The following is a 72,089-nucleotide window of genomic DNA, read 5'->3' as shown; positions in this document are numbered from 1 at the left end:
CTAGTTTAAAGAAAAAACTAGATTTTCTACCTTAAAAATCGATCTAAAACAAACCCCACTATAGATCTGTTTCTGCCGAAAAAATTCTGGATGAAGATCAATCCAAGTTGGAAACTTTTCTACAATTTCTCTTCGGCCAAGACACAAACATGCAGAATACCGACTCATTACCCAAACTTCAGATTTTTCATGACCCAAATAAGAACCCTCAAACGTATTGAAGCTGAAACGGAACCAGTAAACAGCAAAAAAAATGCAAGCAAACGACCAAAGATAGCAGCTTTTAACTGTGGAAGGTGAATACAATACCTTAACCAAGGAATGGAACGTGCGGATGACCCAGGAAAGAAGACTCAAACGATCCTTTTAGCCGTTCGAAGGAATGTCAGACAGTGATGAATGAAAGCCCAGCCGCCCCCTTCCTGCAACCTCCAACCGTAGCTATCCTTTTCCTCTTTGAAGCTTTTCTTTTTACCGTTTGTTTTCTCTCCTTTTCCCCCAAGCTCTCCACTCAATTTTTTAGCCGTCCCCTCTCGGAACTCCTCTTTAACCCCCCAGATTATCTCAGCTTTCCAGCCGTCAAAACCTTTTCTCTCGTTTCCTTTTCTTTTCCGCGCAGAACCCTCGCCGCTAATCCCTTTTTCAGACTTCTCTCTTAGCCCTAGCCTCCACCCCAATCCTCTTTCCAATCTCAGCTTTTTCACCCCGCCCCTCAACTCTAAAACTTCTCCTTTTTCTTGTTTCTTTCTACCGCCGTCGACTCTAATCTCCTTGCTTTCTCTCGCTCTCGCTCGCTTCTCAGTTTTTTCCTTAGCCGTCCACTCTTTTCCGTCTCCTCTCGCTGTTTTTGTTTGCCTTGTATTTTCTTTCTAGACAGCCGCCATCTTCACTCTCCTTCCTATGCTTCTCCCTTCTCTTTCCTTTTATATGGGAGCCAAAACAAAACCTAAACCCAGCCGTTCCTGCTATATTTGCAACCAAGGAGCCGCCTAGTCCTTCTTTGCAAAGCTGCAAAAAAATGCAGCATGCATGCGACACCTTTTTTTTTTTTTTTTTTTATCTTTTCAACTAATTAATTAATTAAACAAAATTGATAATAATAATAATAATAATAATAACAAAAACAACTTAATTAACATTGGATAAAAATAAATAAACTAGAAACAACAAAATGCAACTTTCCATTTTTCTTTTTTCTTTTTTCTCATTTTTCACTTTTTCTCTTTTTTTTTTCTAAATGAACCAAACAAAAATAAAAGATAAATTACGTAGAAATGACCAAAATAGATAAATAAAGCCAAATAAAACAAAATTTCTATATATTTTTTTCTTTTTCCCTTTTTTTTCATGATTTTTCTTTTTCCCTCTTTTTCATGATTTTTCCTTTTTGAATCAATAAATGAAATAAATGTTCGTAAACTAATTAAAATAAGAGACACGAAACAAAAATCAACTAAACTAAACCTAAAATTGAAACAAATAAAACTCAAATTAAACTAATTAAAAAAAAGTAAAATTCGAAACCAAAAATTTGGTGTCTACAGTTTGCCCCTCTTTGTTTGAGTTTTGGAAAAACTTGAGACAATGAAGTAGACACCAAACACTCACCTGTTATTCAGCTGCGAACAACTCGAATGATTGACACTTTCTGAAATGGGAACTGACCCCTTTATTAAACTGTGAATTGGGACTGACCCAGACAAGAAAATTAAAATCGGGACTGACCCGAGCAGGAATTTAAAAACACGGGACTGACCCGAGCAGAAATTTAAAAACACGGGACTGACCCGAACAAAAAATTAAAACGGGACTGGCCCGAGCAGGAAACTTAAAACGGGATAGACCCGAGCAGGAAACTTAAAACGGGATAGACCCGAACAAGAAATTTAAAATCATGGGACTGGCCCGAATAAAATAAAATCATGGAGTGCTCACTAGTGGGACTGATCCACGGCTAGTGGCTGTGCAAAATAAAACGCGCACTAGTGGGACTGACCCACGGCTAGTGGCGGAATAAAAGGAAATGCTCACTGGCGGGACTAATCACGGCTAGTGGCGGAATAAAAGGAAATGCTCACTGGCGGGACTAACCCACGCTCCAGTAGCGATGTAAATGAAATATCTTGACAATCGGACAGTGGGATCAAACCCAAGCCTGCCTTGATGAACTTGATTTGATTTTTTGATTTTTTTGATTTTTGATTTTTTTTATTTTGATTTTTTTTATTTTAATTTTTTTTTTTTTACTGAGAGAGACTTGTCGAAATAATTTGCCCCAGTATGATGAATTGGTCAGTGGGATTAAACCCGAGCCTGCCTTGAGAATCGGAAATAGAAAGGCACGTTAGTGGGATGAACCCAATGCTAACGGAGATAGACTAAAAAACAACACACACGTTAGTGAGATAGACTCGATGCTAACGGTGGTAGGGTGAAAACGCACGCGTTAGTGAGATAGACTCGATGCTAACGGTGGTAGAAAACGCACACGTTAGTGAGATAGACTCGATGCTAACGGTGGTAGAATGAAAAATGCACGCGTTAGTGAGATAGACTCAATGCTAACGGTGGTAGAATGAAAACGCACGCGTTAGTGAGATAGACTCGATGCTAACGGCGGTTGAGAAAACGCACACGTTAGTGAGATAGACTCGATGCTAACGGTGGTAGAATGAAAAATGCACGCGTTAGTGAGATAGACTCGATGCTAACGGCGGTTGAGAAAACGCACACGTTAGTGAGATAGACTCGATGCTAACGGTGGTAGAATGAAAACGCACGCGTTAGTGAGATAGACTCGATGCTAACGGCGGTTAAAGTCAGTGAATTCAATGTGGTTGTCAAGAATGGGGATTGGAAGGGTGCGCGGCGGGCGCTGAGATCAAATTGAAATTTGTCAAGGAACAAGAAAATAAATTCAAGTTTGATTTTGTTTTTCTTTTTTTTTTTTTCGAGAACTTTTCCAAAGATAATTTGCCTCAGTTCCCACCAATTATTGTGCAATCGATCAATTGATTCGTATCATGGCATGGTTGTTCCTCCTTGAGGCCTTGATTCGTATAATTCTGACTTATACTTCTTCATCGATTTCGGTCATGGATACCTGCACAGGGGCTTGTCAAAGTACAACATGCACTTTATTTTAAAATATTTCAACTACTACTCATAGAAAGAGCAGTGTGATTGATTTGAAAGTATATTACTTGGCTTTTTGACGAAATCCTCAAATGGACTGTAAAAAATTTGCCCCAGTGTGGGCTTATTTTGCGAAATCTTGCAAATAAAAATTTTGCCCCAGTGTGGGCTCCCTTGATTGCAAAAATTTGTTCAGATGATTTCCCATTTATTTGAACAAAAAAAAACCGCACTTTCTAAAATTTAGAAAAGAATGCACATATACAACAATGTGAAGAAACTTTAAACGTCAAATTTGAACTCATGCAGAAATTTCATGATGAATTCCTCGAAGTAACACCAAATTCAAGAAGATTTCTTCCTCACTTTTAGCATTGGTGCTTAGGGTAACGGGTCACCACTTCTGGTTGGCTCATCTTTCAGGACCAATCAAATGACTTTATTTTTGAAATGGCTAAGGAAATGGGAGGTCAGAATTTGTCTTATTTTTTGTGCCCAAAATTGTATGTAATCCCTTCAATACCACATCTTAGTGAAAACAAATAGTTTGTCACCCTTATTTCTTAAGAAAACTTAGTCAACGTATAAGCTTTATAGGCTTGCAACAAAATGGGTAGAAACGATAGCTAAACATGTGAAGACTGGTTATACCCCTATGATCACAAATAATTGATGGATTTCTTACGAGCATAATCCTTACTTTGGATTGTCATGAAGGAATAAGTCAACGATGGACTTTATTAGCTTGTAATGTGGCTTGAAACGATAGTTGAAGGATAAGTCTTTCAAGGACATTGCACCGAAGATCGCATTTTTTCCAAAATTGCCCCTATTCTGAACTCAAAAATCTCAGAATTTGTTTGTATTCTTCTCATCATTCACCAGGGACTTCAGCGTCGAATTTTTCTGCATTTTTTTGCATTTACTTTTCTTGCTTTGTTTTTTTTGCCTCTTTTTCCTTTCCCTCAACTTGGTGGATTTTCACATGGTGAGTAGTGTCAACCCCATACCCAGGCAATTCAGAAATACAGCTAAAATTTTCCGGCATCAGAAATTTTCTTGACAGGGCCATTGCAAAGAACAAAAGTCAGGACTTTCGGCTTTTGTAAGGGGGTCAGGTGGTGTGCTTAGAAAAGTTAAGGCTTGAAAGCGAATTTCAAAAGTGGTTTAAAGAATCTGAGATCGCATTGTTGTGCCAACCCTATTTTAGGGCTAAATCGGAATTTGCCTCAGTTTATGCTCAATTGAGGCTTTTTCACTTTCATTTTCTTTCTTCTTTTGACTTTTCGGCCTTCTTTTGAACTTTCACAAAATTTGCCCCAGTTTATTTTTGAACTGAGGTTCTCTTTTCTTCTTTTGTCTTTTGATTTTGTGACTTTTCACTTTTTCACTTCTTGAAATTTTCTTTTTCAACTCAAACTTGCCCCAGTGTAGGGTTTGCGATTCTCAGGGGTTGCCAAATGAAGTATTTTATTCTGAAGGCTCAAAAGGGATAACTAGGGATAGAATGTTTGATCGGAAAAGAAGAGGGTCTGACTTTTATTCTGTTCCTTATAATAACTCTGAAAGGAAACTTTCATTAATGGGAAATTTATGGCACGTATCTGAATTAACTGACTGAGGAACCCCCTTGTTCATCCATATTTGTGAAACATAGGCGATCCACGCGGACAAAACTCTTCCTTTTCTTTCTTTTTTTTTCAAAATTGGACCCCAAGTGGAATCAAATTTCCCCAATTTGCGGTTCCCTCCTTATTCTAGCATTTTTACTTTTCCCTTTTTCTTTTTCAAAATTCCCCAATCTCCTTCCCCAATGTGGGGTGCGATCCTATGTGCACTCGAAAAGAACTACCAATTTTTTGGCTCAAATGAGGATGCAAGGGATAAATGGTGTTTAGGTCGTAGAAACGATGGCCAAAGTATCATTCTTACGCCTCATGACAACCAAGTAAACGAATTGCTCATTGAGAATCCATTCCCTTTTGAAAATCTTCTCAATGTAGGGTAGTGATCATTAAGGCTCTTATTTGAAACGAAATTATTCTTTCAAAGGCTCAAATGGGAGAGCAAATGATAAAATTTGTATAGGTAGAAAAAAGAATGCTCGAAGTATCATTCCAAATTTTCAAAACAAACAAGAATAATGCACATTTTTGCTTTCACTTAGATGTTATTGAACCGGATTAGACACCTTGAACATTTTCAAGCAAAAGTTGCCCCAATTTATTAATCAATGTGACTGATTTTATTTTTGGGGTTAAATGAAGGAGAAAAGGTATCTCATTGGGTCTTTTGAGTGACCATTCACTTCTTTTTCTGAGCATTCTTATTGTATGGCTCGGATCACCAACCTAGTGTACATGAGGATTTTAGAGAGTATACATTTGTGAAATTCAGGCTATAGGTTGAAAAAAATCTCAATTTGGTCTTATTTCTCAAAATTCATCATGAAATCTCCAATGAATAATGTACATAAATATACACAAAACAATGATTGTTCAAAAATTTTATTGTTGAAAAAGTTTGAAACAAAATTTCTCATTCAATTATGATACAAATGAAAAAAGAGAAACTCGTAAAGAGCTCAACATATACACTTTTTGTCTCCTTTTCTTTTGGGAACAAAATGTATTAACAAATATACAAAATTTTCCTTTGGAAAACAATTACAACATCTCTCAGAGGCTTTAGCGTAGAACTTCTAAATAAATCATTTATGTTTTCATTGTAGGATCTGCCCAAGAATCAAATAATACTTGCAATTTTGACACCTTATTAGATCAGAAGTGTCATCAGATATAGAAAAATATTTTTCCTTTTTATTGAAGTGTTTTTTATGAATGCAGGGGAGGGGGAAAACAAAAGAAAAATACCCTGAGTTAGTAAGAAAGATTATAAAATCGGTATGCATGTCCTATGGGGGAACCCTTTTATGCCAAGGGTAGGCCTAGCATGAAAATGCAATCCTCTAGGGTAGGCACTATACCATACCTGACGGATCCGATCAACTCATTGAGTGAGAAATAATTTTGAAAAATTTGGTCAATTGGAATGAGAAGAGACGTTTGTCAAAATGAGGACGCCGTCCGAAGGGATTGATCACTTTTGATCGATACAAGAATTTGCAAAAACGCACGTGTTTGACCTTGACGAACTTCCTATCGAAGAGATTGGAATTCGTTTGACAAAATTTCCTCAGTAAAGCGCGGGTCAAAACCCCAACTGATCAAATGACTGGATGCAAAAGGATGGTTTTCTCAAAATCGACCAGGTTTCCCAATTTGAATTTCAACATTGAAACCCTAATTGGTCAAATGGGTTGAAATTGACAATTTATTTAAAATCGACCGCATTACCTTAAAAAGGGAAACGAGTCAAATGAATTGAGTGAAATTTAAAAACTTACCCAAAATTGACCGAATCATCCTAAAAAGGGAACTTGATCGAATGACATTGAGAATTTTATTCAAAATGAAATTGGTCAAATGAATTGAATGAAATCGAGAATTTATTCAAAATTGACCAGATCGCCCTAAAAATGAGTGAATTGGCCAAATGAAATGAAGATTTATTCAAAAATCGACCGGATGACCCTAAAAAGGATAAATTAGTCAAATGAATTGATGATTTATTCAAAAATTGACCGAATGACCCTAAAAAGGGTAAATTGATAAAATAGACTGAATGAAATTGATGAATGAAATGGTCCAATGGATTGCATGGAAAAACATCAAGCTATCCACTGGTAGTTTCAAAAACTTATTGCAATGCATTAGTCTATGAACCTTCTAAAATCAAGTTTTGACCTCAATTTATTTATCGTCTCAATAGGAGGAATTAGTTGTGAATTTATTCAAATTAATGTCCTTTACGCAAGGGATTTTTACCAAGTTTGATAAAATGGCCAAAAAGTGATCATTAGACGCTCATATTCCTAAGATCGCTCTATGAAAATGATCGGATCCTACCTTACCTTGTGCACTATCCCTTTGGATGGTACAAAATGTAAACGTGCAAGTCTCGTTGGATTAAGTATCCGAGACACAATGTGGCTTATCCCTAACACGGGATCCCCTAAATGGCATTCCCTTTCTAGGGTGGATGCATGATGCCAGTTTATTAAAGCTATGTAAATATGTGACAAATATGGCCTAAAGGGCATAAATAATGCATCGGGGGGCAAAAGGTCTAAAATGAAATGTATTTATTGAAAAATAAGTGTAATGACTGAAATTTAAACATGTGAGTTATCTAATGGGTAAGTCACTAAAAGAGGATCGTGCCAGACCTCTTATTTTCTAACGTTTGTAAATGCAAAAGACAAGAGACAAAGAAAGTTAGTTCAACACATAACCACATAACACGTTGGACAATTTAGATAATAAAAAGCAACAAAGATATATAAGGAAAGGGGGTGGGATCCCTCCCCTCATGAATGGTGTCCCTAATAGGGTAAGGTCGACTCTACCCTAGGCAAGCTATCATGGATGCATGAGGTTAGGGTTCACTAATGCATCTAGACTCGATAAACTCAGGTCCCCGAGCCTTCAGACTTGGAAACCAAAGGTCATCACTCCCAAGGTTCCTTGTCGGTGGCTCGAGCGATTCCCCAGACATTGCTACGCACACGTCGTGTCACGGCTACATGTCCAGGTGAATCTAAAGAAATCCTCAACCTTCGACTAAAAACTAAAGGCTATTAACCCAAAGTTTAAAGCGGAAGATTGAGTGACCCCTCGGATCATGCTACGCACACGTCGTGTCACGATCACATGTCCAAGTGGGTCTCCTAAAATCCTAATAGGGTGGAGTGGCGTGACAAGCCACTAAAAGAAAAATAAATGAGGGGTGAAAAATTAAAGCGTATGCACGTATGCTAGTGCTCGTTTGGAAGGGAGGGATCAAAAACCAACGCGAGACTCTAGGGTGAAACACCCCCCCTAAATGCAATGCAAGCGCGAGATAAACAAGTAAACATACATCCAAACAATCAATCATACATACACGAGCGAGGGGGTAGTTTGAGACGCGAGTGAGGCAAAGAGTCCTAAAAAGGAAAAATGCAACCCTAATATCCAAGATGCAATGCATAAAAGGGGTAGAAAAAGGAAAAGAATGGCTAAGTCAAATGCTTGGACCCACTTAGGAAGTCCCCAGTGGAGTCGCCAAGTTGTCGAGCCCCACTTTTTGAAATAGTGATGTGAGAGTAGTGTGTGTGGTGTGTGTGAACGTGTGTAGAAGTGAAAGAAAAGACCGTGGGGTTGTGAAATGCGACGGTTTTGATCAAGTAAAATTCAAAAAGGGTTTTTTGTATGAAAAAATGGAGTCGCCACTTGGTATAGAGTTAGGGTGTACCAAGTCACCCAAAAATGATTTTTGTTTTTTTGAATGAAAAAGTAAATAAACCCTTTTAAAACTTTTAGGTTTTCGTAACCAAAAAATGGGATCGGGGGTCACATTTGATAAGGGAGAAGGCAAAGGCGGAGCCTAAGGTACTCCCTTACCCTAACCAAAGCTAGTTGCGTGACTTAGCCCCACTTTTCCTAATTTTTCTACCCAAGGTATGTATCGCATGTTGGATAGGACTATATGAAATGCAAAAACCTAGACCTAGGGGGAGATGGGAAAATTTCTCTTCAAAGGTTGAGTGGTGCCAATCACATTAATTGTGAAATCCAATAATGATCTTTTGGAGAGGTCACACATAATCCTAAATGACGTAAAAATGAGTGAAATAAATGCATGCCATGTGAAAATGTGAGTTTGTGTGAAGTGAAAAAGTGATAAAAATAAGAGTGTGTAAGTGGAAGTGTGCAAATGGATGTACAAGATAAGGTGAGTAAAGCAATAATGTGAAAAATGTATGTGAGATAACATAAAGTGCATGTGTGCGAGTGATATTATAAAGTGTAAGTAGTTGAGTGAAAATGTGCAAAATTAAAGTAGTGTGAAGTGAGAATGTGGAAAAAGGGTTAGAATATAAAGTAGAAGTGTATGTGATAGTGAATGAGTAAAATGCATGAATCCTATAGGAATGCATCAAGACGGGAACGGGAGTCCTAACTTTGTGACTTCAATTTTCCCTTTGATTAGAAAGGAGAACTAGCGTGCTAAGGCTATTTTGAAGCCACACTAGCTCGTTTCCCTTATCGAAAGGGAACTCTTCAAACAAATATACCCTATAACTAGCATGAAGATGCAAAAGACTAGAATGATGGGGAATGGATTGGAGGAGCATGCCATATGATAAATACTAAGAAAAATGCATGAAATGTAGTGAACATGCAAGTATGCACTAACGAAAGGAGATGGCCTATTGGGTCTAGTTTTGGACTAGCCCTTTCTATGAATGAGCCACAACTAGCGTTGGACTAGTGTGGTGACGTACATTCATCCATCACATTCATCCATGGCTATAGAAAGCAAGTAGACATGCCAAACACTCATAAACACATAGCGCATAATACTTAGCATACTCGACTAGATGCAAGGATCTAATAAAGCAAATTAACACATAGCAACAAAAGCAAGCAATCAAGCTAATAAACCTATTACATTTGCTAGCTAGGCACACGTCTTCAATAGGTCTTCATCAAGTGCTCTCCAAGCCCTATCTATTACAAGCCAAGAGGTGTACACATACCCCATAAATAAAAGAATGACTTAATAAAAGCAAAAGTAAATGAAATGAATTAAGGAAAAACAAGGAAAGCAAGTAAAGTAGGCATGCAATTCTCACTTAGCACGTTAGATCACATAGGAGAGAAACAAAAAAGATAAAAGAAATTATACCGCCCCCTTTTGTGGTGCTAATAAGGTGAACAAGACCTAACTTGAGCTATAGCCACCAAAGAAAGGGATAACTTGGGCTAAATCCATCAAAACAAAAGATTAATGCACCAATTTAGTGGTAAAACATATATAAACCAATTTTGATTCCACCAAACATCGAATCCTTGTTCAAAAAAAAAAAAAGACCAAATAATGCATAATGACCAAGGAAAAGTGGAACAACTCATCAAATTCCCAAATATAGCAACTAATAGGAGTTCAAAACGACCCTTAATCGATTATTCAAGTCCAAATGAAACATTTTAGGAACTTTAGAGGTCCAAGAGCAAGAAAAGGTCAAGTAACCAATTTACTTAGGGAAATTAAAGAAGATAGGCAAGCACAAGCTCATTTAGACACAAAGTTCACAAATTCATGCATTAAGTACCACCTAAACAAAACATGGTAATTAATGAAAGTAAACAAATAATCGAGTTGAAAAATTGAGGCTACCAAGGACTCAATTGCGAACATTAACCAAACACTCAAGCTCAATTAAACATTTTTAGGAACTTCAAGGGTCCAAGGGTAAAGAAAAGGTCAAGTAATGGCTCAAAATTCAATTATTCTAAGACCTATTTGCAAGAAACTAGAACTCAATTGAGTCTTTGTAGCATTGCTGCAAAATTTCAGGACCAAATTGATTAGTTTTTTCAAATTTTCTGGGTCATAACAGCATTAGTTAGAAACCAAGGGATCAAAGCGCAATTTTTTGGAAGACTTTCATGCAGCTTCACGCAAAAATGGCGTGAAACAACATCCTGCAACAAGCATTTCTGCTGAAAGCTTTTGGCAAACCAGAAGACATTCGCGACTTTCATTTTCTCAACCTTAACACCATTTTGATCAAAAAATCTCCTAACCAAAACATTAAAGCATGAATCTAACACCAAACAAGCAGGTAAATCCAATTCAAAGTGAGCTTCTGCAATATTTTGCTCTTATGCTTTCAGCCAACAAAACAAATCCACACGCACAGCTTGTCCATCAAAAATCTGATTTCAAACACAAACAACACAGCTTTAAACTACGCAAACTCCATACCAATCACCATCCAAACAGGTAAACCTTAGAAAGATCTCTTACTCATGCAAAATTCTGGAGAACATGCAAACTCATTGAAGAATAAAAGCTGCCGCAACTTTCTGCTGCAAATTTTGCATTCAAACAGTTTCTGCAACCCCATGAAACTTTCGGCAGAGCCATATAAGACTTTGAGCCAACTACAGTCAACAAACATGGCAAAACCCCCTGACAAAATGCAATTTATAGAAAGCACTTCATGCAAATGACAAACTACGAAACAGCTTCTGCAACAACCGAAATGAAACTTGCTGCATTTTTCTTACAAACTCAGATTTTTATCACAACTTTGATTAGATGTTTTTAAACCCAACATCACAACCTTAAACTAAGCCACCGCCATGATCCAAACAAGCAGGAAACTCAGAAAGATATCATACATAATTCTGGAAAACTTGCACAAATGGTTCGGCAGCTTCGATGGTTCATGTTTAGCAAGTGTTCAAGCGTGATTCAAATATTTTTGGACCCAAATATGCAAACTCAGCACTAATCTTTCCTTTTCTTACCTTCGGCATAAGATCAAGCATGCAAGTTATGTATGAAAGCTCAACAAACCAGTCACGGAGAAGAAAACATCACAGAAACAACCAAAACAGATAAGCAACACATAAGGAAAACATCCAAAACAGATTTGTTCAAAGTTTTTATGCCATTTTCTGGATTCTGCTTGTTCATCGTACGAAACAGAAACTATAAAACTTAAACAAACATTTATGACGCTAGTTTAAAGAAAAAACTAGATTTTCTACCTTAAAAATCGATCTAAAACAAACCCCACTATAGATCTGTTTCTGCCGAAAAAATTCTGGATGAAGATCAATCCAAGTTGGAAACTTTTCTACAATTTCTCTTCGGCCAAGACACAAACATGCAGAATACCGACTCATTACCCAAACTTCAGATTTTTCATGACCCAAATAAGAACCCTCAAACGTATTGAAGCTGAAACGGAACCAGTAAACAGCAAAAAAAATGCAAGCAAACGACCAAAGATAGCAGCTTTTAACTGTGGAAGGTGAATACAATACCTTAACCAAGGAATGGAACGTGCGGATGACCCAGGAAAGAAGACTCAAACGATCCTTTTAGCCGTTCGAAGGAATGTCAGACAGTGATGAATGAAAGCCCAGCCGCCCCCTTCCTGCAACCTCCAACCGTAGCTATCCTTTTCCTCTTTGAAGCTTTTCTTTTTACCGTTTGTTTTCTCTCCTTTTCCCCCAAGCTCTCCACTCAATTTTTTAGCCGTCCCCTCTCGGAACTCCTCTTTAACCCCCCAGATTATCTCAGCTTTCCAGCCGTCAAAACCTTTTCTCTCGTTTCCTTTTCTTTTCCGCGCAGAACCCTCGCCGCTAATCCCTTTTTCAGACTTCTCTCTTAGCCCTAGCCTCCACCCCAATCCTCTTTCCAATCTCAGCTTTTTCACCCCGCCCCTCAACTCTAAAACTTCTCCTTTTTCTTGTTTCTTTCTACCGCCGTCGACTCTAATCTCCTTGCTTTCTCTCGCTCTCGCTCGCTTCTCAGTTTTTTCCTTAGCCGTCCACTCTTTTCCGTCTTCTCTCGCTGTTTTTGTTTGCCTTGTATTTTCTTTCTAGACAGCCGCCATCTTCACTCTCCTTCCTATGCTTCTCCCTTCTCTTTCCTTTTATATGGGAGCCAAAACAAAACCTAAACCCAGCCGTTCCTGCTATATTTGCAACCAAGGAGCCGCCTAGTCCTTCCTTGCAAAGCTGCAAAAAAATGCAGCATGCATGCGACACCTTTTTTTTTTTTAATCTTTTCAACTAATTAATTAATTAAACAAAATTGATAATAATAATAATAATAATAATAACAAAAACAACTTAATTAACATTGGATAAAAATAAATAAACTAGAAACAACAAAATGCAACTTTCCATTTTTCTTTTTTCTTTTTTCTCATTTTTCACTTTTTCTCTTTTTTTTTTTCTAAATGAACCAAACAAAAATAAAAGATAAATTACGTAGAAATGACCAAAATAGATAAATAAAGCCAAATAAAATAAAATTTCTATATATTTTTTTCTTTTTCCCTTTTTTTCATGATTTTTCTTTTTCCCTCTTTTTCATGATTTTTCCTTTTTGAATCAATAAATGAAATAAATGTTCGTAAACTAATTAAAATAAGAGACACGAAACAAAAATCAACTAAACTAAACCTAAAATTGAAACAAATAAAACTCAAATTAAACTAATTAAAAAAAAGTAAAATTCGAAACCAAAAATTTGGTGTCTACAATTTTAAACCAAGAAATATATGTATTTTTCAAGTTTATAATTTGTAAAATATTTAAATTAGAATTAAACCATTTTTCACTCAAGATTCTAAGATTAAAGCTTAGGAACACTCCACTGGTTCCCTTTTAACTAATTAACTTTAAGCCATTTGTAACTTAGATTTTTTTTCTCTACACTAGTCCTTCAAGTTCTAAAATCTTTAAAATGCTTGTGAGGACAAGATTAGGTGATTTGAAACCATGTTATGTATATAGCTATAACGAGTTACCTTAGAGTTTCCAAAAATATCATAGAAAGCTTAACTAACCCCCATTTCAACCAACAAACCAAAATTCCAGCTGTATACTTCAAGTTTTCAATAAAACTCACTCTTTTACTTGCTTACAGTTTTAAGTATTTCAATGTACTTTCGGTCTAGCATAGATCAAGGCAAGTAGCATCTATTTCCAGCAATCCATTCCATAAAACGTTAGTGTCTCCAACAATGTAATAGTTAGGATCTCAGCTTTTTTTTACTAGTTTTCGCTAGAATTCACTAAGGTTTTACCAGCCTTTCAAATGTTAAAAGTCAATAGAGTGCACATAAGAACAGGGACAGGATATTGTACAACGTCTCACTCAAGATGGCAGCCAATTATCATGAAATTTTCCAAATACACATGAGAGTTTTAGCCCCTCTCTCGGCCATTAAACAAATTTCCAGCAACCTTACTTCAAAGTTTTTGGTAGAGTTTCTATCTTTTACTTGCCTAGATCACCAAACACACAATGCACATTCTGTCCAACATGAATTAAGGTACATGACTCATAGTTTCAGCAGGTTATTCAACCAAATTCGCATACAAAAGCTGTTATCAGCTATCGTGGCCTTCAAGTACTTTCCCAGCAGTACATCAGTCCAACGTTTGTCATTTTTCCTCAGGTCCTTCCTTTCAATCTCATGACTCAACTAGACAGGTAGAACCTATTTATCGAGCCATAAGTAGCCTTAAACAGAACGTGTGAAGTTTGCAACTGAACTCAAAAGAGAAGACTGATCACAGCGCTTCCCTCACTCGGCCATGATGTAAGTTAAGCAAGAATCAGCTTTTCATCAGAATTTCCCCCTTTAATCAGTGCATTATGTATTCAAATCTAACAAACTTGCTAGAACTAACATGTTATACCCTGAGTTAAACTTCAATGTAAAGGTTTGGAACCAGATTCCTAGAAGAAACCTGCAATGATTCCTAATTCTTTCTCTCGGTTGCAACCATTAATTTCCAGCAGTAGCAGCAACCTATAATTTGATGTTTTTGCATAATCCCTCTTCAATTTTATGTTCCAGCTAAGTATGCAGGGGATATCTATTCAGCTACTGATTATTCTTAACAGAACACGAACGTTTATGACCAAGATTCAGGAGGCTAAACAATTTTAAAACTCATTTCTGCTCCTAGTTACGAATCTGAGGCATAACTGCATGCAACAGATTTCTCATACTCCAGCTTCCTTTGTTATCTTTTCCATTTCTACACTACAAATCAAACTACAATCTCTATTGATACCCCTCGGTTCCTATCAGTTCAGTCAAATATTCATTTCATCCTCAAAACAGAATTTTCTCCTACCAAAGCTCATTCTCCTTTGCTAGAACTTAACTTACAGTTTGAATAATATTCATTTTTACTCAACAAGTAATTATATGTCACAGAGAGATTACCTCTTGCCTTTAAAAGTTATGAATTGCAGACAGAATCAACTTCCTTTCCAGCTTTGTTCCCTCCAGTCCTACTCTAGCTACTCCTACTTTCTCAGTCTTGCTCTCGGTGTTAGTTTGAAAGAAAAGGTTTGAAGCTTTTCTTCTCTACTCAGCTACCGCCTAAGTATTGTAACAATTGATTTCTCTTAGCTTCTCTTTCGGTCACCGCCCAACTAGTGAATCAGTCTCTATTTGCTCCACTAGTCACCGCTTGGACCTAGCAGCTTATTGGCAGCTGCCTTCCTTTGATTCCTTTTTGATCACCGCCCAAATATTTTGGCAATTATTTTGCCGAAGTCTCACTCGGTTGTCCAGAAGATTACTTCCTTAGGCTGCATGGTGAATTGTCTAACATTTAGGGTTAAATTGGTCCTTTAGTTTTAGCTTATTTGCTTATTGAAGAGGTGATTTTTGGTTGGTGCCTAGACCGACCTGGATCAGTCCTCTCTGAGATGAAGTGAGGTGAACTCCTGTGTCCGAAGTGAACCTCGGTGTCCGAAGTGAGTGGCGGGGCTTCTCCCCTGGGATCACTCCGACGATCAAGTTAGTCTGAGAACGAGAATAATAAGAGTATAAGCAAATGAACCGTGTGCTTACTTGTTGGGAGTGTGAGTGAGGTATTTATAGAAGAGTAGTGGTCAAGACGGAAGGCTCATGCTAGCGGGACCCACTCTCTGGCATTACGGCTCTGTCTCCTGTCAGGAGGTCTGACTCTGACACTGTAGCCGCCTGGGAGTGATGACGGAGGGTATGGTGCAGGTGCCATTAAGTGCCTTCAGTGCTTTTCAGATAAAGTGCTGGTCTTGGATGATGTCAGGTGGGTTGACATCATCAGCGTGCAGCCGAGGTGGATGTGCCGAGGTCACCTACACGGTGGACTAGGGATGAAGCCGAGCTCAGGGGTTGTGCTCAAGACAGGGATGAGCTCCGATGAGGGACGAGACTTGTGTTCACCTCGGACACCCGCGTGTCCGAGGTGAGCATCCTCAATAAGCCCCCCAAGCCTTGGGAGCTTCGGGCCAGGGAGGTACCGAGGCTTCTTTCTGCCGAAGTCGTGAAGAGTCGGTGTCCCGAGCCTACTCCGGAAGGTGCGGGGACGTGACACGTGGGCATGTCAGTTGAAGGGACCTGGAGAGTGAGTCGGCACGTAACCGTCACGTCGTGAAGTAGCGGGACGTTTCGTGCAGAGAGTGTCAGTTACAACGAGAACTCCAAGGAGTTGTGCGACCGGATGGCTGAGGGCCTCCAAGCTGGAAGGAACCTGGCCGAGGTCCTGGCCGAGTTCAACAAATGGCTGTCCGAACTCGACGAAGTGTTCGAGGAGGTTGAAGAGGAAGAAACTGGAAGAGAGGATGCCGAGGGAGACGAAGCCGAAGGGGGCGAAGTCGGAGAGGACGTCGGCAAAGAGCCTGGAGATGAAGTTCACCCCGGCGGAAAGGAGACCGAAGAGAAAGATGCCCAGGAGGGAGCCAAGACCGGGATTGGAGCCGATACGGGGATGTAGGCTCGTAGGCTTTAAAGGGGTGGCCGAGGTGAAGAGTGTTTAGTAGCACTCTGACCTCGGCCTTGTATTTTTTGTAACACTTCTGTTGAATGAAAGTCTATTTCTTCTCATCTCAGCTCTTTAATTTCTTACTTTGCTTTGACTTCATCCCTTGCTTGTCCCCCTTATTTTTTGATAGCGTAATAACCCTATTGTTCTCAAGTCGTTAGCCGAGGTGGTAAAACGGGCAGATACCACCTTGATTTATAATGGGCCGAGGTGGCCCTTCGGGAGGTGCCACTGAGTAAGGTCGAGGTGGCCTTGCGGGAGGTGCCGCTGATTAAGGCCTAAGTGGCCCTGCGGGAGGTGCCACTGATTAAGGCCGAGGTGGCCCTTCGGGAGGTGCCACTGAGTAAGGCCTAAGTGGCCCTGCGGGAGGTGCCACTGATTAAGGCCGAGGTGGCCCTTCGGGAGGTGCCGCTGAGTAAGGCCGATGTGGCCCTGCGGGAGGTGCCGCTGAGGAAGACCGAGGTGGCCCTTCGGGAGGTGCCACTGAGGAAGGTCGAGATGGCCCTTCGGGAGGTGCCGCTGATTAAGGCCGAGGTGGCCCTGCGGGAGGTGCCGCTGAGGAAGGCCGAGGTGGCCCTGCGGCTCAGCTCGGCTGACTGAATTTTTCCTCAGAACCAAGTCTCCAGGCTGGAATTGAGCGGTGTCAGCTCAGCGTCCGAGGTGGACGATCTTCCTTTCACTATTCGATCGAAAACACTCCGGCGGTCCCGGAGTTGGGTTGAAGTGCCACTTGGGCCGGGTTCACCTCGGCCGGTGTCTCTCCTCCGGGGATCTGGCCCCGTACGAGATGCTTGGGTTTCTCGCTTCATGCGGTTCACATCCTCACTTCGGATTCCCTGGTCCACTCTATCCCAGAGTTCCCGAAGTGTACGGGGGTACTCCCGATGGATTTCAGTGTTGAAGATTCCCGCCACCAATCCGTTGGTAAAGGCCGCGATAGTTACCTGCTCGTTCTGGTCAGGTATCTGCACATTCTCCTCGTTGAACCTTTGAGTATACGAGCGAAGGGACTCGCCCTGACCCTGTTGCAGGTTCAAGAGGTAAGCTGAAGTCTTGGTGATTGGTCGAGATGATACAAAGCGGTGGATGAACCGGTCTATCAGCTCGTCCAGGGAGGAAATGCTCCCTGGTTCCAGACTCCAGAACCACTTCCGGGCAGTCCCATGTAGGAAGATGGGGAAAGCTCGGCAGATCACAGCGTCGGGGACGCAGTAGAGTCGGAATGCGGAGATGAAGGCGCGGAGGTGATCCTCGGGGTCACCTCGGCCATCGTAGGTATGCAAGTTTGGGAGCTTGAAGTTCGGGGGAACCATCTCCCCGTTGATGTCATCAGTAAAGGGCGGAGCCCTCATGTAGTCAGAAGCTAGGCCCCCGGGGCGCCGAGGTGGGTCCTCAGCTCGTTTCCCTAGCAGTTCCCGGGAAAACGCCCGGGAGATGGAGGCAAGTTTAGACGTCGCCTTGGAAGAGGCGCGCCTGGAGGTACTCCGAGAGAGACGCCCCTCATCGGAGTCCTCACCCGAGGGCACTTCGGGAGACTTCGTCGGCCTCCTCTTGGAAGACTCGGCCTTTTCTTTTCCCTGCCTCTTGAGGTACCTTCCTAACTCCTCAAAAATGGTAGGATTGTGTGATACGAACTCGGCCATCTTGGCGATGGCCTCCTCGTTGTTAGGCTGGGTCCTCGGGGACCCTTGCTCTTCAGAAATGCGATCTTGCTGGGCTCCCGAGGTCTGTCCAGCCCCAGTTGAGGGAACTCGACCACTTCTGGAGCGCGTGGATCTCATTTTAGTAATAGTAGTCTCGTTCCCACAGACGGCGCCAATTGAATAGGTGATTTTTGGTTGGTGCCTAGACCGACCTGGATCAGTACTCTCTGAGATGAAGTGAGGTGAACTCCTGTGTCCGAAGTGAACCTCGGTGTCCGAAGTGAGTGGCGGGGCTTCTCCCCTGGGATCACTCCGACGATCAAGTTAGTTTGAGAACGAGAATAATAAGAGTATAAGCAAATGAACCGTGTGCTTACTTGTTGGGAGTGTGAGTGAGGTATTTATAGAAGAGTAGTGGTCAAGACGGAAGGCTCATGCTAGCGGGACCCACTCTCTGGCATTACGGCTCTGTCTCCTGTCAGGAGGTCTGACTCTGACACTGTAACCGCCTGGGAGTGATGACGGAGGGTATGGTGCAGGTGCCATTAAGTGCCTTCAGTGCTTTTCAGATAAAGTGCTGGTCTTGGATGATGTCAGGTGGGTTGACATCATCAGCGTGCAGCCGAGGTGGATGTGCCGAGGTCACCTACACGGTGGACTAGGGATGAAGCCGAGCTCAGGGGTTGTGCTCAAGACAGGGATGAGCTCCGATGAGGGACGAGATTTGTGTTCACCTCGGACACCCGCGTGTCCGAGGTGAGCATCCTCACTTATTAAGGCTATAATTTTATTATTTCATACATTAACTCCTAACTTTATTTGTACTAGTTTTTTCAACCTCATGAGATGCGTGAGGATGCCTTGGGTCTGTGTTGAACAAGTTAAAATGAAGACAAGTGAATTAATATAAAATAGTTATATATTAAATACATGATGGGTGTAAGTAACTATGGGGAATTTAACTTTAGGTAAATTGGTTATTATCGTTATTCGTTTACTCAATTTATTTATGAAGTTGAAGAGATTTTTGTACCTACTGGACTTAGACTACTAATTGACTTAATATGAGATATCGATACGATATATTAGTATTTCATATCTGCAATAAATTATCAACGATCTAACAGTTGTCATGTGTGTGGGTGTGTATTTTTTCCTAATTGCACTGATAAATAAGACCTTGAAATTAGGTTATCTAACATTCTTAATGTAGCATTAATCAGTAAGTAATGACTAAAATTAGGTAGAATTATAAGGCATGGTTATCTAACTTTTTTAATGTATCATTAATCACTAAATAATGCCTAACATTATAAAATGGGTTTATCATTTTCTATTGTTTGCTATACTTGAATGAGCTTTCAAACATATTTAAAAATATTTTTAGACCAATGTAAAATTAAATTAAATTTTTTTGTATATTCAATGGCTTTTTTCTTTTACATTAATAGGTCTGAATGCATGACATATAATTTTTATTCAACTCTATCCCACCATGAGCTCGGTTTATATATACTATCATTTCTCCTAATCAAGATTTCATATTGGAACCTTTTTTGTTTGTTGCAATTCAGATGATTGTTTGATTGATAGATTAAAAGTATTCAAGAATGAAGGGAGCAACAATGGTTTCTTTAGACAAGACATCATCTATTGAAAATGAGTCTTGGACTCTCAATATTGAACCACTTCAACTTGCAGGGGTAAATATACATATTTTCTTATTTTTCTTTCTTTCTTCCCCTTTTTTGGTTGTCTATTCTTTGTTTATTTTTGTAGATTTTGATGATTTTGGATTTGATAATTTGTATAGGAGGCAGCACTTTATGTGGTGAGTACAACAAGCATGGAAGAATCTCTTTGAATTTTCACTAAGATAATGGCTTAGATATATACAATATCCAACGATTTCTTGAGTTAAAAATTTTTCATTTCTATTTTTTAGGTTCTTTGGATCTATAATTCTTACTCATTTGATGATTCTTTCGGTAACTTGGTTGATGATTTTTTTTTTTGTTGTAATCTGTATCATAAGCTGCAAAATTATAGGTTATTTTGTATTCTTAAATCATGTGCTAAAATAGGTGAGTTTCTCTGTTTCTTTTTCTTTTTTAATAAAAGTGGTATTCAAAACCAAGAGATAGTTGGAATCTTTAAATGGTGCATTCCAAATCGACTTGTGTTTAAGGATAGATTTAAATAAAATGCTAAGAAATAAAGGATGGATCTATTTTAGAAATGGGGTGACAAACTCGTGTTTAAAATTAGAAAATATGTATTTCTAGAATCATTTTTTCATACTTGAAAGAAAAAATTGGGACTATTGTAAAAGTTTAAAAATTATAATCCATTTCTTAAATTGCATAATTTTTTATGAAGAAAGTTTGTCCTTTTGCAAAAAAAAAAAAAAAATGTTTACACGGGAATCCCTCTATACTTGCTGAAAACCAAGAACAGAACCAAGAACTGAACGAGAGGAATTGCTGACCGCCAAAATGTTCCCATCCAAGAGCCCCACGCGGACATCTATCTGTGTTGTCCACAAAAGAGAATAATAAGTCAACAAAAATTAGGGTCAAAAAATAACAAAATTACAAAACAACCAAGCAAATATAACATACATTTTTTTATGAAGAAAGTTTGTCCTTTTTCAAAAAAAAAAAAAAAATGTTTACACGGGGATCCCTCTATACTTGCTGAAAACCAAGAACAGAACCAAGAACTGAACGAGAGGAATTGCTGACCGCCAAAATGTTCCCATCCAAGAGCCCCACGCGGACATCTATCTGTGTTGTCCACAAAAGAGAATAATAAGTCAACAAAAATTAGGGTAAAAAAATAACAAAATTACAAAACAACCAAGCAAATATAACATACATGTTGAATGAAGGGAAAAATAAATGGCATGATTGGAAAATATGGCAAACACCTAAGGCTAAACTAATACTCATAAATAGCTAAGGTGGCCCACCTCTCCAGATCACAAGGGGCAACAATGACTCAAACAAAAGAGGTACAAAGAACAAATAAATTACAAAGGAACCACAATACTATAGCATGCATCTTCCGGTGTCCTGAGTAAGAGAGAAACAGCAAATGGCATTACCGAAATATGAAGCACCACTAAGGCTAATGCTAATCACATGAAGAGGAAATTGCTGACCAAGAGAGCCACGCGGACAGATGTGAATTTCCAGCAAAGCCATTGTCATCCAATGCCGAAAGACCAAAACGCCCCTCAAAGGCACAACAATTACAGTATAACCGGCCCATTTTCACTGTAGCAATCCGAACTCCCACTTTTAGTATAGTAAAGATTTCGTTAGAAAGTTTTCTTACATTGATCTAGTAGATTTTCACACATTTGGCTTTAAGAAAAATTTATTAGACATGTACTTATTCAACTATATAATAAATTCAAATGACACAATTTGTCATATGCCTATCATATATTTATTTGATTCCTGAAATTTTCTACACCATTCTATTATTCTGTTTATTATTATTGTTATATATATATATTATCTTCATCATTATTTTATCTTATATTTTATATTTATTTTTTCCCTAAATTTTCAATTTTATAGGAATTCAATTATGCATTCAATTTAACCATTTATTTGTTACATATAATATTTCTAATAACAATTTAAATGTAATGAAATAAATTCGAAGTGTACACATAAATTTTCTCGAGTTCTCACAGTATAAGTGAAAGGTTTTGGATTTGAGCTCTCACACTTATTCTATAATTAAAAAAAATTAAAAACCATTATCAACACATAGACCCTTCATATTTTCCCAATTTTTCCAGACTTTCTTTGCTATATAAAATTCAAAGTAAAAGATCTCAACCATGAATTGAATTCAAAAATTTAATTAACACATGGACCCTTCATATTTTCCCAATTTTACCAGACTTTCTTTGATATATAAACTTCAAATTAAAAGATCTCAACTATGAATTGTTTCCAAGAATTATGTATGTTCTCTTCCTTTATAGTATACAAGGCATGAGGAGTTGGCTTTTGTTGTTAAATATTTTATCATTTTATATTTTTTAATTTTTATCTTGATATGATTTTACCACCATACAACCATCACAAGTAAACTATGGATGACTATTAACTTCCAATAACTTCTACTATTTATTCTAAGAATAGTGCTAGTATTACATACGTCTGTAAGTTCCGTGTTTACAGGATAGTTTTCCCCTGATTTATGCTTTTCATTTTTTGACTTTTTTCCCCATTTGTCCTTCTAAATGTGTCAAAAAACTGCTAGTGATTATCAAAAATCTCAAATTTCCAAAACATAAATATCCAAAATTTAGTCATTCTGTTCGTAGCATCAAATTCATGAAACATGAACTGGTGGCTCTACCCACAACCCACTAATTAGGGAAACCTAATCATCCCAGGTGCCTTCCTTCAATTGCTTTGAAAATATGATTACATCTTTCACAACCTTTGTGAATAGGCCATAAACTAAGCAATCGCAGGCAAAAGAAAAAAAAAAAGACCTTGACCAACTTGTAGAAAGTATGGTTAGAAGTAGAAGATATTTTGCTTGACTTTGTAGGTGAACAATTGGAGTTAACTTGGGGAAATAAATTTTGCTCCATGAAATTCACGAGATGCTGTTTAGTGCAGCGGAACAAGAGAAAGGGATAGAAAGAAGGACATAGAAAGACCACAGGAGAGAGAAAAGTTATTTGGAGATTTGGGCACTTGAGATTTAGGATGTGTGAATGGAAGGAGAGGAAGGAGAGGCCACAGAGTCAAGAGAAAAGAGTGGAAGCAAATAGAAATAAAAAGAAAGAAAAAATCATTTAAAACATTCATCACACCTTGTCAAATGAGTTTTTTTTTTTGTCTTTCACTTTAAAAATGTTCATCTTACATCTCTTACAAATTCAAGTTGATAAATTGGTTCCAATTGAAGATTTCAACCACTTTTTTTTTAAATTTTTAAACCATCACGTGACACACATGCAATTATTTTTTATCCACAAAATGATCATATCCTATTTTTTTTTAGTAATAAAAATGAATGTAGATTGGGTCAGATCCTACATTTTTAGGAGACAAATGAATATGGTTAGAAATAAATCCTACTTTTTAGGTGCAAAATTGAATATGGATCGGATTATTTGTTTAACTATAAATTAAGTCTGACCTTTTTATCTCTAAACAAATGATCATGTGTAGGCCACGTGACAAATTAAGAATACAAAGTGATCGAAAATCTAAATTAGGATCAGATTTCATCGACTTGACTTTGTAAATGATGTAAAATTTTCATTTTAATAGTGAAGGATGAAAAAATTCATTTGATGAAATTCGAAAGACATTTATAACTATTTTTCTCAAATTATCGTTTCGAAAAAAAACAACTATTTTTCTCAAAAAATACATCATAATTACCATCATGACTAGAGTCAAACATAACCCACAACTCATCTTGACCAAGGTGAAACATAAGGCAAGGATGTCAGGACGTGACTGTAGCTTTGATAAAAACTAGTATTTTGACCCGTGCTATGCACGGGGTTATATTTCAAATCAAAATAATATTTTATATATTTATATATTGTGGTACAAAATAATAAATATATATAGACTAAAAATTTTAAAGAAGTGTATGCCTAATATCTTGAAAAAAAATTTAATATATAATGATTTACATGATAAAAGAATTGTTAATGCATTTAAGGTGAGGGTTAGGTTGGGTGGTAACGTGAGAAGAGTTTTCTAAAAAAATTCAATTTATCAATATCCAACAAAACATATTATGTTATACCCATATATCAAAACTTATAATATAAAAAAAAATTAATTATAACGAATTCATTTTCTTCAATTTTTAGAAAAAAAAATCTTCTCCTATCTTGTGCCCCCTAAAATTGTTGACTGCATTTAAATTAGTATTTTTCATAAATTTTAATGTATATTTTAAAAAAATTCTCCGTAATATGTGTTTTTAGAGTTCTCAAAATTATTAAAAATCACTATCATTTTCCTCTTCTCTTATACGCCAGCTAGTCATCAGATACCTCCTACGACTTTTATATTTTCTATCATGGTACCATCCCCTTTCTTCTTCTCTCCATTCTCTGTCTATTCTTGTAACCCATATTTCTTTTTCAATTTTTCCTGCTACTTTTCAACATCTCACCATTTTCTTCCCTCGCTTTCCCCTTATACCTAACTTCTAAATTCATATCCCTGCGACCCAATATATTTAACTTTACCTATCATAATGAAAATATAAAATTGAAAATTAATTACAATGGTTGCAATTATTAGTATCTAAAAATGGAAATGAAAAACTGAAAATATCTATAATATCTTCAAGTACTACAATCAATATATATATATATATATATATTTTTTAACATAGCAAATACATATTTACATATGAAGACAGCAATAAGAATACATAAAATAATTAATGATATCAAAAGTTATCCTTAGTGTTTGGGTTTTACACTCTTATACAAATCTATTGTCAAATTTGGGCCAGATATATACAAATTAAGTAGTATTTTAGGGTTGAATGTTCTATATCTTTCTCTTAAACTATAATATTACTTTTTAAAAAATTTTTGGTAGAATTGGTGTTGTTATTATCATTATTTTTTTAATCAAAAATGAATATTTCTAAAAAAATTTCTACGTTAAAAGGCTAGTAGTACTTTGTTTTCTATTTAGTGATTTCAGAATTTAGATTTCATGAATGGTACAATTCTTGATTTTTTTAAATCCACGACATTATTTTCTTTTTGTTTTCTATTTAATGTTGCTCTTTTACTTAGGATTACTAAGTTTAAAGATAAAATATTATCATTTACTTTTTTACTTTTACTAAGTTTGGTAATGTTTTCTTTTTATTTACCCTCCCACTAATAAACTTTAAACTAAATTCCTATATAAACAGAGCCACTACTTTTTTAAATTAGAAAGGCACGGGAGCTACTTCTTACTTAAGAAAATGTTACTTGCACTCAATTTTTTATTATTTGCAATTCCACCATTTGTTTTATCATATAGTCTAATTACTGAAAATTATATGATCAAAATGATTATTGAAGTGTGAATAACAAAAATGGAGTGTAAATAATCTTACTTATTTAAATTAATAAAAAAGCATGAAAGGATGTTATATTTGTTATCTCTTCTTATAGTCTTATAAAACTTTTAATTGTTGTAGAATCATAAATAACGCAAGGCAATTGGAAACGTGATGGGTTAAAGTTCAAATAGGATAACATGTACATTAACCAACAATTTGAAATGCACATGAATATTTTTAGTCTATGTATATTTATTATTTTGTACCACAATATATAAATATATAAAATATTATTTTGATTTGAAATATAACCCCGTGCATAGCACGGGTCAAAATACTAGTTAACCAACAATTTGAAATGCAATGATTTTAAAAAGTAACCAACAATTTCAAATGTGAAGAGTAGATGTGGAAGTTGAGAAGAATATATTTTATAAATTAAATTAAATGTGAAATATTAGAAAAATGGAATTGGTAGTGGGAAAATGCGTGGAGGCTTGTTGTTAAAAATCTCTTCTCAAATTTATATAGATATAGATTACGGTTCATCCTGTAGCTATTCCATATAATCAAGAGACTTTTAAAATTCTAATTGCGTCTAAGATAGGAATCAAATCGCTTGACCTATATTCCAATATTCAAGTTTTCGTGAAAGTATTTTACCAACTAGTGCGTAGACACCCGTTTGGATCGGTGGTGATTTACCGGATTTCCCTTAACCTTTTTAGATCACTTCCCTTTAGTGTAGAAGAGGAGTAGTTGTAATATAAAATCTATAGTATTGACAAAAAAAATGTAGCTATTTTCCTTATCATTTTTCTTAATCCTATTCACTTCCAATAAGTTTTTCTTTGCTTTTTCTTTTTTGGATATCTTTCCAACTGGCAATATATTTTTACTCTTTTTTTTATATATAATTTACACTTATTGGTTGTGCCTTTCTCCAGAAAATCAGCTTTCGTTGGGTCTCAGACCTGTAGGGCAACATTAGGGCTCATTTTAAATTATTATTTTTATGAATTTTTATAAAAAAATATAGTATAATAATTTGATTTATATGAGATAAAAATAATAATAGAGAAAAAAGGTAAAATTTTTTCTGCAAAAAAGTACAATTCAAAAAACCTGTCAATATTTTCTCATTTTTGTCCCTCCCAAGAAAAAGAAACAGTTAATAGAGCAAAAAAAAAAAAGGCAGTTTTCATTTCCTTTGAGTGCCTCCCAAGGCAAGTTTCCTGTAACTGCCTCGGGACCGCGCGACCCCACCGACCATAGGAAAACCCTCAGAATTGAATGGAAGAAGAAATCAAATTGAAGAAAAAAGATACAATGGCGAAGCAGGAGCAGCAGCAATGGAATGCCTGTAGTAATGGTAGTGGGGGAGCGATTGATAATAGCAGTTGTATTAGCAGCAGCAGCAGCAATGGCAATAGCAATGAGGGTTTGCAATTGCAGTCTTTTTTCAAATCCATATTTTCCAAGAATAACGACGAAAACAGCTTCAGAAAACCGAGGAATAAGAGCTTCTTTGTCAAAAGAGACGGTGGTTATTCCGATGACTCTGGAAACGACGACGACGGTTCCAGCGCATGGGCTAAGCTGCCCGTTCCTCATCTTTCTCCTCTCGCTCGTTCCGTGATCTCCCGTTGTTCCAAGTAATCAATTGGATTGTTTTCTTTTTCTACTTTCTTTCTCTTACAAGCATTTTTTCATACATTTGGCGGTCATATAAATCTGCATTCGCCTTTTATTTGTACAATGGCCTAAATGTATTTGTGATTATTATTATCATTATTAAGTAGGAAATTAATGTACCCTGATTTTGCGTAAACTCCATTGAATTTAAGGCCAAAAAGTTTCTGCAAATGTAAACAAGGAAATAGCTGAGCCTGCAGCGAGCAATTGTATGATATCATTAAAAGAAATTTCATCATTTTGTTGGCAAAGACACTTTGTCTTGTATAGTTGTTTTAACGTGTGTGTGTGTGTGTGTGTGTGTGTGTGTGTGTGTGTGTGTGTGTGTGTTTGTTAATCAATACAAAGAAGGAAATAACCAAAGAACAATAGTAGGGTTAACGAATGCATTACTAGCTCAAAATGTTTTAGATATTACACTTTGTAGTTTGGAATCATGAGCATCTGAGTACAACTCCCTCATACAACCTGTGCATTACTGAAAGGAAAAACTTTAATATCAAGATATTTGTACTTTTGGGATTTATTTGTGCAACAGACGAGTAAAAAAGAGGGATAACTTCAATTTTATGCTTTGTTTCTTTTGTTTTTATTTTTCATCTTGTAAATAAAGTTTCTGAAATTAACTTCACTAAGGGAGGATGTGCATCCCAGCCCATGCGACTGCATCATCTCAATGCTGGGCTTGGTTTATCAAAACCAAACTTGGTATTTTTCTACCACTGGAAAAAAAAGATTTCTCGAGTATCTACCAGATTGGTGATACATTGCTTATCTGATAGGCTATGGTCTTTTTTGTCTGAACTATTAGATTCCTTTTGGAGGTATCAAGCGTAGGATTAGGAATTTCAGTTATTGCTAATAAGGCTTGGAATGTTCCATCAAATTGCAGGATCCTTCAGATATCACCTGAGGATTTATACCAGTGCTTTGACAGAGAGTTTCCTGATAAAGTTAAACAACCTTCAAACCATGCCAGGAATTTTCTTGAATTCTGTTCATACCAAGCAATTGATCTATCAACTACAGGTGCTGATTATCTAAGTAACAAGGAGTTCCGTCGCTTGATGTTTGACATGATGCTGGCATGGGAATCTTCAGGTGTTGAGAATGATTTATTAGTCAATGTGAGATGGCTGTCACTAATCTGATTTTGTCTATTGACTTTTTTAATGATGCATTGATGTTGAGTATCACAAATAGTTTCTTTTGTGTCTTTTCATCCGTTAGTCCAAAACTACAAAACAAAAATCATATCTTTTGAAGTACCAATATGCTTTTCTAAACTTTATAATTTCAGGAAACCACCTCTTGCAGTAACAATGACAGGGAGGATGAGGATAGCTGGTCATTTTTCTATGCCAGTTCAACAACTATGGCTGTTCAGGTTGTTTGTGGTTTTTTGGTTGTTTATTTTTTGTGCTATTAGTTAATAATAAATTCTGGAAGCCAAATGATCTCATCTTATGCTTCATGGCTTTTATCCAATATTGAAAGAGCTCATCTCGTCATTTATCTTCCATCTATGATTAGGTTGATGACAAGAAAACTGTTGGTCTGGAGGCTTTTGCTCGAATAGCTCCTGCCTGTCCAATTGTGGCTGATATAATAACAGTTCATAATCTTTTTGATGCTTTGACAAGTTCTTCATGTGGTCGACTTCATTTCCTTATATATGACAAATACCTACGGAGTCTTGACAAGTATGCTTCATTTACTAAACTGCTAACTATTTGCAAATTTCTTTTTCTTCTTTATGAGTTACTATTATTATCCGGCACTTTAGCCAGTCTTGTTTCTTGCTGTTGGTATAACTTCTTTGTGCTTGGGATTTCATGCATCAAGGTCTTTCACTTCCATGATGGGTATACAAGAACCATTACATTACCGTGCTTTTTTAATCATTTCTAGAGTGGGCTTGATTGATATTGGTACATAATGTTGAGAATGTTTGTGTAGAAGACGGTTGTCTTTGGCTTGGGTAATCCATCTCATGTTTTCCCTTTGGCTTTGTCTACTAAACCGGTGCATATTGCCCAGTTTGAAGTTTGAATGCGAAGCTTGAACTTGAATTTCTGCTTGACTTTAGACTGTATTCTTGTTGATAGTGAGCTTTTATTTAATTGCTTCTTCTTCCTTTTTTTTTAATGGTACTATTCTTTTGCAAACTTGGTTATGCCTTGGGAATTGATGGAAATAAAATGACACATGCATCTCTTTGATATGAAAGTCTTCTGTCAATCTCAAATTTTATGGCCTCCACCACTTTTGGCAGAGTAATAAAGGCTGTAAGCAATGGAGCTGGCACACAATTCATGTCCAACCTGTCACTTGCTGAGGAAGAGATCATATTAGATATAGATGGCACAATTCCCACACAACCAGTTCTGCAACATATTGGAATCTCTGCCTGGCCTGGTGAGTTAATACCCAATAAAGCTAATCTTACACTTGAACCTGAAACCACAGTACCATTTTGGGGTTATTGTTAGTATTTTCCTTTTTACTTGAATTGCATATAGTAGCTTGACCATATTTATGGGCATTTCATCCTTGAGCTGAACTCAGGGTGATTGCTGCCTGAGTGTCAAATAAAAATCCAAGTAAACTAGAGAGACCTTTAAGTTATAACTTTAAAGTGTTTATCCCTGCTGTCCTAAGGATAATTGTTTTTTCACATGATTAGCTCAGAAGAACTCATTTCTTTGTATCGTTGGAGAATATTTTCTAAGATACATGATGTTCATGTGTTGGATATAATTCTTTTGTACCCTTTTGTGGTGTCAGGACGCTTGACATTGACCAAGTTTGCTCTCTACTTTGAATCTGGTGTTGGCTTATATGACAAAGCTGTGAGATATGATCTTGCAACAGACATAAAACAGGTCATAAAACCAGAATTAACTGGACCGTTGGGTGCTCGACTCTTTGACAAAGCCGTGATGTACAAGTCAACATCCATGTATGTTCTCTGATTGTTGTGAACTTTTGGTTTATATGAATGCTGTTGTTCTGACTTGGTTATTTACAGGACGGAGCCAGTCTTTTTTGAATTTCCAGAATTTAAGGGCAGTTCACGACGGGATTATTGGTTGGATATTAGTCTTGAGATCCTACGAGCGAATAGGTTCACTAGGAAGTATAATCTGAAAGGATTCCAAAAGAATGAAGCACTTGCTAGAGCCACTCTTGGAATTTTGCGATACCGGGCAATTAGAGAGGTATTCCACATTTTCTCTTCGAATTACAAAACTGTGCTCTGTTTTAACTTGGCTGAGAGCCTCCCAGGCGGTGATATGATCTTGGAAAATCTGTCGGATCAGTTTGCTCTTGTGAAATCTGGTGCCAGTAGACGCGATGTTTTGGCTTTATCAAATGTGAAAAAACAGATGATACTCCCTGTTTCTCTTCTAACACTTGGTAGACTTGGAATTATTTCATGCAAAGAAGAAGGCATGAAAACAGAAGCAACTTTTTGTCAAGGAGACATCTGTGTTGGTGAAATAAGCCCTCTTGAATCTGCGGTAAAGCAGTCAAAACAGAACACAGGAAGGGCAGAAGCTGCACAAGCAACAGTTGACCAAGTGAAAGTGGAAGGAATTCATACAAATTTAGCTGTAATGGAGGTCATTTTAAACTCTTCTCCCTTTTTATGGATTTGCCTCTTTGCTTTTTCCTTTTTTCTTTTCCTCTCCTTGAGAAGAAGATAGAGCAAGTATCATGTCTAGGTTTGGAGGTAACTAAAACTTCTCTACTTGCTTTTTCACTTGTAGAATAGATGGCATTTGTTTTTTGAGTTAGGGAAATTCAGGGTACATAAGATATCACATTCAGAGGGAATGACCATCTTATGTGTTTAGAAATTGTTTTAGGTTTCACACACTGGTAGGTGTAAAACTTAGAAACTTCTATTACTCCTGTCAATATTACTTCCAAGCAAAAGAAAGATTAGGATTTTTGCTATTTATGCAAGTTTTCTTTCTTCCTTCATTCACCCTGAGGCAGCTGCTGCTACTGCTGTTGCTGTTCTTTTTTATTTTGGCTTCCAAAATCTAGCTGTGGTTCAAACATCCCCATAGCTAGCTATTTTGCATGGTTTCCCTGCAATACGGAGCTAAGATGTGACGTGATTCTGTTAAAACTTCACTTTATTGCTATACTGCTTAAATTGAAGGTTTGCTATTTGTACTGCTTTGGTGTAATCTTTTGATTATTTGTTGCTTAGTCCTTAGAATGACAAGTTTTATCTTTTGCTTCTCTCTAGGAGTTACTGTACCCACTTATTGTATCATTTAAACGGATTCAACAGTTAGCCTCATGGGAAGAGCCTTGGAAATCTATATTGTTCTTGATGTTGACTAGCTTTGCAATATTGAGGTTCGTTCTTGTCTTTTGCTTCGTTTGATCTGCTTAGCAAAGTTTCCACTCTTTAGATGAGCTTGTCATGTATAATTAGGATGAACTTTTCATATTTTTTTTAACACTCAGATTTTTGTTCAACCTAGTATGAATTAATTTTGGCAGGTTGATGTCAGAAATGATGGTAGATAAAAATCCATTTAGAAAAGAAAAACATCTTTTAGCTATCCATTCGTGTGATCCCAAAGGTTGCGAGATAACAAGTTGTGCAGTGAGGCTATATTCTGATGCATCCATATTTATTCTTGCCTAATATAAGATGGAACTTTATGTAGATTACAATTGGTCTAGTATTTAATGCCTGTGATTGTTTATCTGTAGGTTAAAGACTATTGCATATGGTGATCCTCTTTAAAAAAGAAAAAAATTTTAAAGAGACTCATCTAGAGTCAACAAAAATTTAAATTGAACCTTAAACAAATGATATATACTGGCCACTTCAGGGATGATTGAATCTCACCTTTTAACCACTTCTGTGCTCATTCTTCGAAGCTATGGACCATTGTTGGCTTCACAAGGTTGACCTTTTGTTTGACACATGTATCAAGAAGAAATTGACCCATATTCATGTACTCTAGCTTCTTATAACTAGAGGAGATCTACAAAATAGACTTTAGAGTTGGAACAGTGTTTTCCTTCTTGTGATCGTGTTCAGTTTGATCAGTTTAATGTTCAAAGGAACTTTGGTCTACTGTATTGGTGATCATAATGTGTTCTGGAAAGTAGTTGAGAAATCTTCTTGTATTTTTACTTAGAGAGGACTTCCACACGTGCGAACACACACTTTACAAGTATCATTCTCCGATGTAATACAGCTGATGATGTATCAATGGTTTATGATAGTTTTGGTGGTGTTTGATTTCTGTACAAATGTAAGTTGTCCCTTCGTGCATTTGGTTTCTTGTTTTCTGCAAGTTTCTAGTCATTGATAATATAGTACAAAAATTTGCATATTTTCTGTGACAGTATCTGTCGGTTTTTTTTTTTTTTTTTTTTTTGAGGGTGAAATCCAAGGTTCCTTGTACAAGGCCAGTAGCAAGCTCTTAAGTTTCAAATTTTAGCACTTCCTTTGGTTAACACTGTATTCTGTTTGGTAGCGTCTATCATAAATCCTGCTCCCTCTTGCTGCCAAATTGTTTGGGCTCCATTTGAATGGTTTATATGGATGGATGTTGAGTTGCTATGAATTTGAGAAATACAGATGAGAATAATTTTCTAATTAATGAGAAAATGCTGGAAAGGCACAACTAGCCTAGCCGAAACAAGGGATGCAGCATGACGGTTCTCTCTTGACTGTTTAGTGCAAATATAGTGAATTGATATGCAAGGGTTTCTTTATTAATGGAGATTGGAATCTTAATGGATAAATGATGATTGATATAATTCACTTTATATCTGTCCATAGGCATAAGATGGATGGTTTGTTTGTTGCTTCATCAAAGAAAGCGAGAATTTTCATCAACTTAGAATACCAAGGACCATGGTTCAAGTTACCTATAGGTAGTGAAGATAAAGAGTATTAACCTGCAGGTTGCTTAGACTTCAAGTGATTATATTGATGCTGTTTTATGTCTCCTTTTCCTAGTCCAGGTTGAGTTGTTTAGTTTGGCAGTAAAAAACTTGTGTCTATTTGTTGCTGGAGTTTTGAAGTTTTTGCAACCACAGGCTCTTTTTTTCTCCTTGATATTAAATGTTTAACTCAGATCACTGAAAACAATGATTTTGTTGAAATCTTTTGACATGAATTGCAGGGGATGGATCAACTACATATTGCCGTCAATTTCTGTAATATTTGCAGGTTTTATGATCTGGCAAAGGTATACCAGCAAAAGGAGGCCTCTGGAAGCATTTAAAATCAAAGCTCCTCCGAGTAAGAATGCAGTAGAGCAGCTTGTAACATTGCAAGAAGCTGTCCTTCACGTTGAGGGCTTGATTCAGAGTGGCAACGTTGTTCTACTGAAACTACGAGCGCTCCTTTTTGCTATAGTACCCCAGGTATTGCCTTTCATCCTCTTTTATATGCAAACTTGAGATGACTCTGAATTTGTTGATGTATTATGTGGGCATATATCAAAGATTCTATCCTCATTTAAAAAAAAAAAAGATATACAATGAAACCAGAATATGAAGAGATATTTCTAATGTTACCTTACAGATATTAATAACTCTAAAAGAAGAAAACAGGATACTAACTTCCAGCTTTTTAAGTTCTTTTTTCAACTATCACCAATTTATTAGTGGCATTGACTTTTCTACAACTTGTCGACAAGCTTTATATGATATTATTTTCATCTATAACTTCTGATAGCACTTTCTTTACTACAATGATAAATTATGTGCAAGAATACTATGGAGTCTAGTTGCTGGAGAGCCCAATGACATAGCTATTCAGCATATCAGAATAAACAGATTGTTCATTCTCTGACTTTGAACGATATTGCCTTTATGGATTTAGTTGATGACTTTAAGAAATGATTGCAATAATTTCCTATTTAGGAGCACCATCTAATTCCGGGGACAACTTTCTGAACCTTGACAGCCAAGACATCACGTAGGAAAAAATAATTATGTTGGGAGAAGATAGGGCTCTAAACTTCCAAGTTATATGGCATTTGAGGGCTTGCTAAAAGAATGTTGGAGTATACAGATATAGAGACGGATTTCTGCTTTACTTCAAAGGATGGATGGGATTCCTAGGTTCTTATCCAATCAAGTAGAAGGCTCAATCTGTATTTCGTAGCACCTTATTCATATCTTGTGCGCTCTATTCTTGAAGTAATATATGCAACTCCTGTTAAGATGTTGAACAATGCCTCTTTATGAATAACATATGGTAGCTAGTGAGCTTCATGCTATGATGCTTGATCTTCACTGAAGTCTGCACCATTTCAACTCTGTCTTTCAAGTTTAGATGTCTATGCTGTGGGAATCCTTGGGATGTCTATTTCCCAAAATTTCACCAACTCAGCCTCTATTTCTGAAATTGACCTTATACCTCAACTAGGCTGAAGCAAATGCTAGCTATGGAAAAATTGGCCCCCATTAAGGTGCATCTACAATGCAACTTGTTCAGTGTGTAAATTTTGTCTATATCTCGTTACCATATGCAAAATGAATTGTATGTGTGATGGAAATCATATTCAGTTTGAATGAGTACAGGATGTAAAGTGATTCCGAGTTGATTTATGGTTACCTTAAAGTGATTCTAATAATAGTAGTCCTAATTAAAAATTGCTCAGTCTTTTGGCAAAAAAGAGCATTATAATCACCAACAAATTTCATTGTTCTGGAGTGCTAGTTCCATTTATTTGATACTCATTCTTTCTCCCATCCTCAGGCAACAGACACAGTTGCGCTCTCATTGATTGTCATAGCTGTGGCTCTTGCATTTGTGCCTCTTAAGTACCTCTTCCTATTAGCTTTTGTAGAGTCCTTCACAAGAAATATGCCCGCAAGAAAAGAAAGCAGCGAAAGATGGTTCAGGCGTATGAGAGAGTGGTGGTTAAGGATACCAGCAGCTCCTGTTCAACTTGTAAAAGTTGAGGACAAGAAGAGGAAATGAGTAGGATGACAAACATGACTTGCATGTAAATAGAAGCTGCAAGATTGTTATATCCCTAAGCAAATCATCTCCGTAATTGAGTTTTGTTTGACTTATAAACCATGATTTTCATTATTTTGTAGGTTCTTTCTTTTTTTTTTTGTCTGACAGGACAAAAAGAAATGGAACATTTCAGGTTCCTCTTTTTGTGGTCACGAAGCTGTGGACGACCTACAGTTTGAGCATACTGTTTCCGAGTTTTGTGTTTCGGAATACAGTAGATTGAGGCATTTTCCTGTGATTGTTGAAAAAGTTTAAATGTAAATGAATGAGAATTGTTCTCCGTCAGTGCTAAACTTGCCATCTGCAGTTTTTCCAGCAATCGATATCTGCAGCTGAAGCTTATACATCATTCTCAGTCCCATGGGACAAATGTCCAAAAGAAAATTGCTTTTGGATTATATATTTGGAGCTAACTGCTAAGTGCACTTGCAATCCCCAAAGCTTGTTCTGCAAACCTAGTGTATTTTTTCAAGTTTTGGACGTACGTATTGCTACTTAAATCTCTGAGTAGAATTAACCATAGACAAGGAGGAAAATTGGCTAATTAAGGTGGAGAATCAGTAAATACGTGAAGGGCATATGTGTGCTAAGTCCCTTTCTTTGAATTTTTTTTTTCCCCTTCAACGGTATAGGAGTGAGATTTAAGAGGGGAGAGAGAAGGGGAACTTACTTCTAATTCTTGGGTTCTCAATTTTAGGCATTAGACTAATACCTACTCGACCAGAGTCCCTAAATTCTCACTTAAATGACATACGGAAATAAAGGTTAGGACTTGGCTAGAACATGACATGACCGTAGCATAAATCAGACAGATGAAATCCAGATAGAGTTCTTGGATTATGAAGCACTAAAAGAGTTGTTCAAAAAATTAGAACTGAGAAAGAATATTACTCATGCCCACTACAAAGTTTAGAATTGCCATTGCAAACACACCAAACTATATATTTGCTTAAGTAATATTTTTCTGCAACATTAGACGTACAATCATTCTCTCCAATATTGTGTTGTTCAGCTTAAATTATGCTAATTATGTACATTTACAGTAAGTATGAGCAACATATTTCATTCATCACTCATTACATGATGAAAGTGTTGGACTTTGGTGGCCTACTGCAATTTGCAGGGCTCCAACCTATTGCTCCTTTCTCATTGTCATAAATCACCATCTTGTCCTGCATTGATATATCTACACGAGATGGCAGAGCAATGTAAGTGCCAAAAGACAATTTAGATTGGAAAATGTGTAAACTAACTGCTTTACGAAGTAATCCACATAATTTGGGGCGTGAACCAATTATATGAAATTGGCCATATTGAACTACACACGAGGCATGAATTTAACCTCTCCCTTTAAGATTTTGCATGTAGCTGTCTACTTTCAGACAATTGGTTAGGATTGGAATATTACCTCCAATGAGGTTAACATTCTGCAGCCCTATCTCTGTGCCATTCAGTATTCCTAAGCAAGCATTGCCTTTTGACTGGAGAAAAAACCTAATGTCAGTATATATACGTGTAGATAGTTTAAAGAGTTAAGACAGAATACAAGGACACAAAATATTGGTGCTCTTACAGAGATGATAAGATATGCATCAGGGGGTATCTCAAATTGAGTTCTAACTCTCTGGCCATGGTGGAAGCTCAAACCTAGAGGCTTGAAGTATTTCCTTACATCATGGACGCTCTTGAATGGTTTCCTGCCTCTCCAGCATTCTGGTAAAGTACGATCATCTTTGGCTTCTTTCAAGGGCTTCCCCTTCAGATCTTTTTCTATCTATAAGCATTAGGTCAATCACTAGTTTGCAACTTATCAAAGACCACTAAATTACATAGTGAAGTAGCAAATTTGTTAAAGTATAGATGCGCTAAACTCAGGTCTGCATGTACTAAGAAAGGGGGTTGAAAGTCTTTTTCTCAAGGCATGCAGATTCACGAGTCGTTGCTTTATGAAAAGCATTCTTAACTTAGCAGACTGAATAATTCACACAAGATGAAATGCAGTATTTATTTAGTTTAATGATTGAAAAGATGGAGCTTCTTGAAAGAAAGAAGAATGGGTATTAATTCTCATACCAAAGAAATTATAGCTCGATATGCTTGAGAGTTTAGGTAACTGTAAGAGCTCCCGCTGTCAAAGATAACATCAAGATTTTTAATTCCCACACCTTTTCCACCAAATGTGAGTTCTGCAGAACTGACTGAGTAGCGCTTTCTGTCAAAAATAACAAGTTGAGAATCTCTGAAAAAAGATGACAAGTCACAAATTCTTGCATAAATAAATGGAGTTACATTACAGTGCACACTATAATGTGTCTGTGAAAGCTGAATGAGTATGCATTACGTGGAATCCTGTGACATTGGTGCCCAATTAACTTGAGAAGCATCATAAAGATCATCCCCAAAGAAAAGGAATCCCCCTGTCGCACTTAGACAGTGGCCTATAATATTTCTGACAATCCCCTGATTATGGAGCTGTGAGACAATGCTGGAGTTCCCTTTCCCAAGGCCCAGTACTCCATCTAAAGGAGGAGCATATACACTAGGCAGTTGATCATAGCCACACCTATAGACAAAAGATCATCACAGAACCATTCAATTCACTGGGTTGTTGTCTGAACGAAGAAATTCAAGATACCCAACTGAATTCAACATTGAAACAAAAAATCATTTGTACAGTTCACAATCATTAGCTGTTTATCATCTGCACGCCTTTAAAAGATTCATTTACATTGGATTAGTCCACAGAAAATTTATATAACACCATTTCATTTTTTTTTACTATAGGAAATAATCTGCATTTGATATTCACATCACAAATCTATGGGCAACCTGGACACTCAGATGAAAAAGTAATATAATTTCCTTGAATAAATTACGGGACCTGCTATAATTTCCTGACCATATAACCTCTCTCAAAATCCTAATCATATATATATATATATATATATATATATATATATATGCATACATATGTACATACATACATATATATATATATGCCCTATGCATATCTATCTGCACGGAAAGTTGCAGTGATAACCAGGAAACTATAAAAGAATACCAACATTGCGAAAGATGGATAGACTACATAAGAGCAGAGTATGTCAAGAGAAGAAGCTGCTGTACTCACCCAAAAGCAAGGCGAAGGCCCAGTCGAATACCAGTGGTAAGGTTTAGAGAAAAGACATCGTTGACTAGAACCCCAAAGGATGAACCTCCATCTGCATACTCAACTTCATAATCACATTGTTCTGGATTGGGACATTCGTAGGCACCTGAGTGCAAAGAAGCACACAACGGGTCCCTACAAACAACAAGATCATTTGTTGGCCGATATAGCGGGTGAGGTGCCTACAAGATCAAAAGCAATTAGACTTAAAAAGCAGTATCAAATCGGTAGAGTTTGGTCATGAAATTGGAGAAGTTTTCAGAAATTTCTGTAATACTTAATTACAGAAGACTGCTGGAAGAAGTCAGGGCAATAGTGGAAAGTGTTACATAGTAAAATGCATTTATCATCAAAGTATATGAAAGAGCAACTAGTGCAAGCCATCATTCTTGATTGCACGTTATCCAATAATTTATTGCATGGAAGATAGAAACATTAGTAATACCTCAGTGCAACGTACGCAGGGAGCATCACATTGAAGCCAAGTGAGGTCACTGCCTGTATCAGGATCAAGAAAGTAGGGCTTTGGAGGCTGCCCTACATTAACTTGAGCAAAGTAATACCTGCAGAACATACTCAGGCAATATGATCTTGTGGCTGAGAAAAGCAACACACTTGAAAATAAGGTTGACCAAAAGAGAAGTTTCACTTTGCATCAAACTTAAAACTGCATTCCTATAGTAATCAAATCATGAAAAGCTCATACACTTTGCACATGTCCGTTTTTTATCCATTTAACTGCAGCTTTTTGCATCTTCATTTTCTTTTCTTAGTGGATGATTAAGCACATGAGATTCTCATCTAAACATCTGGAAGTAAATCACAGATTTCTGCATTAAATAGTTATATTCCTTTGACATGCACAGGACAAACCTAATTTGTGAGCCAAATAACAAACAAACAATTTTGCAACTGGTAAAGTAAAATTATGATGAGAAGTCCAAGTTATGAAATTGATGCAATATTTCTACGAAAGTTTAAAACTCTTTTCATTAGAAAGACTAGTGAATCATCAAGATTTCAAGGCTAATAATGAGTAAGCAAACATGTCATGAAAATCATAAGCTATAATGTTATGCTATTGGGTTATGTATCCCTAATCAACAGGGAAATACCAAAGAACAAAAATACTAGAAATTTGCTATAGCATAAGAAAAAGAAATGGTGATGAAGCCCTGCAGAGTTACAACTTATGTCTATATGTGGCTCAATCAATTTATACACTTTGAGAGGCCAAATTTTCGGTAAAAGAAAAATGAAACTAACAGAAATGACTATGCAGGGAGGTCATCAAATAAAACAGAGTTGCAGGGAGAAATTTTTTCAAGAAGTCGAGATATTTAGAACAAATCAAATTCATTAACTCCAATTAAGAATGCAGGACATAAATGAACATTAAGTCTAATTCCCCTGTAGATTATTATGTAAACTCCTGTAAAGGCAAGAAATTGAGATATTTAGCACACAATCCAACTTTTATTGACAATCAATCAAGAATAGAAAGTAAAAATTCACATACCCATCAGGATGAACATTGCCATAGAGTTTGAACAGGATAGAGGAATAAGAAGAAACTGGATTGGCCTCCGAGGAAGAAGCTTCTGTACTGACTCTGGACTTCCATTTGCACCACTTTTGCAGCTGATCCCTTGAACCCTCTACAGAAAAAGCAATTCCCAACAAAACCATCATCATCATTATCACTTTTATCTCTCCCATTTTCCTCTCTAGCAGCAGAATCATTACTCTCTCAGCCAGTAAAGGAACAGAACAAAACCCAAGTAGCTAGTAATCTACCCTCCAATGTCCATGACTTTGAGACTTATATTTGAATTATCTGAAGGGGTATTAGCTTTGCTTAAAAGATGAAAACAGGTATATCACTTTCATTGATTTACCTTCTTTCATATTCCATGTTGATGCTATTACCTTTCTTGCATACCAATTGATTCCTTGGTAAACCATGCATGTTATTCTTTGCTTTTGATAACTCCTAGATTCTGTTGGCATCATGGGATCAACAATGATTGAAATATTCTAGAAGCTAAAATGAAGCAACTGGAGGATTAGCTAAAAGAAAGATAATTAAAAGCCTTAGTGTAAGTTTGGCCGTAAATCTGGAGTTTAAATATTTACACTCGCAATAAAATTTAATAGTATGCAATAATGCATTCCTTTTGATCTAGAGTTAAGAATCACTCCCTTTAGCCTCTCCTAACTCAATTGGATTATTTCCCAGATAGATTCGAGGAGTAGGAGTGTAGGGGTTGACTACAATGTTAAAAAAAATAAAAAAAAATAAAAGAAAGATAATTGCTAGGAAGGACGTACTATAGAGCAATAACGATTTTGATTGCAATTGACAGAAGGGAAGCTTCTTACAGCTTTCTGCCCTGAGGTCCTTCTTGGCGTTGTTGGAACAAAGTGGAGGGGTTCCACGTGTAGGAGGACAGAACAAGCAAAATTTGTAGAACATAATTTTTATTTTCTTTTAAAGAGGGGTATAAGAGTACGAATGGGATTATGCTTTGAGGGAAATTGGGGACGGGTAACTGTAAGATTGCAATTTCATAAGTAGGGTATAGCTTTCTATATAATTTTTTAAACATTTTTTTTTAAATAGAATACTGGTGAATTTTAAGAAGTGGGAAGGGAGTAAGGGAGTTAGAATTTAGAATCTCTAAATATAGGGTATAACTTTTGCACAATTTGAATAATGGGAATTGAGCAATTTTTGTTTAATGTAAATGTTTTATATGCTTTTTAAATTACCAGAAGGCTTTTTTCCTTCTTTCGTGGCAAATCATTACACACCACCAGGTCCACCACAAGTATATGTAGTATAAATATGTGTTGGAAAATTTGTCAAAGTGGGCCTTCACAATTTTAGAAAACAATTTTTTTAGTCCCTCACATTTAAAATCAGTCACAATTGTTCCTGAGATATAAAAAAAGTTTATCCAATTGGTCCCAAAATTTGTTTTCGCTCACTTCTCTAGCTAAAAAATGAACGCCTCTTTTAGGTGCCCATAATTTCAAGGGCAAAAATGAAAATACACTTCATTTCCTTTTAAGAAACATATCAGCCACCAAAATCCTAAATATAACCTCGATTAAATAAGGGAGATTTCAACTTCTTCATTCTTTTATATCACGCTAACAACGGCGCTAGCGACGAAGATGTAAAGATCATATTGCTTTTGCCTTATATGCTGCGTTTCCTCTTTAGACCATAATTGAACTTTTGTTCAACACAATCAACAAAAAGCACATTCAAGAAGTAAGCAAAACAGTCCAAAGTAATTTTTCTTTTCGAATTCTTCTTTCTTGCTCAGTTTCCAGCTAATTGAGAGTCTTTAACAAGTCAAGTATTATTGAAATTAATCTACTGCACAATGGGGGATCATGTCACTTAAAATAGCGATAAGCACAATTCACCTAAAATGCAAGAACATCACATATGAAGAACCAATTTTCACCCCATATCAAGAACCAATTTTTTCCAAGACAACCAAAATGAAATGTGCTCAAACTTACTCCATAATTTGGATAACCAAAGTGTCTCCCTCCCGGATTTGCAGGTTTCTAAGAAATCACAATCATGAGCTCTTTGTCACAATGACTTCAATCATTGTTTGTTTCCATTTTACTCTTAAATGGGTGAATTTCTTAGATATCTTTTCTTATTCTTCTTCGTCTACTTGCTGGTGACCATATTGAAATGTTCTTCTTTGATTGGAGGCTTGGTGAATTACAATTAGGGTTTTGGTAGCTTAAAAAATGGGGGAATGGGAAAGCAAGGGTTTGGTAGCTTACATTTTCTTCTCTCTTTTTTTCAAAAAAAGAGGAAACGAAGTGTATTTTCATTTTTGCCCTTGAAATTATGGATGCCAAAGAAGTGAGCGAAGATGAGTTTTGGGACCAATCAGGCGGACTTTTTTATATTTGAGAGACTATTGCGGTTGATTTTAAATGTGAGCAACCAAAAAAGTTTTTTTTTTTTAAAATGTGAGGGATCAATTTGGAAAAATTTTCATAAGTGTTTCATATATAATAATGTGCATATTTTAATTTTATGTATAATATATATTATATTTATAATTTAAATATATTAAATTTTGTTATGTAATAATATAAGTAATTGTGTATTTATAGTGATTGGGCCAAACTTGAAATATGTCTAAAATCTTAATTGTAATGGGAGCCGAGTATGAATTTCACAACATGGCCTGAAGCCCAAAATTCAAAAGTCCAAAAATTTCATTTTTTTTTTTGAGTCGAATGTGGACTTGTCCAAACAATTGACAAGCCTATTTTGAACATCTAACTTTTAGAACATATTTTTTCCATTTAAAGAGGGCAATAAAAAGTACAAATGAGACCACGCTTTGAGGGAAAATAGGGATATGATAACTATTAGATTGCAATTTCATAAGTAGGGTGTAACTGTTTGTTTGAATTGCAAATTATTTACACTTTATTTATATAAATTGACTTACTTGCATCATCAATGCATTTTTCAACTACCTTTTTATTTCACATGTATCACATCAAAAAAGTGCTATAGTATTTTTTAAAAAAATTATCCCAAATAATCTCTTATGCAGACACTTATACGGATCCTAAAATTACTAAAAAGCCTTTATTTCCTCTTTCCTGGCAAATCATCATACAACCACTGTAACCATGACCACTGAATATAGTTTTTTTTTTCCTTTTTTTTAATAGTGTAAGTGGGAGGCCTCGAATCCAGTACTTTCCACTTACACTCCCTCCGCTTGTATCACCAAACTAGGGTTGCAAACGAATCAATCCGTTCGCGAGTGCTCATGAGCCGTTATATATCCCTAATATTTTTATTATTTATTAAGGAAAAATAAATATTTTATTCATTATTTAAAAAGTAAAATAATTATTTTTTATTTTTTAAACTCAAGTAGACTCAACTTTAAACTCAACTAGGCTCAAATTTGAGGTCGAATTCGAATTTGAATTTTACATTGAAAGGTCATCGAATTCGAAATCGAATTGGAGATTGATAAAATTGAGTTGAAACTTTGCTCGATTAAGCTAAAGTTTAACTCGACTCAACTCTTCTTCAACACTACACCCAACTCATCCCTTCCCTAGCCACTAAATCTACTTAATTCGTCTTTATTATGCAAATCACCCCGTTGTTGCAACCCCCGTCCCGCTGCGGCCCAAGCTGCACCCTTGGCAAGTGGAACAGTGACAGGGATGGAGCCAGTAAAATTTTTAAGTGATGCCACAATTAAAATAAAGATTTTTTTAAAGTTTAGTAAATAGTATTTGGAATAATAATATACATATAATAAGTAATATCAAGTAATGGCATATACAATGAATCAATAAGACAGCAGGATGTAAGGAACCGACTAATGTTCTACAACTCATTACACACACACACACACACACACATATATATATATATTACCATATTTATATTTGGCTCGAGCAACCATTTCGAACCAAATTCATAAGTTAAGGAACATGATGGAAGTTTGTAAAAGTTAAAGACCAACTAGGATCATTGACAAAATTTTGTGAATGGAATATGATTTACTATTTGTGGAATAATATGGCTTATAGATGTGTTATTCCTTCCATCGCATTAAAATGTTGCATTTTTCTTCTTGATTCATCACAAAACTACTATCACTTACCAAAATTGAAAACTAACTTTAACTCCACTTTCCATTTTCACTCTTATATTTGGATGCAAAAGAGATTTGTGTTTAGTTATTATAGGTCCCACGTATAAGTGGTCATCAGTTGTTTCCAAGTTAAAAACAGATGTGTAAGTTTCAAACAAAGAGTGATCCTTTTAAACCATCTTTAGAGTAGTTGGCCACCATATATCCTTATGGAATGAGAAGTCTCTTACTTCCCATCAAAAAGTTGTCACTTAATGTGGTTTCTATTATATTCACATGATGACTCTTGCACTCATATAATCTGATAATAGTTTAGTTTTCGTCCATTTTTTGCGATTCTATTGGATCATAAAAAAAAAAGTAGTCCTTGTGCGTGTATATTACAACACATGCACGTCGAATCAAAGCATAAGCACTTAATAATGCATGGAAACACAAGGGCCCATCTTTGTTTTTCTTTTCAAGGACTCATGAAGCTTTTTCAACCACAGAGCTTTGGTTCAGTGTGTTAGGAAATTGGCTTAATTTCTTTTAGGTAGAATTCTTATTTGGTGTGGAAAGTAACTAGTTTCCTACTTAGATTTTAGTTACTTGAAGTAGTAGTCAAGTAAAGTCCTATTTGGTTTAGAATTAGATGTTATTTCCTACTCTATATGAGTTTAGGAATTAGTATTGGTTTCTAATTGTTATTTGGTTTTTTGGCCAAGTAATGTTCTCTATAAATAGGTAGATTGACATACTACAAACACACAAGAAAGGAGTGAGAGAATTCTTACTGGGTGAGAGGGTTATACAAGAGTTGGCGCTTGGGAATCAAGTTGTAATCTTGTGGTGTTTTTCCTCTCATAATAAGAATAAGTTTTTCTCCCCGTGGACGTAGGCTTGGTGATTAAGCCGAACCACGTTAATTCTTGTGTGTTGTTCATCATTCGTGTTAGATATTGTTTTCTATTAAATTGTTGGTCTTTTCTTTTTCAAATAATTGGCCTGATACCCTAACAAGTGGTATCAGAGCTCCGTTGGGGTTTTGGTTAATTATTTGAAATTGAGTAGGTGGTGGTATACCATGGGGTTTGGAACTATACAGTTTCCAATTCAACCGTTTAATGGAACTACAAGTTTCACTCTTTGGCAAAGAAGAGTGAAGGATGTTCTAGTTCAACAAGGTTTGGCAAAAGCGTTGAATGGAAAGAACAAGAAGCCAGAGAGCATGAATGATGATGAGTTTGAGGAGTTGGACGCAAGGTGTGCGAGCACGATTTGGCTCTATGTGGCGGATAACATCATAAATAATGTGATAGATGAGGAAGATTCTGCAGCAGACCTCTGGAAAAAATTGGAAAAGCTTTATCTGGCTAAAAGCTTATCCAATAAGTTGCATCTAAAGCGGCAACTTTATGCACTAAAGATGGTGGAGGGTGGCAGTCTCATGGATCACATGAATTCGTTCAATGGAATTTTGGATCAACTCCAAAAGGTTGGCGTAGATATTGAGGAAGAAGATAAGGCCCTTTTACTTCTTACCTCAGTCTCTGATTCTTACGAAAGTGTCGTGACAACCCTGCTGTATGGGAAGGACACTTTAGAGTTCGAGAATGTGCAGTCTTCTTTGTTGGATCATGAAAAACAAAGGAAGGCAAACCAGGATGTGACACAAGAAGCTGCGTTAATTGCTCGAGGTGAGAATAAAAGAGGAAAACAATTTGGCGGTGAATCTAAGGCAGGTGGTTCAAAGGCCAAGAGAAAGGGTGGAATCCAGTGCTTTGGTTGTCATGAGTTTGGTCATATCAAAAAATATTGCCCTCATCGAAAAGAAAATGATGAGAATGACTATGATAATGTTGCTGGATATGCATCGGGTGGAGATATTCTCACAATCTCCAAAGGTAATAATACTTTTTCTCGTGATGGTTGGATTTTAGATTCTGGATGTGTTTCACATGTTTGCTCCAGGTTAGATTATTTTGATACTCTCCAAAGAAATAAGGCAGGTTTTATGTTCTTGGGTGATGGATCTACTTGTCAAGTCAAAGGTGTTGGAGTGGTGAAAATCAAAATGTTGAATGGAGAGATTCGTTCTTTGGGTGGTGTGGCTTATGTCCCAAAGCTACGAAGGAATCTAATTTCTTTGAGCCAATTAGACTCCGAGGGTTACCATTTTTTCGCTGCAGGTGGAGTCTTGAAAATCACACATGGCGAGACGGTCTTGTTGATGGGGAAGAAGTATGGTAATTTGTACTATTTGAATACCTCAATGGATTGGGAGCGGAAGGGGATCCAAGACTGCTCTCAAATTACAAATGGTGGTGAGAGGAAAAATCCTGCTATGGGAGAGGGTGAATTGAGGCCCCTCTCGTGAGTCAACTAGATGTTGGAGTCGGTTAGCTACACACGTTCATTTGCCGATTGAATCAATTGAAAGCAAGACCGTATTGATTCAGGTGTGTAGCTAGGCACCAAGGTACTTGGTGGAAAAAGGCAAATGGATTTTTTTTTTTTTTTGGATGGTTTGCTGTGTTTGCTAAAAGAAATTTTCGCCAAGGTGGAGATTTGTTAGGAAATTGGATTAATTTCTTTTAGGTAGAATTCTTATTTGGTGTGGAAAGTAACTAGTTTCCTACTTAGATTTTAGTTACTTGAAGTAGTAGTCAAGTAAAGTCCTATTTGGTTTAGAATTAGATGTTATTTCCTACTCTATATGAGTTTAGGAATTAGTATTGGTTTCTAATTGTTATTTGGTTTTTTGGCCAAGTAATGTTCTCTATAAATAGGTAGATTGACATACTACAAACACACAAGAAAGGAGTGAGAGAATTCTTACTGGGTGAGAGGGTTATACAAGAGTTGGCGCTTGGGAATCAAGTTGTAATCTTGTGGTGTTTTTCCTCTCATAATAAGAATAAGTTTTTCTCCCCGTGGACGTAGGCTTAGTGATTAAGCCGAACCACGTTAATTCTTGTGTGTTGTTCATCATTCGTGTTAGATATTGTTTTCTATTAAATTGTTGGTCTTTTCTTTTTCAAATAATTGGCCTGATACCCTAACACAGTGATCACCAACAAGGGATTAAATCTTTCTTTGGACTATAGACTGGGGGTTTGAACCTCACCTGCAATTAAAAAAAAAATCAAAAGAGGTGCTAGAGCATCCCTTTGGTCTAATTAAGTCAGTAAATCTGTTAGTTTTTGATACAACTTTTTAGACTCCCTCTCCCCCTAGAATAGGATAGTTTAAATTATACAAATGTTATCATTGCAACCAAAATAAAAAGGACTCATGAAGCCTTTTCAATTGTGACCATTAATTGGACAAGGTAGATTGGGAAGATTAAGCAAGTACCTCTTTTCAAGGATGCAACAAAATTCCGGGACGGAGGAGTATGACATTATTAAATTGAGCAAATTTTATATATATTAATAGTGTATACACTATCACCGTTAAATATATGACATATGTGCAAAAGTTAATTTTAAATTCAAATTTTACATAGTTGTCATTTATCCAACGCTGACAAATTACCATTATGCTAGGAAAGAAAAAAAAAACTAAATTACTCTTATAGCATTGTGCACTTTAATGAATTGTGTATTTTAATGAATAACAATGTGGACTTCCACAAACATAAATATACATTTGAATATACAGATATTAAATGATACATCCACATATGTAAATATGAATGTGCACATATTTATGAGCGTATATGCACTAACGAGTGTCCTATACATATATAAAAAAGAATTTGTAGGTGACAGTTGAAAAATTTTCATCTGTCATCTTTGGGGATAATTTAGGCAGAAAGAAATCAAATACAAATGATTAAACCAAATATACAACATTGTAATCTGTAATTATGAGAACTCGAGAAAAATTATATGTATGCTATGAATTTCTTTTATTTTAATTACTTTGATATTAGAATTATTATAACAAATAAATGGTTAAATTAAATGCCTAATTGAATTTATATAAAAATTGAGAATTTAGAAATATTTTAGAATGGTGTAAAAAAATTATAATTAAATGAATCAAAATAATATATTGTATGTATACCGTAATTTGTGTGATTTGAATATATTATAGTTGAATAAGTTACATGTTTAGTTAATTTCCTATAGAATCAAATGTGTGAGAATCTATGAGATTAAGGAAATACAAATAAGGTTGGGAGTTAACGAGTGAATTAATAAAAATTGCAGCCTTAGTAAACAAATGAATTAATGTTAAATGACCTAGCTAACCATTCATCTTAACTAATTTACCATGCAACCAGCTAACTATCAGAATATTAGAAGCAAGAGTCGAGTGGAGGAACTTGGGAATTATCGTCCACCGAATGAAGAGGATTTGAGTGATCAGCCTAGAGAAAGTGAGGAAGGCTTCATTCTCTTGCTCCACTTCAGACCAACCGAGAGAGTGAGAGAGAGAGAGCTCTGCATTTTCCTAGGCAACTAACTGCTAAATTCCAAGCGGTGGCTGAGGAAACAAATAGAAGGTTGCTTGCAAAATCCAAGCCGTGACCAACCGAAAACAAGGAGAAGCTATCTGCCAATATCTTTGGGCGGTGGCCGAGAGGAAAACAAAAACTTCAATTCCTTTCCTTTCCAACCCAACACCGAGAGTGGGAGAGAAAGGTTAGCTAGCTTCATCACCAACTAACCAAAAACAAGGAGCACAGCGAGGAAAGCAGGAGAAGCTCGAGCTAGGACCTTGAGGAACCGAATCAGGGAGAGCTAAAGCAGTCCGCAATTTCAGATTCTAAGGAAAGAAAAAAAAAAGGTAAAATTTTGTAAACCTCCTGCTTATTTAGTGTAATTGAATGTTTAAGCTGTGTATAAACTTTAGCTAGGAAAAAATGAGTTCTTGGTTGGAAAAAGAAACTTTGTGCAGAACCGAATGGCAGCTGGAAAGAAAATTGCAGAAATGGGGAATGGAAACTGGAAATTTTAGCTTGTTATCAATGTTTCTTTGGAGAATAATGATAGGAAATGCATGTTATACATTACCTTAAGTTTTATAAGAGGTTTAATCAGCTAAACATGGGTTTTATACGTTGGGTTTAGCTACGAAATCAGTTCTGGTTCAAGGAGAACATTATACATCAGAAATGGTAACTTACAGCAGAAATGAGCTATGGTTCTGTTTAGCTCTTGAAATCAGTCTCACGTTTTGTTTAGTCTTGAGTTATACCTTACATGCTAGCTGTAACCTGAGATTGAAGGAAATCCTAAGGAACTTACAAATGATATCTTCTTGATATACGCGTGCGAAAGCATGCAAATCTGATGCATGCATGGCTGCACCAGATTTGCAGCTAGCTGCAGAAACGAAACCGAACTCAGTTTTTTTTTTCTCCTTTGAATCCTGGTCATGAAAGACCTTGTTTAGCTTAGGATAACCTGCAACAAACAAGGTTAAAGCAAGTAGAAAACTGAAGTGAACAATGGACGACTCTTGACTGCACAAAAAGACGTCATTGCTCCTGACCTGTTTCAATGTGGTTCTGGTGGTCCACTTTTGACCCTGAAAACATGAGAACTGGATATCGATGTTTTCATAAGAAATGTAGGTCTATGTTTTAGCTTCGAAATGCTATTAAATTTGCCTCAATCCGATAAGCGTAGCTACAATTATGATCAAAACATCCGAGGATGGCAAAGCTGCCTTTCCTTTTGTTCCCGAATGCACTTTGCTAAGATGCTAACCGTGAGAAACCAACTTTTAACCAGCATTTCCTCTAATTTCCAACTTTGTAAGCTTTCATAAATGATAGCCACGGTTACTCCGAGATTTAATGGCTATATATAGCTCCACAAGTAGAGTTAAACTAAAGCAAATGAGAGGAAAACTCATGATAATTATGTACCTAAATTGGCTTCTAATTACTTAATATTGTCTTCACAAATATTTTAAAGACTATAAAATTTGAAGGACTGGTGTAGTGGAATAAAATTTAATTTACAAATAACCTAGAGTTTAATTAATTAAAAAAGGGACCAATGGAGTACTCCTAAGCCATAATCTTAGAATCTTGAGTGGAAAGTGATTTAATACTAAAATAAATATTTTATAAATTATTAACTTGAAGAATACATATGTTCTTGATTTAAAATGATAAAGTTAATAAGTCTCGAAATAAATTGGGGAATAAATATTGAGTATATTTTGTATTTTAAGGTCAAACTTGATTTTTAGTTTAAACGATAAAGTAGAATAAATATTGAATAGGTTATATTTTATATTTTAAAGTCAAACCTAATTCGAATAATTTAACTAATAGATGAACATCTACAAATTGTAAATTTACCATGGATATATTTATCTCAGGAAGTAGCTGCGAGCCAGGAAACAAACCTGAGACTCGAGAGTAAATTATTTGGATAATTGCTGAGTGTTTTCCGAATTATGTGTTAACTGTTTATGTGTGCTTATAATGAATATGTGACAAAATGTGTTTAGTATGAATATGTGACGAAAATAATTGCTAAATGATTCTTTGTGAAGTGTATCTCAATTGTCCCTCCTCTTTTAAGTTGAGGGTGTACTTTATTGCACTCGACTTAGTTGAGCTTGAAGGTCGATAATTGACTGAATGTTACTGTAAATGTGCATGAATGTAAGCCGTATGTGTGCCTTGCCACATCGGCTAGACTGGGCCCCAAAATCCTTTGTTCAACGGACTGTTCGAGCCAGCAAAGGGTTTGGTCGGATAGGACGGTAACTTTGGGTAAATGTTTCAGTATACTCGAGTATTACCATGAGGTTGGGAGATTATTGAACTGATTACTGAATGCAGGGGATTGTTTATTGTTTTGGAGGACATAAGGAGGTGAAGTGGTGGAATGTGCAATGATATTGAAATGAATGTACATTGACAGTGAAATGAATGTATCTTGTCATTGAAATGAATGCTCAATGACATTGAAGTGGCTCTAATGTGAGCACCGTATCCTTTTAAAAGTGATTGTTTAGTGAAGTGTTTCCTCAATTGCTTAATAAAAGTGATTGTACTGTGAAATGTGCACTACTTGCTTAATTGTACTGATTTAAATGTTTATTAAATGTTACTTGCTCGGCAAACCTCACTGAGCTTTAGCTCAACCTTTTAGCTTTGTTTTCCTTGCAAGAGATTGGTGGTCAAGGATCGATTGAGAGTTTAGGTAGATTGCAAGAAGACTTTTGTGATTGTACATCTTTTAATATCTTATTAAGGTTGAAACTTTTGTATTGAACTTGGTATTGTAAAAGATTTGAGCGTTTGGTTTTGGTTTATCAAAATGTTATCTCTAAAGTTAATGTAAGTGAGTGAGCCCTGGCGAGAGCCAGGCAAGCGATCCCGCTAACTTTTAGGGTATACCCTAGGAGAAGGTGGGGTCGTCACAGTAATTGAGTACTGTTTGACTATTGTGTCCTCCCATATGCAATTGATTTGTATTCCACATGAATATCAAGCTTTCAAATGCTGTTTAAACCACTTATAAGTAATTGTAGTGCTTCTCATCATCTTCTATAATTGTTGAGTAGTTTTTATAGTATAATTAGAGAGGGTGTTAATGCTGAAGATGATTGGTTTATGAAGCTCTTAATAATGAAGATGATTGGTTCTGGTTCATATTTTTAATCCGTTACAAGTATAATTGTAGTGCTCTTCAGCTTCCTGACAATAATAGGGGCTTTTTATATTGAAGAATGTTGCTTCAAGTCCTTGTGCTCCATATTTTGTTGTGGGTGTTTGGACACGTATGCTCATTTGCTTTCTCTCTTTCTGCAATTTGAATGTTTAGTTGATACAATAGAAACTGTGAGTTTTCTACTGCAATATTTTCTCAGTAGTTATTTTATGAATATGGAAGTTTCATTATGGAATACACGATGCATACCTATGAATATTAATAGGAACCTTCCTACATTTTCTAACTATATTTCCAAAATTTGTAATTTGTGGTTGTAGGTGGTCAAACTGCGAGCAAAGATTATCTATTGACTACAATCTCATCATTAAGGTAGGATCTAAATCTGACCTTATAGTTTACATGTTAATTGTTGGTTGGACATGGCCATGATTGTGTTATAATGGTATAGTAACAAAGGCAATGATGTCTTTGCTATGGTTATTACTTATAATCCTATTTCTTTTGCTCACAAATTTGTTTTCCTTTATAAATTTGTTGATTTGACCAATTTACTTATAATTCCATGCAGTTCAACCGATTCAATTAAACCTATTACCATTCAGTTCTAATTCTACTATTTTTTTAATAAATTTACTTGAATAAATATTTCATCACACAGGTTAAAAGTAATGAATATAAATGTGCACTTTGATAAGTGACGTGTGCATCTGAATATGCATGTGTGAGTTGATATATGTGCACATATGTATGAGTGTATGTGCATGTACGTGAATTTGTAGGCACATTTCCTGAATTTTTCAAAATTTACGTCCTTATGAATAACGAATTTTTTTCTCTTATTTCTTTCCTTGCTCTTCGTATGGTTAAATGCAATAAACCCCCTCAACTATACCTAGAGTTGCAATTTAACCCCTTGAACTTTATTATTTTGATAGGCTCAATGTTTGGACAAAGGTAACCCTGGCATCTTGATTGTTTTTTGGTTTTCTTTTTTCCCTAATCTTTTTCCTTTCTTTTTTCCCTCCTTTTTATATTATTTTCTTATGCAAATAGCTACTTCTATCCCTAGCTAAATTTATTGTAGAATTGGAAGAAGTTTTCAAATTTGCTTTACCATATTCTTTTTTACTTTTGTAATTCTTTTTGAGATTGATATCAATTTTTCTGTATTAAAATAAAATATATACACTTCTTATATCATAAAGCATATCTAATCTCGTAATCAAATTATTCAAACAGATAAAATTTACTAGAGTTTATAAGTAATAATTAATCAACTACAAATAGACAAAAATACAACTAAACATATGTATTATTACGTTAACACGTACATATGTATTACTAAACATATGTATTATCATGTTAATAAAACTAAACATATGTGTTATTATGTTAATACATGTTTTACTTTATACAGTTTATATTTAATTAATCTTTGTTTTATTCGCAACCTATGTATTGCTACTTGACTGTTAATCACTGATTAATTGTTAGCCGTAATTGGTTCATAAAGTACTCAAATAATTAGTTGTTTTATCAAATATACTTCACAAAGGAAGAAACAAATGCTTTGTTTGGAAGTGGAGGTTGTGTTGGCTTGTTAACTTCAAAAGTAACAAATGAACAAACTAGAACAAAATTAAAAGGATGAGTAAAATGTTAAAAAAAGAATGTTTCAAGTATAAGAATGATAATAGTAGGGCGAAGGAACTAGCTAGTGGTTACTAGCTAAATTTTTTGTTGTAGTCTCTGAGGGAGATGAATTGATCAAACGCCAAAAGATTTTTGGTAACTAGCTAATCATGATTATGTACATAGCTGTGGAAGTATGAATGAAATGCAGTTGGTTACAGTATACTAACCATTTCCGGATTTCGCTGCCCCTCCAAATTCCCTCCCAGATATCATAATCGAGCATTCAAAGGGAAAACAAGAATTCCAAACCCCAATTTCCCTCTAACCAAATCCCACTCAGAGTATATATATCATTTAGGTACTTGGCAGATTTCAATCATTCTAGGATTTTCTTCACTATATTACTTTGAATAGATTGTGACTTTAGTTATCCTTTGACTTGCATTTGTACACTGTATTCGATGCCTACCAGAAAATAGACAATTAATGGGCATCCCTTGATTGTTTCAAATCGCACTAATATAGGAAGATGGAATAGAATAGATCAAACTTGTTCATATTCAGTTCGGCAGGGAAAATTAAAATTCTTTGTGCATATGTAAGAAAAATTTTGTCCCTTTTAAGCTAAAAAAAGAAGCCTTTTGTGTCATACAGAATGACATCTTTTTACTGGAAAGCATCACTATCTGTTTTGAAACCTATCTCCCCCTATCTGTTTCTTGTTGCTATGGAGTTGTTTTCCTTACTTCTGGATTGCAGGATTCACCAAGAGGGCTTTACTTATCATCCGAAGTGTAAAGACCATGGAATGTCTCATGTTCTATTTGCTGGCGATTTGTTCTTGCTTCAGCTGCAAATATACAGGATACAACATTGCTAAAATCTGTCTCGGATGAATTTGGTAGCACGTCTGGATTGCCGCCAAATTGTCTAAAAGTGAGATTCTTTTTTCTGGTGTTAGTCAACATCTCAGATGGGAGCTATGTGCAATAATGGAGATGGAGGCAGGTTCTTTTCCTCTTAAATACTTGGGTGTTCCAAGGTGCTCGACTGAGGCTTCTTGATTGTCAAGTTATTGTGGATAAGGTAAAACAAAAAGTCCAAGGTTGGAGTTCTAGAGCATTATGGCCTTGTTTGGCAAGCAAGTTTTTGGCCAAGTTTGTCTGCTACAAGTTTTTTAACAACTTTAACTACAGTAATCTCAAAATGAATTTTTAAACTATACACTTCAAAATATTCCAAAAATTTACCCATTTCAAAAAATTTTTCGACAACTTCTACAGTAAAGTTTTAAACAAACATCCAAAAAACTCACTTGACAAACGGGGCTTATGTTATGGGGGATGATTACAACTCATAAGGTTGGCAATGATTAGTTTGCAAATTTATTGGAGCTGCATCTTTATATGTTGCCAAAACGAGTAATTAAAGTCATTGAGCAGATCATGTCTCATTTCTTATGGACTGGCAAGGACAAGTCCACTGGGGTTAAGGCAAAACCACACAAGGAGAGTGGCTTGGGCTCGCAAGTGTGGAATAAGACTCTTCTAGTTGAGCATATTTGGACCATCTTGCAAAAGAAAGGTAGCTTGTGGATAGCTTGGGTGCATGTTGTGAAATAGAAAGGGAGATCATTTTAGAGTATTCCAACTCCTTTTGATTCCTCTTGGTTTTGGAGGAAATTACTTCAATTGAGGGCAATGGTTCGACAAGAGATTACATCTGCGGTTGGCAATGGTAATATGACACATCGATGGTATGACCACTGGCATCCAGATAGCCCATTACCTGACCATTATGGACCTCATATAGTTACATAGTTTGATAGCAATTCGAGTGCAAAACTTTCGTCAATTATTGATGGAGCTCAATGGTGTTGGCCACAGGTACATAGAAGATCCCAGAATGTGGAAGATTTAATCAAGTCCCTCCCTGATGCATGCCTTCCTCTGCCAGAGGAGGAGGTTTCTTTTACATGGAAAGCAAGTGAAACAGGCACTTTTACTTCTTCTTCCGCTATAGATTTGTTCAGAGAGAGGGGTAATGAAATACCGTGGTTTAAACTCTTGTAGTTTGAGAAGCAAATTCCGCGGCAATCTTTTATAGGTTGGTTAGTATGTAAAAATAGATTGGCAACAAAGGACAGGTTACTACAATGGGGGATCACAGTGGATCACTGGTATCCCTTGTGTGCTACAGAAGCAGAGTCTGTGGAATACTTATTCTTTAAATGCGATTACACAGCTTATGTATGGGGCAGAATACAACAGTATTGTTTATTGTATAGCTTTAGGTTTGGCTGGTCTGAGGAACTTCAGTGGTGGATACTCCATATCAAGCAAAACACATTTGTTAATTCAGTTCATATGTGCGCCTTTGCAGCAACAATCTATACTCTTATGGCGAGAAATGTACAGGAGGGTCTTTTGTGGTAAAAGTGTTGCAGCTGAAGTACTGATTCAATTCATTGTTCAACTCATCCAGAATATTGTTGCAGGTTGGAGGAAAACAACAAAGTCCAGAACTAATTGGGATATTAGATTGGAATGGAGATATGTTCCTTCTATTTTCTCTGATACTCTGTGCAGATCACTTGTCTAGAGCTTTGATTGTATAGTTTGCTTTGCCGAAGCAGTTTTGTAATGTGCAGTTCTTACCGCATGTGACTTTTCTATTCCAATCTTCACAAAGTATTTTTAGTTTGCCAAAAAAAAAAAAAAGAGTTTCATGGGCCACTTGGTTCCTTTCTAACCTTAACAACCTTTTTTGGACTAATGGCTGGGGCATTCCTATTTTTAAAATGAATCTTTGGACCTTTCTGAAGCAGATGCCCCCTTCTCCTAAAGTTATGATACTATTTTGTCGAGTTCCTTAGAGAGAGTTGTCTCACGCCCCTAAGTATATTTCTATCTACCCACCTGTGTCGTTTTTGGGTACATGTACCCCTTTCTTCACTGTCCTTCCAGCTTTTCCCAAGAGTTTGGCATGGGTTACTTCAATGCTGTAGTGCCTGGTAGTCAAACATTGGCTCTTTAGGAATTCTTGATAGCTGTTTCTGAATGAGCAAAACTCCTAACTGAATCCTGCATCAGAATTTCCTCCATTGTTGTTGTACCATTATACTACGGTATCATCAAGAATCTGCCAAGACTAGATCTCCATCTTGCCTAAGTTGCAAAATTGCATACGCTTGAACAGGATTATTCATAAAATTCTATCATCCCCCATTTTTATGCTTTCAAGTTACTATACAATTATTTGTCGTTCGAAGTTCATGTCATCATTCTTAGTGTTACTTTCATGTTTGATGTGACTCATTAACGATCTTTTTAACCAGAACCCAATCCAAGTAGCAGTACAACTTTGAATTCTTTTCAATTATACTTCCAACAATATCAATTGTTGTGATTTTGGTACATATATCATCAAAACATTCATCTGATTCTAAAATTTTAGTACAGTAATTACCAAGTGGATCAACTAAAAAAAAAAAGAAGGAATGATAACAGTTCCACTATTAAAAGTACCTAAGGCTAAGTGCATTATTAACACAACTAGAAAATTCTATTAAGTTCCAATGTCATTGTTTAAAATTGCAATGAAAGGAACAGGTTAAATACAATAGATCAAGCACATCAAACAAAAAGGAACTTCAACAAAATCTAGCATTTGAACATCTGGCACTCCATACCTTTTAAATCACTTCCCTTCCACCATCAAAATGATCCCATTGAAGTAATTTTCTCCCAAAAAAAGAAGAGTAAAAGGAAGGAGAGATGAGTGAATGTAAAAGTGTATCCTGAAAACACACCAAGTCTTTGACAGGATCACATTACTTTGATAGAAATACACCTAAACAGATATCTTGAGCTTTCAAGTAACATTAACAGTTAATCTTGAACCACAACGTTCATATCTCCCAAAAACTTCAAAGTGGTAATCAAGTCTCAAGTACCAATATATTCTACAGCAAAAACTTCACCAGTTTAATCTCATAAGATAATATTACAAGAAGATCATTTACATCAGTCAAGTTCACAAGAACACTATCGACACACGACTCAAGCTTCTAGGTAACATTAATAGCTGATTTTCAACTTCAACCTTTGTATCTCCCAAAAACTTTGTAATTACCAACTGCTCAAGTATCAACAAATTTTGCAGCAAAAACTTAACCAGTTGAATCTCAGATGCCCTTCCTTTGAACAATCTGAATTCAACCACCTTGAGGTTGGATGAAAAGTTGGTAGGCAATGAATTACTTTCCTCATAATTGACATCATCAATCAACTGCCAAGATACAAACACAGGGTATTTTAAAAGTTGGAAGTAACAAACATAAAACACATAGTGACACCTATGAGAGAGAGAGAGAGAGGTAGGAGTTTGATTCATTTCAAAACAGTTTGCACATATAAGAGGGGATGGTAAACGTCATTGTTGTTTACCGTGGTAAATATGAGCTTTTCAAGAGCCGGTGCGCTGTTTACAAGCTCCATCAGTGGTCCAGTGCAGAGGGTATTACTCCAAGTGGAAGACACTTTAAGGCTGGTCAGCCCATCAAAGATTGGAAGTGAACATGGAGGTTCTGCATGCGCAAGTGCCTTGGAGAGAAGATCAGCATTAAGCATTAGTAAACATTCAACAGGTAGTACCTCTTTTAATATGTTCTAATCTATTATCCACAAGCCTAGGCCACATATGTAATTAATCATATGAACCCTGAATCTATATCAACAATCAAAGATTTCAAGAGTTGTGCAATAAAACTGTTCAGTCCATCAGTAACTTTCTCGTTACAATTCTTTCCTTCCCTACCACTACATTGCAATTGTAACACAAATGTCACACACAAAGCACAAGACCAAAGAATTCAATTAACCAAACAATAAGGAAATGAATTATTTTATACAAGCTCATTATACGAAAAAAGCCAAATTGACACACTTTATACTCCCAGAAAAGGGCAGAAAGTATAAAGCTTGCTAGTGCTGCATGGACAAAGAAATTGTATCATGCCAATAATAGCGTTCTATATAAAGCAAGCAATTTTGAGCAAATAATGCTCATGCCAGGCAAGCACTCTTAAATTCAAGCTTCAACATAAGCAAAATTAAAAAGGCTTTTAGTACCAAATTGTTCATACTTCATAGTGATCAGAGTAGAGAATCAGGTAATTGCATGTCAAATAAAGAGTACATATAAATAAATTGCATTTGTGTAAATTGTGATAGAACTATGAAAAAAAACAAATGAAAGCGAATAAGAACAACTTCAAAAGGGAAGATTACCTCAATTACATATTCAGAGAGTTCCAGGCATCTGACAACAGAAGAAAGTCCTCCCAAAAGCAAAAGAGCTCGAGAACCAATTTTTCCCCTCTGAATAAAACGCTCCATGGAATTTACATTAAGACACACATTAGCAACTTTTGAAGGGTGAGATAGGACAATATTTTCTAGTGAAAAACCATCAAAATTAAAATATGAAAGGTTGTCTCCACAAATCTCTATTTCACAATCCTCTGATTGACCAGGTGTGCATCTAAGGAAAGATCTAACCATCTGGAAACTTGCAAGCAGAGGAGCAAGTATTTTAAGCATTTTCACATTCAACCAGCGGCATTGATACGACTTAAACACTTCAAGAACTGGAAAATTCAAGATGAAGCACCTGGAAGCAGAACAATCATCATTTTGCCAAGTAACATTATAAAAATTTAACACTCGAAGGTTTGCAAGACAAAAATAACCAGGAACTCTGAAAGTGCAGAGTTCGAGAACCAAATGCACTAAAGAATCACATTCGAAGAAGTAATGAGGAAACTCCAAGTCATCTACATGGGAAAAACAAAGCCTCTGAACATTAGACCTTAAAGCAGCTGATAGCCAAGTTTTGACAAGAGTGGGATTATACTGATTGCAATTAATAGAAAGCATAAACCCCTGAATCCTTGAGTTCCTGAAATGGTAAAGCACCTTCTGCACAGAGATGGCGAAGTCCTTCTTTTTGGACTTATCAACTTTATAATCACTGAACCTGAGATTGTAAACATTCTTCCACTGTTTTTCCCATTTTCTGGATAGGACACAGGTACGAACTGCATCCAATGTCGTTGGTAGTCGAGATAGTATGTGACTCAAAACACTTTCTGGTAAATCACTGATTCTGTCCACATCATCATCATCCTCCAAAGAATCATTAGGTCTACGTAATTTCTTATTACTACTCAAATTGGTTAGTTCTTTATCCATCAATCTCACTTTCAAACTTTTCACCTGAAATCATCAGAAAAAATGTAGTGTACAACATTTTAGGATCCAGAAAGTCCCACCATGTCAGTTCAAACTAGCTGCTACTTAATTAGTAAAGTAACCCAAAGAAACCAACAGTTTAAAAACCAAAAAAAAAAAAAAAAAAAGACTAAACAGAGACTGCCATTAAGCGTACATATTTTCTCAACACTGGATTGGTTTCTCCACCCATTATCTCAATTTTCAATTTTCAACCATGAGAAATCATAAATATGTGAATTCTTAGAACGCAAAAAGTTCTCCCACAATTAAACTCAGTTCAAAAACACCAAAACAACACTGAAAATTCAACAGTTCAATCATTCAACAAAAAAAAAAAAAAACAAATGCAAATGCAAAAAATATACTAAAAGAAAGAGCTAAAGCCAGGGATGTAAATTTGGGGAGCTCACTTGAATTCTTGAGCTAGGGCTTTCCAGATCACCTGCCGGGTTAATGGATCATCACTTCACTCGAATGAGGCAAGAGGGTCGCTCCCTTTTGGCCCTTTCGCCAAGAAATGACGCCATAGCCAACACATCTATCTATATACATAATTCTTTCCTGCCTCTCAATTGACGGCCATGATAGGCCAAAAGAAGTAGTACTGTTGAATAAGTGCGGTGGTGATCCTAAGTTGTAAAGCAAGTTACAAGTATGCAATCGTAGTAGAATCGCATGGTTTAAAAAAAAAAAACCCCACTCGGATGCTTAGATCACACATTAACGAATATAGCGCGCTTTGGCTTTTAAGAAGTGCGCAGGAAAGGGTGGCAGTTTTGGATTAATACGCACATAGTGCTTTTAACTTTTAATTAATAATAAGAAGTGCGTAGGAAAGTGCAGCTGTTTTGCACTGATAATTTCCCTTTTTTTTTTTTAACTCTAGTTTTCTTCGCACCCCTCCCTCCCACACCCGACTGCTGGGCATAGACAGCGGGAAAAGACTTTAAAAGTGGTTACTAGTCCAATCCAATGGTTAATTTTTATACTAATAGTTTGGGGCGACTCTAGTGATTAATTTTGGAGTAGTGTGTGTATTTTTGTAAGTGAAATGTTTTGATTTAAAATTTTTTATTTATAATTTCTCCCACCTTATTACTCATTTCAATCTTCTCTTTTGCGCTAATAGTTTGCTATAACGTACACCTCAATTATCCATGTTTACAATTTAAAAATGAAGAAAGAAGATTTTTAAGGATGATTATGTAATAATAATATAATTTTTGTGACACACATGATTCATGTGATAAAATTTAGGGACACCAATAGAATTCTTTTTTATTTACATTTCTAGATATCTACTAGTCACCAAATCAAAAGAAAAAGCAAAAAAAAAAAAAAAAAACTAAGACATAGAGATACAACAAAATTTAAGCCACTAAATCGTCTTTTTCTCGGGGAGGGATGAGTTGGATGGCGCGGAGAGAGGGAGTGTAGTGTAAGTGAGAGGTCGTAAGTTTGAGACCTTTTACTTACACTTAAAAAAAAATCGTCTCCTTTATATTAAAAATTTTTAATATGTTTAAAAGAAATATCTCGAGTCAAATTCACTCATCCTATGCGAAACACATGTATTAATAGCATTCAGTCTCGACTTTGCATTATTCTTACACTTCCGGCATTATACTTTATAGTTTATACCATGTATCTGGATGATTTGTAGCGCTATCAATGAGGTAGAACTGGAGCGAATTCAGTCTGTTTGCCCCCAAAATTTTGGGTTGAGCCTCATGTGTAATTGGGTCAAAAAATTGGGTCTTAAACATAACAGTCCAATTAAATGTAAGTTGAGTATAGACTTTACCAGACTCGGTAATTAAAGCCCGATCCAAAATAATTATATAATTAATATATATTATATACAATAATGAATATAATCTAGAACTAATACGAATTATAACATAAAAATTTAATAATTTGCATATACATGCATAAATGCATAAATTAAAATATATATTATATATATTAACGTATTTAACCGTGAACTTGGGTCGAACCCGATTTAAGTCGATGTTTTAATAAATTTTTCAGTCAAGTATGAGCCTTATAATATGAACTCAAGAATAAAAATTCAAAATTTTTATTTTTTTGAACCGAACTTGAACCGGTCAAAATAGACTCACAAAACTAAATTGACAGCCTTGAGGATACCTGCTCTCCATGAATCATTAGTGCACTGGTACTTTTTCCAAAAAAAAAAAAAAAAAGAAATAGTGCATTGGTAAGAAAGCATGTAATAGCAATGATAGTACCAAAGAGGCTCAATATATAAATTAGGAACTCGACATTAACCCAAAAACTTAGCATTTTGATGTATGTGATTAACTGTTAAATTTTGAGTTTTTACTTACATATCAAATACTCTTTCTTCATCTCTCAAGGACACAACTTTACTCATAAACCTAACATTTTTTACTAGGAGAATGTTTTTTTCTTCACATCTTAACCCCAAAAAATTCATCAAATTTTGCCTTACTTTTGATTGTTGTCGCATGGCATTCAGGAAATGTCATATAATATTGACTCGGATTGGATTGTTATTAAATTTTAGGGTTATCTATATAGCACTTTTTCAAAAAAAAATTGTATATGAAATAAAAAGTGGTTCGAACATATGCTTGCCCTTTTCAAAAATAAATTAACACAAAATAAAACACAACTCCAAACAAAGCCTATATTATTCAATAATTCAGCTGCCATGTGAATGGGTATGAAATCTTGATTACGATTTTACTGTTTGAGATTTGAAATACCACGTGAGTGTTTATGAAATATCAAATGGTGAAATTGCCTAATGTTTCAAGCTATTTACCTTAACATCTTTTCTTTTTTCTTGCTGGGTTAATGTCAAATTTTGTACATATTCTTCTAACTGGTTAGACTTTAAGGCTCTGTTTGCTAACCCAATTCAGCACTTAAATTTAATGGATTCAAATCTTAATATATTTATATGCATTTGATGACCAAAAATTGGATATCTGAATTAATTAAGTGTCACTGACTTTTCTAGGTAAAATTTGCTTCTAAAAATAAGTGATAAACTATACACTTATTACTGAATGTAATATATACTTAAATGTATTTGATTTAATACTTAACAATCCGATAACTTAATGGATTGAGACTTCAGATTTCAGATTTCAGTTTTATCAAACCACCTAAATCTAATGACGATGATGATGAATGTAATTAATAATAGACAATAAAGTTAGCAAAATTTTTAAGATATAAGGTAATTTTAAACTTGTTATTTCTTAAAAGGTATCCTTGTTTTTGTCTAGTTTACGTAATTTTTAGACGGAATGAAGGATAATGTTGTTATTTAATGTTAGTCAAATGAGTCAACTATTAAATGCTTTACCCAAAAAAACTAAAAGGTAATATGCCCTATTTTTAAACTTTAAAAGGGAAATATGTATAAACTTAAACTTAGGAGACAATGTGAAAATTACCATGTCTATATTTGCCCCAAACGACCGTTTAGGACCAAATTTATAGGTAAGGAACATGATGGATGCTTATAAAAGTCGAAGACCAACTATGATCACTGATAAAAGTTTGGGGATTAGTAGATGCCATTTAGCCCTTCAATATATTGATGTTGATTGGCTTTGCAATGGTAGCCACGAACATCGAATTTAAATCACCTTAAAATATCACATGTCATTGAATTATAAAACTTAGGGCACAGTTTCAATTAGGAGTTTTTGGAAAAATTAGTATATCAAATACAATGTGACGGTAACACATCTTAAAAACACTCAAGAGCAATTTAAAAAAATTTAAATACATCTCAAATACACCTAACAAAAACAACAAAAAAATTAAAAATTAAGAAAAATCCTATCTCTTCTTTCTTCCTCCACTCACCACCCATGAATAAAAATTGGGGGATTATTAGAGGCCGTTTACTCCTTTCAATATATTGATATTAACTGAAACAGTGAGATTGACCTGGTGGTTAGGGGTGGACTTTTAAAATCTTTATATATAAATTATATCAGCTCATAAAATTTAAATCTATGGATCAATTATCTCAATTAACCAACTGAAATCAGTTGGATGATAGTACTTTGTCTTCTCTGCTGTATGTCCCTTCAATTCCTTCTGTTTCTTCAAAGAATGAACTCGGAATGAACATGAATTGGGATATTTGCATTTTGGCCCTTAGGCTTTTGTTGTAATTCCATTAAATACCCCACTTAGAAGTAATTCCCAATTTGAACACAAATTTTGCGTATTACAATTTCACTTTATTCAACAATTATTAGTACATTCTTTTTAGGGATAATTTCATAAACCTCGGGCCCCTAAGGTTTATGACAATTTTACTCAGCTTCCCTCAGGTTTTACAAATTACACTGACCTCGCTTATCACAATAAAATGACTATAATAACCTTCACTTCATAAATAATTCATAGTATAATGAAATGAAATTAAAAAAAGAAAAAGAAACTTGACATCTTCGGTTATTCTGTTTATAAATTATAGCCAACGACGATTCTCTCTCACTTACTGTCACTTCATTCTCATCCATCAATCCCTTCTTCCTAGAACTCACTCTCAAATTACCACCAACCATTGTCTCTAACGGCAGCCAATCACACCACAAGTGATCTCTCAAACTCTATTATATATTCCTGTTCCTCCTTTCTTCTTTTTGAAATTGCCAAATTACAAGTTTAGTTGAGAGATTAGATTTAATGGTTGAACTAAAATCTGATTTCATGATCAAACTAAAAGGAGGCGAAAAGGCACACAATAATAATGCAATCATTGGCCAAAAGAGAAAGAGGGATTGAAATTTGTAAATTTGCTAATTTGTCTATCATCCATCCAGAAAACATTTTAAGGTGTTAATAAGTACATTTATATTTCTTTTTATGCTTGACAATTGTTGGTTGTGGTTTCGCTATGGAGATAGAGTATCTTCTCTGTATTTAAGACGTTAACACGTTTGGAGATTTGATAGTAGGCTAGATTATTTTGTTTTGAGAAGGTATGAACATTGGGTTTGAAGTTTGGAGTGTGATTAGTTGAAAATAGAATTTTGGTTTTTGACAAAATGAATTTCTTGAAAACCTCTATAGTCATAATGATGTCTTTCCTTCTCTTAAAGTTGATTAATCCCATCCATGCCTAAATCTCCCCTAAAAATTTTCATCAAGGCCATAATGTGGCTCATGTACTAGGAGTTAAGCCACTTATATAAAGTCAAACCACGACATCCTATGTTGAAAATTATGCAAACACAAGGGTTGTTGATTGTGAATTTGACCATTCCATGGAATGAATATTGTAAGAATATTTATGAAGGATGGAACGAATTTTCAGAATTGAATGCATGCTTTGGGAGAAGCAATTTTATGACTGTGATGATAGAATTGCTTGGGTTTACAATTTGGAATTAGAGTATTTGTTAGGCTAGTTTGTTAGTGTAGTAGGTTTGATTGAGATATGGAAAGGAGCAATTGGCAAAATAATTTTTTTTACAAAAAGGGTAGTTAAGGATTTTTAAGAAAAAAAATATAGTCTTTTGGGCCTATATTGTTATATAAACAGTAAAAGTGAGGGAGGTAGGTATAATTTAATAAACTTGAGAGGAGGTCTCTGCAATTGTCAGAAACCTCAGGGGAGGTTTCTAAAATTATCCCTTCTTTTTATTCGAATGACAGATTAATGTTCAGTTTCTTTCCAATTTTTTCAAATTCTCGTTTAGACGAATTATTTTGTTAAGTTGTAAAAAAATCTATAAAACTTCAACAACTGAGATCCATCAAAAAATATATGAAATAAATTGTCATGAGAATTTGGAAGCATTAATTAAGAGCTCCAGGAATACCCATGCAGTCTAATCAATGTTTTAGAGGCGGCCAAATATAAATGCATTTTACCATATATTACTCCTTCACCCCCCAACCAAACAAATTCTTAAGCTAAGCTATCAGAATTTCCAATTTGTTCCTTCCGAAGAAAATAACTATCATTAAATCTCTTCACAAACATCTAAATCTTGGATTAGTACTGCAGCAAGAACTGGTTCGGTGGTTGAGCCCAACAACATAAATCTCTTCCAAATTCTTGCTATCAGAAAGGGTATACTTTTCTTTTTACTTGCCACTGACCTCATTTCATGTTTTGCTTGCCTTAATTTACTGCAAAAGACTACTGAATCAATTCTTGTTACAAGTTATTTCTCTTTCTCCTTCATTGTCTGACACAATTCAATGAATTTTTCTTTTGACTTCCACGCATATGCTTATCAAGACTATTCGAAGCTGTAATTTGGGACTGAAAATGTAAAAGCCCGTCAGTCAAATTTTAGCTCTGAGCACTTTATAAGTGGATGTACTACTATCCAAACCTCCTGTTTAGCAATTCCTGAATGAAAGTATATATCTATAAACATATGCGAGGGTTTTAATTTCTCTGCTCGAAAATGTTAAGGCTTTATGATGCTCTGCTGAATGATATTAGAGTTGATCTTGCATAGAGATTGCATCGACAACTACTCAATTGCTAGTTCAATCCTTCGTTAACATGAATATTATCAAGGTAGTACAAAATATTTTCCCCCCTTTCTTACACTCTGTTGATCTAGTGATCTTCTTTTATCATACACTGACTACCGGTTAATTATTTTGTTATTATAGGGAGATTTCATTCAGCATATTGATCCATTCTTCTCAACTGATGAATCTTGAGATTTCAAAATTTTTTGAAAGGTAATTAAATGCAGTTTACACTGCAAGTAGGCAATGTTGAACCTTGAGAAGTTTGTTAGCTTATTAGTGTGAATTTAAGCTATATTCCTAGACTTTGTTTCTTAAACCTGCGTTGGGTATTGGGTGAAAGAATAGGCAGTTGATGAGGTGCATGGTACTTAGATAATATGGTGTGTAATATTCATTAGATTTCAAATCTATCCTGGCTTAGTTAATTCATGACTGAAAATCGATAACATTGATTAGAGGAAGTGGTTGAAATTTTGAGTCCTGAGGAACTAAAACTTGATCTGACCCAATTCATTATTGTTTGCAATATTCATTAGATATAAGGACGCCTAGTGTGTAATTCTATATCATATCCTGAATAAAGACAAGTGATTTTTTTGAACTCTCCTGAGTGTTAATATTTTGGAATGACTTTTGATCTTTTTTTATTGCTCCTTTGAAATTAATGGTACTTATTTCCTAGAATACAGAGAGTAGTTCTTGTTGACACATTAGATTGTTTCTGGAGGAATCATCTTGTAAACATGAATAGGCTCAGTTCAGATTTTAGTGGTAAGCTACTTCCCTGTTGGTTTGATATTTTTGTTGTTTTCCTTGGACAATATTCTTATTAGTGGCCTTTCTTGCAGGTGAATTTGCGGAGTTTTGTGCACAGAAATCCACTTGAAGAGTACAAAATTTATGGTTGTCGATTCTTCATTTCGATGCTTAGTGCTACAAGAAGGTTAACTATAGACTAACTCGAGTCATTCTTTGTTGAAGCTGAGATGCCACCGCTTATTTGTATTTGTGGTATTGTAATTTTGATAAACATTAGTGTATCCTACGAGACTCGATTAGTATGTTAACTAATGGAAAGTTTCATTCATTAATACTCGAATGAGTAGCTAGTTATTTTGCTACAAATGAATTTTGCTCTTTTTCTTGTTCTTTGATGGACATCAAATGAGGACGCTTGTGAATGAATTTCTTTCTGGTTTTGGCCTTCCTAGAAAAAAAAAGAAAAAAGAAATAAAAATAGAAATAAAAGAGAAAATATAAAAAAAAGGAATAAAGAAGATGTTTTGTGACTTGCAAGTCCACTAGTCACGAGGTTTATGAGGTCTAAATTAAATAGTGGCTCCCAATAGAATTTATGACCAACAAAACATGGCACGGAAGATCTCTTGTGACTATTATTTGCATGTCACAAATAATCTAGTATTTTTTGACTTTTTATTACATTCAAAATACGAGTCATAAAAGGTATTTTTGCAGGTCACAATTGATAATGTGACTTTCATATACAAGTCACAAAAAATTTGTGACTATTAAATTCGTGACTCTCATATACATGTCACAAGATAGTCACAGAAAGTTTTTGTGACTGTTTGGACCCTCTTATGACTACTATTGATGGGTCACAAAAATCACATTTTTTAGTAGTGATGCATGTGCAACTACAAATATGAGCAGCTTGCTTGCATGCATGGCAAGAAAAGAATTCATAAACAAATTACATAACACCACAAGGGCGCTGAAAAGAATCAAGCAGCTCAAAAAGAAAAATAAAGAATCAAACAAATCAGTGAATCTCAAGACAATGTGTTGAAAAAGCAAAGAGCTAATTAATGAGCAGGGACAAAATGGGTTGCTGCAGTATTGGCAAAAAGGCTTGTGGGATGCTGAGAAAGGTTCCAACGAGGCTAATAGTGGATGTAAGGGTTGATTTTGGCAGAAAAACTGAACAGATTTGATCCCCAGGAAGCTCAGCTGTGGCAAAACAAGGAAGGCTGGTCTGCTCGAAAGTAATGCCATCAAGGGTTTTCCCAAGTGTTGTAAAGAATCCATTCGAATCCGTTAAAGCGTGGGCTACGCTTGTTGAACCTCCATTGCAATATATTCTTTTCTCGACGTCTTTAATTCCTTGGACAAAAGGTTCAGGGTAAGGCGTTTTCGAGCAGGTTACTCGGCCGAGAAACATAAGCCCTTGAACGTCTTTTCCATTATAGAGGGCCGTGGAGGCGAGCGGAGTAGCTACAGCTACAAAGAGGAAGGCTAGGAGGAAAAATAACGCTGCCTTGGAAGCCATTATATTGGTTAGTGTTGTTCACCTGAAACAAAAAATTAAGAACAAATATGCAAAAGAAAGATTAGACAATAACAATATATTGATACTCAAGTGTGGAGGGTTGAGGCACAGGTATCTGGCTCTCTTTAAGGTGATTCAAGTCTCTGCGGAAGAATCAACTCCGTTGTAGCAGGTTCTTCAGCTTGTACCCCCAGGATACAACAACCCTATCACACTTGCTAACTCTTTCTGTAGACTACACAACTAGGAGAGTAAAGTTCTACAAACACCTTTTTTCCTTGCCTAACTATGAGAAAGAAAATAATGAATTTAGACTCAAAAGACATAAGTTGCTGTAGTGGAACTTTTCTGTCTCAACTATGCATATATATAAGTGAAGAAAAGTTAGACAAACATAACCTATGTTACTAATAAGACACCAAGTTAATGATGAAATTATTGGCCCATTCAAAACACATTCAAATTTGTAGGTTACAAAAAACTTATTGTAATTTAAAAAAATCATAATTTCACATAATGATTCTTTGGTCAATACCCATTCAATCCAAATTTGAATTGTAAGTTACAAAACTTCAATGTAATTGAAAAGCCATAACTTCATACAATAAATCTTTAGTAAAAACCATTCAAACACCTATAAATTTCAAAAAATTTTAAAAAATTTTACCAATTTATTTCCCTTGTAACATGCACATTTAATTAAGAATTTAACTATTTTATTAAAATACTGCAACAATCCCCCACTTATTTTAATAAAATAGTATAAAATTTAAATGACAAGAAAGGACTATCATACATAATATAGGTAGCAATGCCTTGAATCTATATTTAGTGCTTCAATAATTTCTAATATCAGAGCCAGTAGTGAACTACAGTCTTGAACAATGGCTGCTTATGGGATATTAGATATTACCTTAAACATATAATAGTCCAGGTGTTCTCATAGGCTCTCAAAGCTGGCACTTTTCGGCCTTGTGCTCAATCCTAGTTCCGTGAGTGTATTAGAGAATAAGTCCCAATTCTCTTCAGGCCGGCCCCACCCATAACACTCATATAGGTGAAATCCATCAAGAGTACTCTTGTAATTCGAACACTCCACTCATAAGAGTTATAGATTTCATTAAGAGCAAAGAAACTCAACCTTACTTACATTACAGGATATATGCACATACACCATAGAGATGGAACACTAATATATAAAGTTGTGCATATCTTTATTCAAATCATTGTGTAATTCGTTTTTCCCTTTGAACCTAATTCTTGGGATCTCCAATTATTAGGTTGGGTGTCCTTACATATGATTTATGTAATGATGGACTCTAATCCCATCACTCTCGAGGTATCCCAAACTCTTTCTCTAGTTAGAGGTTTTGTCAAGGGATCAGTTATATTATCCCTTGACCTTGTATAATTCACATTGATGGTACTATTTCCAATATATGTTCGCACAATACTATACTTTCTTCTTATTGCTCTTGATTTTCCATTGTAGTATCGATTATTTACCCTGCCAATTGCTGTAGTGCTGTTACAATGTATTAATATTGGTGGCTCTAGTTTTTCCCATAATGGATTCTCATGTGTAAGATCTCATAGCCAACTTGCTTCTTCACAAGCAGAAGCAAATGCAATTAACTCAGCTTCCATAGTAAATTTTGCTATAATTTGTTGCTTCTTTGATTTCCAAGATATAGCACTACTAGCTAAAGTAAAAATATGTCCAGTAGTAGCTAATGAATCTCCAGACAATGTATTCCAGTTTGCATCACAAAATCCTTCAATAACGACAGGGTAATTTATATAAAATAAACCATAAGACTTAATCTTAGCTAAATATTTCATCAGACGGTCAATTGCATGCCAATGAGTAATATTTGGTTTGCTAGTAAATCTACTAAGTACTCCTACATCATATGCAATATCAGGTCGTGTGCAATCGGCTGCATAACGCAAACTTTCAATTATACTAGCTAAATATTTCATCAGACGGTCAATTGCATGCCAATGAGTAATATTTGGTTTGCTAGTAAATCTACTAAGTACTCCTACATCATATGCAATATTAGGTCGTGTGCAATCGGCTGCATAACGCAAACTTCCAATTATACTAGCGTATTCTTTTTGGTTGCACACATCATTTTCATTTTTAGTTGGAAATAAGTGAACACTAGGATCAAACGGTGTACTAATATATTTAGTATCACCATAATTATATTTCTTTAGTAATTTTTCAATATAATGCATTTGATCTAAAGAAATACCGTCATTTAATCTAGAAATTTTCATTCCAAGTATAACATTAGCAACACCCAAGTCTTTCATGTCAAAATAGTTTTTTAGCATCATTTTTATTTTCTCAACTACACCTAAATTGGAGCCAAATACCAATAAATTATCCACATATACGCAAATAATCACATATAGATCATCAATATTTTTAAAATATAAACATTTATCACATTCACTACATTTGAAACCATTTTCAAGTAAACAAGTATCAAATTTTTCATGCCATTGCTTAGGAACTTATGTAAGACCATACAAGGATTTATTTAATTTATACACTTTATTTTCTTGACCAGATACAATAAATCCTTCTGGTTGATCTATATATATTTTTTCATCTAAATCGCCATTCAAAAAAACTGTTTTTACATCCGTTTGGTGAATAACTAAATTATGAATATAAGCAATGACAATTAAAAATCTAATTGATACTATCCTTGAAACTGGTGAAAAAGTATCAAAGAAATCAATATCTTCTTTTTTCTTGAAACCTTTAGCAACTAGTCTTGCTTTATATTTTTCTATTGTTCTATCTGGTTTATATTTTTTCCTAAAGACCCATTTGCAGCCGATAGTTTTACAACCAGGTGGTAAGTCAACTAGTTTCCAAGTCTTATTAGAAATTAAAGAATCCATTTCATCATTAATAGTTTCTTGCCAAAAAATTGAATCAGGAGATGATAAAGTCTCTTCAATAGTAGTAGGAATTTCTTCCAAATTATAAACATAATAATCTGACCATAATTTTTTCTATTCTAACTCTTTTACTTCTTCTAGGTTCAATATCACTCATATGTTAGTTTTCCATAGAAGATGTTGATGCAAATGCATTATTTTTAGTAATTTCTTCACCCCCACTATTTCTAGACACATAGGAAAACTCGTCTTCATGAAAAGTAGCATATAATGATTCAATCACCACATTATTTTCGAAATCTAAAAATCTATAAGCTTTACTTTTTAAGGAATAACCAACAAAAACACATGTAGAAACTCTAGCACCTAAGTTTCGTCTTCTAGGATCATTTGATCATACATAAGCCAAGCAACCCCAAACTTTTAAATAATTTAAATTAGGCTTATAATGTTTCCAAAACTCAAAAGGAGTTTGTTTAGAATTTTATGAGGTATTCTATTTAAAACAAAACAAGCTGTCAGGATTGCTTCACCCCAAAGATTAGAAGGTGCATTAGAACTCACTAGCATAGCATTAGTCAAATCAATTAAGGTTCTATTTTTTCGTTCTGCTACACCATTAGAAGATGGTGAGTAAGGAGGTGTAGTTTCACAAATTATCCCCAACGACTTAATATATGAATCAAAGCCAAGTGATTCATATTCCTTACCTCTATCACTTCTAAATCTCTTGATTTTTCTATCGAATTGATTTTCTACTTCTTTTTTGTAGACTTGAAAAACATCACTCTTATTTTTCAACAAGTAAACGTAAGTATATTTACAAAAATCATCTATCAAAGTTACAAAATACCTTTTACCATCATGAGTTAAAATTTCTTCAAATTCACACAAGCTTGTATGAATTAACTCTAGA

General features: G+C 35.5%; 3 protein-coding genes and 1 long non-coding RNA gene across 9 annotated transcripts; 2 read left to right on the top strand and 2 right to left on the bottom strand.

Moving 5' to 3' along the window:
* The first annotated feature begins 26,504 nt into the window (after positions 1-26,504).
* On the top strand, positions 26,505-35,385 carry LOC113716544 (uncharacterized). 2 transcript variants are annotated; one of them, XM_027240928.2, is made up of 10 exons: positions 26,505-26,973; positions 27,906-28,140; positions 28,314-28,400; positions 28,547-28,716; positions 29,289-29,431; positions 29,801-29,975; positions 30,045-30,639; positions 31,278-31,390; positions 33,184-33,427; positions 34,770-35,385. In XM_027240928.2, the coding sequence occupies exons 1-10, from the start codon at positions 26,612-26,614 to the stop codon at positions 34,992-34,994; spliced, it is 2,349 nt and encodes a 782-aa protein (XP_027096729.1). In that variant the 5' UTR covers positions 26,505-26,611; the 3' UTR covers positions 34,995-35,385. The 2 variants fall into 2 exon arrangements, with proteins under 2 accessions (XP_027096729.1, XP_027096731.1); XM_027240930.2 differs by having other exon boundaries at positions 34,852-34,987.
* A 566-nt stretch (positions 35,386-35,951) lies between these two features.
* Positions 35,952-40,696, bottom strand: LOC113715667 (aspartic proteinase Asp1-like). Of its 3 annotated transcripts, XM_027239938.2 has the most exons (10): positions 40,537-40,696; positions 40,104-40,205; positions 39,725-39,863; positions 38,651-38,768; positions 38,167-38,387; positions 37,378-37,599; positions 37,110-37,248; positions 36,610-36,810; positions 36,445-36,517; positions 35,952-36,222 (listed from the first exon to the last, which is right to left on the bottom strand). In XM_027239938.2, exons 1-10 carry the CDS (start codon positions 40,679-40,681, stop codon positions 36,113-36,115), a joined length of 1,470 nt encoding a protein of 489 aa, XP_027095739.2. In that variant the 5' UTR covers positions 40,682-40,696; the 3' UTR covers positions 35,952-36,112. The 3 variants fall into 3 exon arrangements, with proteins under 3 accessions (XP_027095739.2, XP_071927533.1, XP_027095740.1); XM_072071432.1 differs by lacking the exon at positions 40,104-40,205; XM_027239939.2 differs by lacking the exon at positions 40,537-40,696 and having other exon boundaries at positions 40,135-40,477.
* Positions 40,697-48,212: 7,516 nt separating this feature from the next.
* On the top strand, positions 48,213-56,252 carry LOC140016392 (uncharacterized). Its single transcript, XR_011822785.1, has 3 exons — positions 48,213-48,659; positions 51,832-51,883; positions 53,909-56,252. It is a non-coding gene; the product is annotated as an uncharacterized lncRNA (long non-coding RNA).
* A 762-nt stretch (positions 56,253-57,014) lies between these two features.
* LOC113717346 (F-box/FBD/LRR-repeat protein At3g14710-like) lies at positions 57,015-59,989 on the bottom strand. 3 transcript variants are annotated; one of them, XM_027242152.2, is made up of 5 exons: positions 59,856-59,989; positions 59,128-59,427; positions 58,441-58,822; positions 57,598-57,753; positions 57,015-57,439 (listed from the first exon to the last, which is right to left on the bottom strand). In XM_027242152.2, the coding sequence occupies exons 2-5, from the start codon at positions 59,253-59,255 to the stop codon at positions 57,185-57,187; spliced, it is 921 nt and encodes a 306-aa protein (XP_027097953.1). In that variant the 5' UTR covers positions 59,256-59,427; positions 59,856-59,989; the 3' UTR covers positions 57,015-57,184. The 3 variants fall into 3 exon arrangements, with proteins under 3 accessions (XP_027097953.1, XP_071927381.1, XP_027097952.1); XM_072071280.1 differs by having other exon boundaries at positions 58,441-58,530; XM_027242151.2 differs by having other exon boundaries at positions 58,441-59,427.
* Between the last annotated feature and the right edge of the window lie 12,100 nt (positions 59,990-72,089).

The sequence above is a fragment of the Coffea arabica genome, chromosome 11c (genome assembly GCF_036785885.1).
Source record: "Coffea arabica cultivar ET-39 chromosome 11c, Coffea Arabica ET-39 HiFi, whole genome shotgun sequence".
NCBI lineage: Eukaryota > Viridiplantae > Streptophyta > Magnoliopsida > Gentianales > Rubiaceae > Coffea > Coffea arabica.
The sequence above is the reverse complement of the archived record's forward strand: the minus strand, read 5'-3'. Positions and strand labels throughout refer to the sequence as shown.

What these genes read in the sequence shown, in the direction of transcription:
- LOC113716544 (XM_027240928.2), top strand. Translation starts at nt 26,612, where the DNA reads ATGGAAGAAGAAATCAAATTGAAGAAAAAAGATACAATGGCGAAGCAG. An exon ending in TGGAATCTCTGCCTGGCCTG is followed by an intron (nt 29,432 to 29,800) that starts GTGAGTTAATAC and finishes TTGTGGTGTCAG; the next exon opens with GACGCTTGACATTGACCAAG. An exon ending in ATGTACAAGTCAACATCCAT is followed by an intron (nt 29,976 to 30,044) that starts GTATGTTCTCTG and finishes GGTTATTTACAG; the next exon opens with GACGGAGCCAGTCTTTTTTG.
- LOC113715667 (XM_027239938.2), bottom strand. Translation starts at nt 40,681, where the DNA reads ATGTTCTACAAATTTTGCTTGTTCTGTCCTCCTACACGTGGAACCCCT. An exon ending in ATGCATATCTTATCATCTCT is followed by an intron (nt 36,518 to 36,609) that starts GTAAGAGCACCA and finishes TTTTTTCTCCAG; the next exon opens with TCAAAAGGCAATGCTTGCTT. An exon ending in GAATGTTAACCTCATTGGAG is followed by an intron (nt 36,223 to 36,444) that starts GTAATATTCCAA and finishes CATCTCGTGTAG; the next exon opens with ATATATCAATGCAGGACAAG.
- LOC113717346 (XM_027242151.2), bottom strand. Translation starts at nt 59,403, where the DNA reads ATGGATAAAGAACTAACCAATTTGAGTAGTAATAAGAAATTACGTAGA. An exon ending in TCTCTGAATATGTAATTGAG is followed by an intron (nt 57,754 to 58,440) that starts GTAATCTTCCCT and finishes CTTCTCTCCAAG; the next exon opens with GCACTTGCGCATGCAGAACC. An exon ending in AAAAGCTCATATTTACCACG is followed by an intron (nt 57,440 to 57,597) that starts GTAAACAACAAT and finishes GTATCTTGGCAG; the next exon opens with TTGATTGATGATGTCAATTA.